The sequence below is a fragment of the Pinus tabuliformis genome, chromosome 4_2, assembly GCF_031772625.1.
Source record: "Pinus tabuliformis cultivar Carrire ecotype Pingquan chromosome 4_2, CPIR1, whole genome shotgun sequence".
Lineage (NCBI taxonomy): Eukaryota > Viridiplantae > Streptophyta > Pinopsida > Pinales > Pinaceae > Pinus > Pinus tabuliformis.
Window position 1 is genome coordinate 1,184,140,812 of NC_142304.1, and position 72,089 is coordinate 1,184,212,900.

Here is a 72,089-nt window from a genome sequence, read left to right on the forward strand (position 1 = left end):
GTATGTGTTTAACCTATTTGGAGGCGCAGTCAGTTGGATGAGTAAGAAACAATCTGTAGTGGCACTATCAACTACAAAGGAAGAATACATGGCAGCCACTCATGCAAGAAAGGAAGCAATTTCGTTGCAGAGATTGTGTTCAAGTATGGGGTTAGTACAAGGAGCTATAAGGATAGACTGTGACAACCAAAATAAATTTTTCTTGGCTAAGAACCCTGCATATCATTCAAAGAAAAAGCACATTGATGTTTAGTATCACTTTGTGAGGGATATGATAAAAGAAAAAAAGGTGTTGCTGGTAAAGGTGGACAGTTTGAAGAATACTGCAGATACATTGACAAAATCTGTGAGCTATGAGAAGTTCTCTTAGTGTAGAGAAACAATGAGAATTGCAGGTCTGGATAAATGACTAAGCTCTCTTGTGGCCCCCTGTGGAAAGAAAACAACAAGTGGGAGAATGTTGGGTTGTGTTATATTCTTTCCATGACTAGCCCACATAGTTAACCGGGGGGTTAGAAGGGGGGCAGAGCCCCCCCTTTGTTGCACCGATTGCGTAGTGGGGGGAGTCACAGGGGGTTTGAGGGGTGCAGGTAACTCCACTCTATGGGGTCTGGGGCAGCGCCCCAGAAAATTTTGGTTTTGGACCCTATATTAGGTTGGGCAAACCTACCTATGGTTTTGTGCATGATTTTCGCACATGGTTTTGGATGCGATGGTTTTCGGTCCATGGTTTTGGACGCGATGGTTTTCGGTCCATGGTATTGGATGCTTAGGCATGTATAAATATGTATTGTAACATTGAAAGGAACATAATGAAAAATCAAGCTGGTAGTCTCGGTTTTGGGATCCAGAGGAAAATCTCTATGTATATGTGTTTTATGTGTTATGCTCTCGCATTGTTTATTTTCTATGTTTTAGAATTCATATGTAGGGAATTTCTGTACGGGGTTAAAACCTACAGGCATGTAGTTGCCACATCTCTTCTCAGAGATAAGCTACCATCGCCCGAGCTAGCCTTATTTCCATTATGTTTGTAAGCATATTTCAGCATTTGATAGTAATGAAACAAAGTGTAATTTCTGCTACATCTTTGTAATTAGTGGTTATATCTATAATTTGTTGCATTCCTATTTAAATTTGGATTAGTGGTATCAAAGTGGTCTTCTCTTTCTTTGTTTTTCTTTGCATGTCCCCAACGAGGTTGGGATATAAGGAGTTAGGGCTTGAACCGGTCGAACCTTTGTAAGATCAATCTCACAAATCCTGATGACCTCCCATGGGGGAAGAAAACAAATATGAGGGGGCAGGAGATCCTTTCAAAATCTTTCTCAAAGAAGCCCTCGAGTGATAGAGGAAGGTGATGATGGACAACTTGGCCCAGATCCTTCAGCGGCTACCCAAGGACAATGCATCTACTTCCAACAGCTACTTTGGAAGCACCACACCCTTTAAGGTACAAGTTAACTTTGACATATAGATGCAGACGTTGTAGATGAATGGTTAAATCTGCCAGAAGGATATTTTTCTATTCATGTTTTTCCCAACCGGGAAAAGATTACTTTTGCTCTTCTCAAAGCCGCCCCCACATCAAGGACTGGTGGGAAACCTACTGTGAGCAAAAGGATGAAAGTATGCCCTCACTATTTTCGGCTGCACCCACTTGGGATTCATTTTGGGACGCCATGAAGGAGTAGTACTACCCTGTCCGGAGCTATGAGTATAAATACAAAAAGTGGACCACACTACGACAGGGAAGGGACCAAGACTTGTCAGAGTTTACCAAAGTTTTTCATACCCTTCACACGAAGTTGTGTATAAGGGATTCTGAGAAACATTTTGTACTCAAGTACTGAGGCTACCTACACAAGTACATCTAGGATGAGATGGAGTTCCTGGACATCTCCTCGCTCAGCACTTTGTATCGATACACTATTAAGATTGAGTAGAATATTAAACATAAAAAGTGATACTTTGGATCTGCAAATCTGAAGCAAGAGAAAGGCGCCCCCAAACTGCAGAGCAAAGAGAAAAGCCAAGGCGAGACGACCTAGGATAATCCATCGAAGCTACAAGCAAATAAAAACAACACGATGACAAAGAAGGACATGAGAAAGTGGAGTGATTTCCATAAGAGCTCCACTCACAACACAATTGAGTGTTGGGTTAAGCAGTCACTAGTGGCCGAGCTAAAAGCTTCTGAGTCCGACGCATGTTCTGACTCTGAGTCAGAGCCTGACAAGGGGAATGAAAAAAGGAAGTAGATCATTGATGCGGAGCCTAGTGCCACTATGTCCACCACCAAGATCCAAAATATTGAGCCTAAAGATCCAGAAGAGGGGGAGCGCCTATTACACTCACAGATGTGGGTGAAGGGTTCTTCGTTGTAGTTTATTATCAACATCGGGAGCCAAAAGAACCTCATTTTAGCAGAGGTTGTGAAGTTTTTGGGCCTACTGACTACAACACATCTGCAGCTATACACCATCGAGTGGCTTCACCAAGGATGAGATCTTCGCATCAGCTAGTAGTGCTGCCTTCCCTACAACATCAAGCCCTTCATGGATGAAGTATCGTGTGATGTTGCTCCTCTTGAATTTTTTGATGTATTATTATGAAAACCATACTTATAGAAGCGATATGCTATATATGAGTCTAGACCTCACTTTATTATTATTTCTTTGGGTACTAAGTTATATAGGATACTGGAGGTAGCCCCACCTACTGCCATCTCTTTTATCTCTGCTAAGAAATACAGTAAGGTCATCTCCTAGACTGGGAATTTTTTTTTTCTTTCTGATTTGCTCTAAAAGTAAGGGGAAGGTCTTAGCTAAATCCATGGAACCTAGGAAGTTTTCCTCCAAGCACCAAAAGCAAGTGGATACAGTCGTGGAAGAATACAGGGACATATTCTCCTCAACCATAGGGGTACCCTTGCATTGTCAGGTCAAGAATTTTGGAAAATTAAGAGATCAAGTGACAAATCCAGGATCTGCTGCAAAAAGGGAACATTCGACCAAGTTCCTGTCCTTGTGGGAGCTTGATTTTACTTGTACAAAAGAAGGATGGAACCTGGAGGCCCTGCATTAATTATCGGGAACTAAACAAAATCACTGTTAGGAATATCTATCTAATCCCGCAGATCGATGACCTGCTAGAGCAACTCAAGGGGGCCAATTATTTTAGTAAGATCGATCTAAAGTCTAGTTATCACCACATTCTAATAGAGCCCACAGATGTATGGAAGACTACCTTTAAATCTAAGGAAGGCCTTTTTGAATGGTTGGTTATGCCCTTTGGGTTGACAAATGCCCCTGCTACTTTTATGAGGATAATGGATGACATCTTGCGACCCTTCACCAAATCATTTGTGGTGGTTTATTTGGACGACATACTCATCTTCAGCAAGAGTTGGGAATAACACTTGTAGCACGTTCGACTTCTCCTTCAGACCTTTCGACAACACAAACTATGTGCCAACTTGGAGAAATGCACCTTTGGCATGAGCCAAGTCCAATACTTGGGTTACATCATAGATAAGCATGGCGTGCATGTGGATCCGACCAAGATCCAAGTCATCCAGGATTGGCTAGCCCCAACCACTCTAATAGAGCTTCGCAACTTTTGGGCCTTGCTCATTTCTATCAGAGGTTCATGTTGGGATTCTCCCATATCACTTGGTCTTTGAGTCAGATTACTAAGGGCGAGGCAAAAGAATTTTTTTCCTGATCTGAGCCCCAACATAAGTCATTCGTTGAGTTGAAGCACCGCCTCTGCTCTGCACTAGTACTCACATTGCCAGACCTGCAACAACCATTTGAAATTGAGATAGATGCCTCAGACTATGCTATTGGTGTAGTCCTCACTCATCATGGGCATCCAATGGCCTATCATAGTGAGACACTTTCTGATACAATTCGGAAGTACCCTGCCTATGATAAAGAGATGTATTCCATCATGTAGGCTTACCGACAATGGAAGCACTACATTCTGGGGAAGGAGACGGTCATCCACACCGATCACCAAGATGTTGTGTTTATATAGACATAGGGGAAGTTGTAGAATGATCGCCATCATAAGTGGCCTACATATATGCAACAATTACACTTGAACATTAAATACAAAAAGGGTAGCACCAATCATGTTGGAGACTGCCTCAATCGATCCCCAGTTGCAACACGGACTATTGTTCTCAACTCTTGTGGTCACGAGACCTTTGGATGGTCGTAACTATACAAAAATGATCCATAGTTCACCTTGACATACCATATGCTGGTAGTTGGCAAGCAAGTTCTTGATTTCCACCTTCATGATCATGCATTATTATGCTACCTGGGCCACCTTTGTGTTCCTTCAAGAGAGCGTGCTAAGCTGATTTGGGAGGCACACTACAGTCAAGTTGCAAGACACTTTGGTGTGGAGAAAACCATGGTTGTACTAAAAAAGTACTTTTATTGCCCCAAACTCTGACTGGATGTTGGGAAATATATTAGATCTTGCACTACCTGCACCATCGCCAAGCTAACCATCAAGAAGCAAGGCCTGTACACTCCTCTTCCTACTCCCAAACAGCTGTGGGAATGCATCTCCATGGACTATGTGTTTGGCCTCCCTTCTCCCAAGCATGGTAATGATTGTGTATTTGTGGTCGTGGACAAATTTTCTAAGATGGCTATATTGGTGGCCCACAAGAAGAGTATCACAATAGAGGACACTGCCAAACTCTTCTTTGAACATGTATGGGTACATTTTGGGATCTTGCAGACCATTATATCAGATCGGGATAACAGGTTCCTTAGCACATTCTGGTCAATCCTCTGGTCCACACTATTACACACCAAGCTCAACAAATCGACTCGCTTCCATCCCTAGACTGATGGGCAGACAAAGGTCGTTAATAGGATGATAGTGCACATACTCCGCATGTACAACTCTAAGCATCCTCGAACCTGGGTAACAATCTTCCATATGTGCAACACAGTTAGAATAGATCTCTCCATAGCTTGACTAGTTGTAGTCCCTTTCAAGTGGGTCTAGTATTTCAACCATTGTGTCTTATTGATGTTGCCATGCCTCATGTGACTACACAAACAAAATCCACACATGTACTATCTGAGGTTGATAAAGAAACCAAATTTATTGAACGCAACCAACACATCCGCCATTAGGTTCACGGCATCCAGGAGAAGTAAAATACCAAGTACAAGCAACGACATGATCAACATCAAGTGCCACACAAGTTTCAAGTGGGCGACAAAGTCTAGTTGCATTTGCAGAAAGATTGCCTTACCAGGGCCCATCGGAAGTTCAGACCACTTCGATATGGTCCTTACACCATTACGAAGGCTATGGGAGATAATTCTTTTGAGCTCAACATTCCCCCATTCCTTGGTCTGCACCCAGTGTTCAATGTGGACCGCCTTCGACCATACTTCCCACCATTGTTGGACACATCAAACATTGCAGAACAACTCACACCACCAGAGTTAAACCCATACTACATGGAATAGGCCACAACTGATCGGATTATGGACATATAGGTCAATAACACTTGCCAGCAATAGATCCAACTATATTGGGCTGTTAAAGCTGGCCAACTCCTGCACCAAGGCAAGTGGCTCACCAGCGACCAGGTTCAATAGAAATTTCCTCACCTCATGGAGGCATTGCATGCAATGGGAACCATTGCTTCCTAAGGGGGGAGGAATGATCCAGGTGGATATTGGTGGCCACCCACCTATCCCACTTAGACCTCTAGTCGGTTTCATTTGTTTCCTTGTTTATTTCAACATTTACTATTTTTAGCTGTTTTTCAGGTCCTGAACTTCCAGAGCAGTTTTGACCCCCTAAATGACATTTTTTAAGGTCCTCTGCAAGCTCGTATTTAAAGGTAAGGGTCTGCAGAAAATATTGTAGTACTTGGAGAGACCTTTCCAATAAGGTATCATTTGTGGCAATCCCGAGGAGGGACACGTAACAACAACCGTTTAACTCTTGTTGATTTTCGAATTAAACAGTGGTAGGGTTTTGGTGTGAGGTATCAATGCGATTTATGTTTTCGGCCTACCCTTTGTACTGGCCTTGGGTTTGCAAACGCGATCTTTTCACACCTACCTAGGGTATTTGGAATTCATTCTTCTATTTTCCGTGGTCTGGTTTGGCTCTATGGGTGCACTGTGCCTTCGCTTGGTTCTTGTGATGGTTGGTTAGCGTTGTGCCTTGCTTGTTCTATATAGTGGTTTGTTAGCATTGTGCCTTGCTTGTTCCGTGTGGTGGTTTGTTAGCGTTGTGCCTTCGCTTTCTCTTGTGGTGGTTTACTTTGCTGGTTCTTGGAGGTTTTAGGTCTACTTTCAACCTGCAAGTTGTTTCATCTTTGTCACCCAGCTCATGATTTGTCTCTACTCTATTTGTGATGATTCTTTTCTTGATGTTGGTACTGGTGATGATTTGGCTCTGTGTAACCACAAGTTCTTTCCTTGCTACTGCGGTGGACGGCTCAATGAACTCAATTTCAGGTAATTTCTTGTTCTGGTTTCATTTCCGCATTTCGTTTTTATGTCTCTAACCCTCTGGCTCCTTGGTGATTAGGTGAATTTATCCTATGGCATTCCTGTTGGGAGAAACCCTCTAGCGAGAGTCTCGGTTCTCATCCTCTGTCGCGGAGTCAGGCCTTCTCCAGGTAAATTCCCGCTCCCTTCTTGGTTTATCTGCTCACTGTACTGTTGGTCTCGTTGGCCCTACTTAACTGCTACCTTGTTTTTGTGGTGGTGTGCAGGTCGTTCCTGGGGAATGCTGCTCCATGACCTTGTCCTTGGGAGTCTTCACAAGCTTAGGGAAAATCTGGGTAGGGTCTTTCCGTGGCTATATCTTTCCTTTACTTGCTCTGTTTTTAGTTGGGTATAACCCTTGGGGTTTCACTTTCTCCGTGTATCTGTATAGTTTCGTGGGTGTTCATACCCTCGCTGCTTGACTAGTCTGGGCCTGTAATTTGTGGTTTTTGGTCTTCGTGGGTTTCGGAACCCTCTACGGTTTTTGGGTTATATAATTTGTACAATGAACTGTTAAATTGGAAATGAAATGAAGGCACAGGTGTGCTTGAATGCTAAATATAAAAATACCTGGATTTTTCCTGAGGAAAAAATGTATTATCTATGCTGGCTTTGCCTTTGTCTGGTTCCTGGTCTGAGATGTCTTCTGTCACAATATTTTTGTCAATGTCATTTGGCTTCTTAATGAGTTATTTCACTATTTTTCTTTCAACACAATGTCTGAAACATTAATGCACAGGAAAAGAGAAACTGTCTTGCTTTCTTAATGATAGGTTCTAGATTCATTTGCTTCCATAGATAATCAAGAAAATTGTAAATTACAAATTATGTGTCCTCTCTTCTCTCTAGATGGCAGCCTCTCCATGAGGCTCTGGTTTTTCCTTTTCAATGCCTTACTAGCATTTTCTTACATTTGAGGAACTATTCCTCAGTTACCTTCAGTTATCTAACAATTTCCTTAAACATGCTATTAACTAATCCTATCTTTACTTGCTTGCTTAATTTTTAAAAGAACAATGGTTGTGTCATCCTTAATTTAAATAAAATAAAAATAAAACAAAATTCAAAATGTTTTTCTTTCTTTCTAGCAAAAATAAAAAAACCATTTCCTAGTTGTCGCCCTTTAGTCGAATGCTCCTACATCAGGCTCCCGGGGTAAATTAAACTCATGGCTCCTGTCCATGAGCTCTTCAATAGAGTATCCGATGCTTTGAATCTGGTCAGCATCTAACCAAGAACTAGCTTCAACAAGATGGCCCTTCCACTTGACTAGGTACAACAAATATTCTTTTCTATGAGTCTGTCTGGCCACCTGGTTGTCTAGGATCTGTTCGATCTCTAAAGGCTTTGTTGGGGGCATCTGTTTAATGCACGAGTCATTCTCATTCTGGGTGTCCTATGTTCATCTTTCCAAACTGTCTTCTTCACTTGCCGCAATGTATGGGTATAGATCTGCCACATTAAAAATGGGTGAGATTCCTATACCTGGGGGTAACTGCAATTCATAAGCGTTCGCAGAAAAATTTCGAAGAATCCTGCAAGGCCCAATTTTATTCTATTTTAACTTGTTGTATTCACCTTTAGGAAACCTCTCCTTGCATAGGTGTGATAATACCAGGTCCCCTACGTTGAATTGTACCTCCCGCCTTTTCAAATCTGCTTTCTGTTTGTATCTTTGGCTGCTGTCTTGTAATTTTAATTTCACCTATTCATGAAGATCACTGATTGCCTTTGCGAAATCTTCACCATCAGCACTCCTGCGCTCCAACTGACCCAAATCCCTCAACTCATGTACTCCACATGGGTGCATTCCATATAGGATCTGGAAAGGACCACTGCCCGTGTTTTTGTTGGGCGAATCGTTATAAGCAAATTCCACTTCTGCAAGCACACAATCCCACTGTTGAGAATTTTCTCCAACCAAAATCCTTAATAGATTTGCCAAACTTTGGTTCACCACTTCGGTTTGGCCGTCAGTCTGCGGATGATAAGCTGAGCTGAAGTTTAGTTTGGTGTCTAATTTTTTCCATAAGGTCCACCAAAAATGACCTGTAAACTTTACGTCTCGGTCTGAAATAATAGACTTCGACAAGCCATGTAATCTGACTATCTCTGTGAAGAACAAATGTGCTACATGTGTGGCATCACTGGGTTTCCTGCACTAAATGAAATGTGCCATTTTGGTGAAACGATCCACCATCACCATGATGGAATCAAATCCCCGTTGAGTCTTCGGTAGACCTAATACAAAGTCTAAATTGACTGAGTCCCATGGTCTATTTGGAATTGGTAAGGGCGTATACAACCCTGTGTTCTGGCTGTGTCCCTTTGCAAGCTAACACACTTTGCATCTAGTCACAAACATCTGTACATCTCTACGCATATTCGGCCAATAGTAAAAGTGGCTCAAGTGATCCAAGGTCTTGTCTATGCCAAAATTCCCAGCTAAACCTCCATTATGATTTTCCTGGATTAAGTTCTCTCTCATAGAACATTCCAGAATACACAATTGCCCTCCTTTGAATAACAACCCTTCCTGCATATTATAGTCCATCCATGAACTGTTATCTCTCAACAATGGATTTTGGCAAGCTTCATAGGCTTCCTTAAAATCTGCATCTGTTTCATACAAGTCCTTAAGATGTTCGAATCCTAATACTTGTATCGTACTTTCCTGTAGGATCAAATTCCTCCTGCTTAATGCATCTGCCACTTTGTTGGCTTGACCGCTAATGTGTTTCAACACAAATGTAAAACTCTGCAGGTACTCCACCCACTTCGCATGTTTATGGTTCAACTTATGTTGTTGCATAATATACTGTAATGCAGAATTGTCTGAAAATAAGACAAATTCATTGGCCAGTAGATAATGTCTCCAATGCTTTAGCGCTTGAACCATTGCATAAAATTCTTTGTCATAAGACGTGTACTTCTGCCTACTTTCATTTAATTTCTCATTGAAATAGGCTACTGGCTTGTCTTCTTGGCTAAGTACTGCACAATTAGCTGTTCCACTGGCATCACAACGAACTTGAAAAAGTTTTTTAAAGTCTGGTAATCTCAAAATTGGTTTTTCAGTAATCTTTCTTTTGAGAAGCTGAAAACTCTTCTTTGCCGATTCTGTCCAATGAAAAGGCTGATTTTCCTTCTTAATGGTGTCCACCATGGGTGCACAAATCCCACTGAAATTTTTAATAAACTTTCGATAAAAACTTGCCAATCCATGAAAACTCCATACCTCAAACAAATTCTTGGGAGACGACCAACTAACTATGGTTGCAACCTTTTCCGGATCCATTTTTAGTTAATTTTCGGAAATCACAAATCCCAAATAAATTAATTCTTTCTTGAAAAATGAACATTTCTTCAAATTTATCAGTAATCTATTTTGCTGCAATTTTTCCAATACATACCTCACACGTTGAAAATGATCTTCCTTCGTTTTGTTGAATATAGGTATATAATCCAGATATACAATCACAAATTTACCAATGAATTCCTTCAGCATCTTATTCATCAAACGCATGAACGTGCTGGGGGCATTGTTCAATCCAGATGGCATAACCAGCCATTTATATAATTCTTCATTAGTCTTGAAAGTTGTTTTCCACTCATCACGTTCTCGAATCCTGATTTGGTGGTAGCCGCTTTTCAGGTCTATCTTTGAAAAGTACACTACTCCACTCAAAAAATACACCATATCATCCATCCAAGGTAAAGGAAACCTATACCTAATAGTGATCTTGTTAATTGCCCAGGAATTAGTGCACATCTGCCACTCACCTCCTCTCTTGGGAGCTAAAACAATCGGAACCGTACAAGGGCTTATACTTTCCTGAATCAGTCCTTTTTCCAACAACTCCTACACCTGCTTCCTAATTTCTTCATTGTCCTTCGGACTCATCCAGTAAGTAGCTTTGTTTGGAAAACTGGCTCTTGGAATAATATCAATATGGTGACTAATGCTCCGCTTTGGTGGTAATTTGTCCGGTAGATTGTCTACCACAATATCACTAAATTCCTACAGCATGTCCTATATCCCTTTAGGTAAGTTAGTGATTTTAGTATGGATCAATACTGGTTTTGGCCTTCGCACGATTGCATATTTTACCTCATCATCCTCCATCTATCGCAGAAACTCTTTTCCACCTAATAGTAATGTTTTTGTTCCACTGGTTTTTGCAGCATCCTCTTCCTTCATGGGCACTAGAATATGCTTTATCCCATCTTTAACAAACTTGTAACAATTTGTTTCCCCGTCATGGATGACCTTCCTATCATACTACCATGGTTTGCCCAACAGAATTTGGCACACGTCCATAGGAATGATATCGCAAGTCACCTTGTCCTTGACTTGCCAATATGAAACTCTACTTCGCACTGCTCATTGACCAGTAGTTGGTGACCTTTCTCCAAACAAGACACCCTATATGGAGTTGGGTGCTTCAATTTCTTCAAACCCAATTTCCCCACCATTTCAGTAGTTACCATATTATCAGTACTTCCACTGTCTATGATTAATTTGCAGCTTGTCCCATGCGACTTGCACGCAATCCGGAACAATGCTTTCCTCTGTGTCTAATCAACTACTTCCTTAGTTGGTTTCAATAATACCTTGTTCAACACCAAGGCTTCCCCAGTTTCAGGCATATTTTCCACCTCCTGTGGCGGTGCCTCTGCTTCATCGGGTTGAGAAACATATGCTCCCCTCTGTCCATTTTTTTCATTTTTAGGACATTCAAAGGACCTGTGTCCCCACTTGTGACACTTGTAACACTGATAGGCATTTCCTCTGCCTCTACCATTACCTCTTCCTCGCTGGTATGACCTTCCTCCTCTAGTGTTACCTTCCCTTTCAGTCTATCCCAAAGTCTTCGAACTACTGCCCTCTTCATTGTTGTTGGTAGTTCTACCTCTGCCAAAGAATTGTCCCCTAGCTCATCCAGAACCACATCCTCTTCTGGCATTCTGTTTCCTGGAAATCTTTTCCTCCGCCTTCAAAGCAATCTGATAGGCTTCCTCTATGGTCTTAGGGGAAAGAACACTAATTTCGTCTAGGATCCCCATCCGTAGACCATTTACAAACCTCATTGCTTTTTTAGGGGTATCTTCAACATAACCAGCTCTCAAGTTTACTTTATAAAATTCTTCAGTATATTCCTTTACAGTCATCATTCTTTGCCTTAGGTTCTGTACTTGTCTATAAAGGGAAATTTAGTAATCTTTAGGCATAAATTTTCTCTTCATTCTAGCAATCATCTTGTCCCATTTTTCAATCAATGGTTTGTTCAATCTTCTCCTTTCTGCCTGCACACTGCCCCACCACAGTGCTACATGTCCCTTCAACTTGGTGACAACAAACTTGATCTTCTTGTCTTCGTTGATTTCTTCATATTCAAAATATTTATCTAGCTCACTTATCTAGTCTAACAATGCCTCTGTGGACAAACTGCCATCATAATTAGAGAGCTTTGGTCTTGGCTTGCTACTAGCCAACAAAACTGACCTCAATAGTTTAATCTCTAGTCCTTCTTCATCTAACCCATCCATCATGGCTGTGTTTTCCTCCTCACTATCATCCCCACCTTCCGGATCTCTACGCCTTCCTGCTTCCACTGCTGCCAAACGTGCAGTTAAAGTCCTAATTTCTTCTCGTAACCCTTCATCTACTACTCTTCTAATGGCTCTACCTCGACCCCTTCTTCCTACCTCCATCTTTACTGAGAGAAAGGAACAAACTGCTCTGATACCAAAAATTGGTGGCAATCCCAAGGAGGGACACGTAGCAATGACCGTTTAACTCTTGTCGATTTTCGAATTAAACAGTGGCAGGGTTTTGGTGTGAGGTTTCAATGCGATTTATGTTTTCGGCCTGCCCTTTGTACTGGCCTTGGGTTTTCAAACGCGGTCTTTTCACACCTGCCGAGGGTATTTGGAATTCATTCTTGTATTTTTCATGGTTTGGTTTGGCTCTATGGGTGCGCTGTGCCTTTGCTTGGTTCTTGTGATGGTTGGTTAGCATTGTGCCTTGCTTGTTCTGTATGGTGGTTTGTTAGCGCTATGCCTTGCTTGTTCCGTGTGGTGGTTTGTTAGCGTTGTGCCTTCGCTTGCTCTTGTGGTGGTTTACTTTGCTGGTTCTTGGAGGTTTCAGGTCGACTTTCAACCTGCAAGTTGTTTCATCTCTGTCACCCGGCTCATGATTTGTCTCTACTCTGTTCGTGATGATATTTTTCTTGATGTTGGTTCTGGTGATGATTTAGCTCTGTGTAACCACAGGTTCTTTCCTGGCTACTGCGGTGGACAACTCAACAAACTCGATTTCAGGTAATTTCTTGTTCCGGTTTCATTTCCACATTTCATTTTTATGTCTCTAACCCTCTGGCTCCTTGGTGAGCAGGTGAATTTCTCCTATGGCGTTCCTGTTGGAAGAAACCCTCTGGTGAGAGTCTTGGTTCTCGTCCTCTGTTGCGGAGTCAGGCCTTCTCCAGGTAAATTCCCACTCCCTTCTTGGTTTATCTACTCACTATACTATTGGTCTCGTTGGCCCTACTTAACTGCTGCCTTGTTTATGTGGTGGTGTGCAGATCATTCAGGGGGAACGCTACTCCACGGCCTTGTCCTTGGGAGTCTTCGCAAGCTTAGGGAAAATCTAGGTAGGGTCTTTCCGTGGCTATATCATTCCTTTACTTGCTTTGTTTTTAGTTGGGTATAACCCTTGGGGTTTCACTTTCTCTGTGTATCTGCATAGTTTCGTGGGTGTTCATACCCTCACTGCTTGACACTAGTCTGGGCCTGTAATTTGTTTCTTTTGGTCTTCGTGGGTTTCAGAACCCTCTACGGTTTATGGGTTATATAATTTGTACAATGAACTGTTAAATTGGAAATGAAATGAAGGCACAGGTGTGCTTGAATGCTGAATATAAAAGTACCTGGTTTTTTGTTGAGGAAAAAATGTATTATCTATGCTAGCTTTGCCTTTGTCTGGTTCCTGGTCTAAGATGCCTTCTGTCACAAGATTTTTGTCAATGTCATTTAGCTTCTTAATGAGTTATTTCACTATTTTTCTTTCAACACAATTTCTGAAACAATAATGCAAAGGAAAAGAGAAACTGTCTTGCTTTCTTAATGACAGGTTCTAGATTCATTTGCTTCCATAGATATTCAAGAAAATTGTAAATTACAAATTCTATGTCCTCCCTTCTCTCTGGATGGCAGCCCCTCCATGAGGCTCTGGTTTTTCCTTTTCAATGCCTTACTAGCAGTTTCTTACAGTTGAGGAACTGTTCCTCAGTTACCTTTCAGTTATCTAACAATTTCCTTAAACATGCTCTTAACTAATCCTATCTTTACTTGCTTGCTTAATTTTTAAAAGAACAATGGCTGTGTCAGCCTTAATTTAAATAAAACAAAAATAAAACAGAATTCAAAATGTTTTTCTTTCTTTCTAGCAAAAAAAAAAAGACATTTCCTAGTTGTCGCCTTTTTAGCCGGATGCTCCTGCATAAATCATACATGCCAAATAGAGATAATATGACCAAGTTATGACCTCGGGAAGTTGACTGCCCAACTAACCCCAACGAGGCCCACAAACTCTTGGCGTTACATCTCCTGGGGTTAGCATTTTGGTTGTTTATGGTTTTCTCATGTTTTTCAATAATAAATAGGCCTTTCAGCCTCATGTAACACAATTCAGAGGCATGTATCCGCCACATCTCTTCTCAAAGATAAGCTACTATCGCCCGAGCTAGTCTTATTTCCATTCTGTTTGTAAGCATATTTCAGCATTTGATAGTAATGAAATGAAGTGTTATTTTTGTTGTATCTTTGTATTTGTGGTTATATATGTAATTTGTTGCGTTCCTGTTTACACTCAAATCAACTTCATAGAAGTTCTAACCTATCTTTTGTGAAAATGTGCTCATTTTTATACTTTTTTAGAGAGATTAATTTTGGCAAATGTAGGAATCTCTACAACATTTGAGGAAGGTGATATCAATTTTGCTTTTCATTATAAGCAATCTAATTTTTTGTAAAGAGCGAATTTATTTCATTTTATCCCTTCCTTGTAGGGTGATAATTTCATATTTAAGATTTTTGGGATTGTTAGTTAGTTGTAATTGATTTTTTGGATCCATCCCATTCATGTTGATTTGAAGATCGATGTTTTGAACTCACCACGATCAACTAATAATCACAGTAAACATGGGAAATAATCTAATAGATTATTTCCAAGACATGTTTAGTGTTCGAAACAATGTTCGCATTACAAAGTTTGCAATGAGAAACTAAGGAATTTATGAACGAGGATATGCAAAATGTTGTATAGTGTTGCAAGAAAGAACCACAATTCAACCAATCGAACAAGTTTGAAAAAAACGTAAATTAGCTCCAGACACAACAATACAAAATCTTCTTGTCTCAAATGATACATATGTAGTTGACTCAATTGCCGCAATAGTGATAGGTTGTTAACAAAAAAAAAAAAAAAACAACTTGAACTGATTATCAAAGATAGTGAAGCAACAGATGAAAATGCAATTGTAAGTTTGCTGCTACAATAACCAAATTTGCATGTTTACCAAAAGCTAAATAGTTCTTTTCCCCTGCATACTTGTGTCTTTGTTTTCCATCATAGTGAGTTTAGCATTTATTTCAACACTTCCTATAAAAAACACATAACAAAAATTGTATTCTCTAATTTACTGCAATTGCAATTGAATGATAGTCACAGGGGTCATTTTTTCAAAATACAACATGAATTGGTATTAAAAAACACTCCATTGTACTTGTTCAAAAACATTGTCAAGAATGATGTGAAAGGAAGTCAACAGTTGCACTTTATATCAACAATGTTTGTTGATCCTTTGAATGATGAGTTCGCAAGAGCACATCTACTATCTATTGTCAAATAAAAACAAAGGTATCTTTCGAAGTTCCTTCTTTGTTCTATTAACAATATTTTTCTTCCAATACACAAAATTTTGTATCTTCCACTAAACATATTCCAAGCTAACAACCAAATCTTTTCACAAAACAGATGCAAGGAGTGCTAAAAGAAAAAGAAAAAATCTCTCCTCCTTTCCAATGAGTTTACAACAAATGCAAACATCTTGTTTATCCAAACACAACTAGATGAACACTTTGTAATGAGAGCACATCATTTAGTTACAATCAAAATGTTGAATGAATGCTGGAAATAAATGGATGCAAAATAGATTACATGTTAAAATATTGCAACTACAATATCATCTACAATTTTCATATAATAAAAGATTGTATTAAAGGCCTTTTCACGTTAATAGTTAACAGCATAATTACTCAAATCAAAGAATTGTGAGCAACAAAAAACTACTTCTTGTGTGCATAAGCTCTATACATTTTGACAGTTAAGATATTTTTCCTCTTTGCATTTTTTCTCTTAGACAATTCCCTGAATCATAATTTACAACTTTCTACAGAGACACTAATGTATGCTTTTGTTTCTATTGTAGACTCCAGAATTACAATATGCAATGACATTATGTTCACTACATCGTTGACTTTTGTTGCTGTGTCTACTATCAATGATTGTGTTTTAGTGACCAGTTCTTCTTCTCTATCTTTTGAGCTTTCGAATTAAACATTTTCTCCTTCTAAAGATGAAAGAAAAGAGCCATATGCACAATATGCAATATGAGAATTCAAGTACATAGAGAATTCTCATTGGCGATCACAATATTTTGTTAATCAAATCAAAGTATCTTAGTTCCACAACAACATAATGTAACTCAAATGAAATTATTATACCATATTATATGTATGCCCATATTCTTTTGTCCTCTGTTGCATTACTGATTTTTTCAATTTTCATTGGTTGCAAATTCTGAAGTTTTGTTAAGTGAATGGAAAAAATGAAAAATAACAGAACTATATGGGTTTGTGTTTCTTTATTTTTGAATATACTGAATGAAGTCCACTTCCGTGTTGAAAAAATGTTCTATAACGTAGTGGAGACACTTGTGTTCTCCTTTTCTTGTTTTATATATATATATATATATATATATATATATATATATATCAACTCTTCCTAAATATTTATTTTCATATTACTCTAACATTGTTCAAGTTGTTTTTCTTTTGTTGATAAACTTTTTTGTGATATTGAATTTTTTCTTTAAAGTTATGCGATGACCCGCTGCTAATATATACAATTGTGAATTGAGTTGTTTCTCATTATAGGCTCCAGTTATTATCATCACTACACTACCATGTGTTCCATCACAATTTTTTCTTTCAGTTTTAAAACTAGTTAATCATGGAATCTATAGTCTTATCTAAACTACATGAAGCTACATATGAGATAGAATGACATATTATTCTCCATTGCATATAAGATTTTTTCCAAGGATTCTATGCTCTATTTTCTTAGTGGGATGATGAGCCATTGATAGTCTGGTCCATTTTTATGTTTCAAATAAGAGCTTCTTGTCAAAGGTCTTGTGTATGGTGGTACTAGCTGTAAATATACAATTGTTTCTATATATAAATGTTACTAAGGTTTTTTATTTTGAGTTTTCGGATTAACCAGAGCATCCATTTTAATTTATCTATGTTTCGAGTCAATACCATGACTCATCTTCAGGAAAAATTTGCTAAGAAGAGATGATCCGAATTGGATCCTAAAGAACTCTCTAAGTTTTCATAACTCTGTAAAATTCATGCCAAAGTTTCAAAGTATTACAAAGGTCGAGCTTATCAGAAATATCCCCAAACAATTGTAATTTGTGAGCAGCTCCAAGCAACAAGGACCCTCGGTCAAGTGCACCGACTGTTGGCCCATGGTAACGCGCGTTGCCACAAAACAGAAAAACGGGAAGCCTTTTTGAGAAACAGGGGAGGTTTCTGATATGCGATTAGCGACAAGTTGCTAATCGTATATTGCTAGGAAAACCCCTCAGAGAAGAAAAAGCCCTGAGCGACCGGAACCTGTTGAGGGCCCTGAAATCGGGTCAACAACAAGGGGGACACCCCCTTAGAATGGGAAGTTGGTCCCGTTATCCCCAAGCTGGTCCCGTTATCCCCAGTCGGACCCGCTACTTGTTGTGGTCACCAACACCCCCCCTCTTTGTTTGATATTAGTAATAACATCAAGCAAAGGGGGACCCTTAACCAAAAATCCAAAAAATATTTTTGTTTGAAAAATCTTTTGTATTAACTCCCTAAGAAGCTATATCGCGTCGCAAAGGAAAAAAGGAGCGCTTTCCCAAAGCGCATAAATACACTGAGGAGGAGCGACGCGAGAACTCATCGCATCGCGTGCATTAAAAGCGCTCAAAAAGGGAAAACCTAAAGAATCGCCGACGGCCGATATGCGACGTCGCACGTCGCAATGTCGCATAAGCAGCACAGAGTGACAAAGCGAAAAACTTGCGACCTTGCGATATTGCGATATGCGATCTGCGACCATGCAAAGCTGCGACCTGCGATCTATGGTGTGCGACAAATGAGACTATCAATTGCTGCGATGCCACCTATTTACATCGCAATCTTCGATGCTGCGATGCAAATCGCAGAAGCCATTCGTCGCAGGCATTCCTCGGCATGATCTGTGAGCCTAAAATTAGGCGTGCACCTTACGGGAAATTAATGATTGTACGCCTGTGTATCCAAAGATGATTATGTTGCGTTTTTCGAAGAGTCAAGTCATAATGGGTGACATGATTATGCATTCATTAGAACTTAATTGCTTTCATGTCAATCTTTTCTTCTGTCTCTTTTCATTTACGTGAACTATAAGTCAGCAACTGATATAAATCTATATGCAGGAAACATCTAAGGAAAAGCGCCAGAGTTAGAAGAACAGAGAGGAGATGACTTCGCATATGGATACCGCATACAGCAGGACCGCGGATCCCAGAGTATCACTCAACAAATGCTGATGGAAATAGGCTATCTAGGACTCAGAGTCAAAGGCGCACAAAAGCAAAGCGTTTATGAAAGATCCTGAGTCCCAAATTGGGTAAAGCAAAAAGAAAAACGCTTAAGGGGAAAGACGTCTCAGAAAAGCCTGGAACAAAGAATGGAAACAAGTTTCAATTGAGAAAATCATTCAGGCAACAAAATCCCCAGCTCATTGAGTCATTCACACGGCCGGAAACCGAAATAGCAACAACACAATCAGTTTGAAAGAAATCTGAGTTGTACTAAGTATACACGCCGTGAAGACACTCCTCCAGAAGAACACTTTCAAAAATATCTTCTAGTTTGTCAGAAAGAGGTGCCAGCTCTTGTTATTTCTAATTTTCAAGCTCAAACTAAAGGAAAGGACAAGCAGCCGACTCTTTCACGGCAAACAGCGCATCGCTTACAGCACTAAGGAGCAGATACAGAAATGGTTAGAAATTAGATTCAGTTTTTAGAAATAAATTTGTTTTAGTAAAAGGGCGGTCATTTGAAGCCGTTCCCTAAATTTGTGTAATTAAAATTAGCCGGTTAGTAGTATTTAACCCTTCTCGTTGCATTGGAGAAGGGTCCGGAAATTTGTCAAAAAACTTGTCCTCAGAACATGCACTTTTGCACCCTCAGAGGGGGTTTTTGATGAATGGACGGATCAAGATTTATTTATGTTTGCATTTTAATACCTGCTACTGATGTTGCACTTCTGTACTCTTAGTAGGCATTAGAAGTAAGTAGAAATAGATCATTATTGCTTAAGGTCTGTGAGTATAAAATCAGTCATAAATGGTACTTTTATCTCTTGACGAGTTTCTGCTTGCATTCTTAGAGTAATATACAGCTGATGTTGTTTATATGTTAATGTATGAATGAGTGGAATACCATTTGGCACTTTTGTACGGTGGAGTCATTGATTTGTGCTTAATACATGAATAACTGATTACGCGATATGCTGTTCACAACCGTTTTTCTTAACTTTTTATGCAGGATGGTTCATCTTAATTGATTTATATTCTCATAATAGCTGAATAATCTTCATTACCAGTTATTGTGTGAAATCTTTCTAGATCGCATAATGGAAAAAGTTCTATCCCGGGTTAGCGTAGATTAGATGTGTTGTTCTTGATAGATTAAAGTAGTATAAAATTCAGTCTCAGAGTTTAGAATTAAATTAGCTTAGAAATAATTCCAGATTTTCATTATCATATTCTACACACACACACATCACCAAACTCTACACACACACACCCCTTAGATCGGGAAGCTAGTCCCGTTATCCCCAGTCGGACCCGCTACACCAAACGGGCACGGAGCCGCCAACCAGGTTCCCGACCGGGTGGGTATCCCCCTTGTTGTTGACCCGATTTCAGGGCCCTCAACATATTTGGTGCTAGAAGGAGGGCCAAACTATGAATGGCACCTAAAGCAACATCTAAATACCATTCTGAGAGTAATACACCCTCATCAACTCCCTCGACTTCTCCAACACGGTTAAACCCGGAATTTGAAGTCGCTCGAGTATCTACCACTGCTACATATTCGAATATATCAGACCAATCTATCATTGAACCCCCTGAAATTCGAACTTTGATTCGTAAACTCTAGAGATTCTCTATTTTTAACCAGAAGTCTGATAAATCTAAAAGTAGCGTGACTTCGCAGTATAACCCTGCTCATCCCCTTACCAGATCAAAGAGTGAAAAATTTGGCATACAACCAAGTGAACTCCCTCTCCCTACCAGGAAAAGAGCAAGGAAAACACCACCAGAGTCTGACAGTCAGACTCCTTCATCCACTTCGTCCATATCAACTCCCTCACCGCGAAGTCAACCACCCACTCTTTCATTCCAACTCACTCACCCATCTTCTACAAACCTTCCTCTTCAAACATCAAAGATCTTAATATCTTCACCTTCTCAGCATCAGGGATCATCTTCTGCACTTCCATTAACTAGCAGCTCAGCGATGGCCCAGTCTCCATGGAACAATCCTGGGGCGGTTTTAATGCCTCCACCCCTGAGCCCTATACCGGCCCATCCTGAGAAATGGCTGCCTAAATTCAATCCGGAAGTAGGCATGCTAGCCGAGGAACATATCAATAATTTCATGCTTTCTATTAATCTCAACGGAGTCACTAACGAAGACGCTGTTGTCCGACTTTTCCCTTATACAATGCAACGAACAGCCGGGTCGTGGTACTTTTTGTTACCTTCCGGATCCATCACAAGCTGGGACATTTTTCAAAGTCAGTTCCTCACCAAGTTTGGTGATGACAGATCCACGACAACATTGATCAATGACCTATCTAATCTTAAAGCTGAGGCTAGAGAACCCATTAAAGATTTTAACTTACGGTTCAATAAGATCCTCAACAAAATCCCCGCTGCCTCACAACCCAGCGAGGAAGTAAGATGTGAATGGTACATCACGGCTTTACCTCCAAACTTGGTTATCTTCGTAGATAGGGCAAACAAGACCACCTTAGTTGACAACTTGACAGAAGCGTTAGCAGTGGAAAAACGCGTGGTAGCCCTAGAAAAGAGATCTGCTATAGAAGAACGCAAATCTAAGAAGATCTCTTTCAAAGAAGACACCAAGAAGAAGCAAACGAAAGACCCTTTCGATTTGGAAGGATTACAAAAAGTGTTGAAAGCCATGTCCAATGAGATGATTGATATTAAGAAACAAGTAGCAGAGACTTCTTCGAAAAAGCCCTTTAGGACTTTTAAAAGAAATCCTTCCATGGAGGTAAGACCACCTAGTGTTGTCTCAAACGTTGAATCTGAAGAAGACGAAGAAGAAGAGAATACCACTGAAAGGCAGACCGACGAGGAAGAGGTCGTAGAACTACAAGGAATGTGGGACTTCATCCTCCCATAAGAAGAGGATCAAGAAGCATTTCCTGTTAGCACGAGAAGCAAAAATCAACTTGATCCTCCCCAAACTACCCCAAAACAAAAGGGAGCAAGCCCTGCAACAAAAGGAAAGGTCGCAACAAAAAAGACAACTGCTAAAGCGACCCAGCTTAGCCCAGTCCAATCTAATCAAACGCCTCCATCAAGAACACTAATAGTGTCGGATGAAATGGAATATAACATCATTGATGACATGAAGAAGACTAGGGCTAATATCACTCTGTACGAATTGAGTAAATTGAAACACCAGCAGAAAATAATGATGAAAGAATTACATGCTGTGCCTACTACATCTTTACCTACAGCTGTAGCTTCCCACAATCTGGGAAGGTCTCCAACCAACACGATCAATAAAATTGATCCAAATGACATCGCCTTGATTGGAGGAAGATCAAGATCTCATACTCCTCCTTTTCTTCTCACATATGAAATCTTCAATAAAAACGTGCACAATTGCTTGGTCGATTCTGGTGCTTCAACGAATATTTTACCCAGGTCAATATGTGCCAAATTGAATGTGCAACCTCAAAAATCCGTGGTACGTATAGTTCAACTTGATCGATCTCAAGTCGAAGTGATTGGTGAACTCAATCAGGTGACCATAAGATTGTCATCTAACCCAAAAGTGTGTCAGGTTATCGACATTCTAGTAGCTGATATCCCTGAGTTCTATGGTTTGATTCTTAGCAGGGATTGGTCAGAAAAACTCCACGGATATTTTTCAACCGATTGGTCGCACATGTGGTTACCATACAATGGTAAACCAAATCAGATAAAGGTTGAACGAGAGTTGCACCAAAAATACATAGTGACAGAACTGGAAGGAGAAAATGAAGCCATAACATACAATAGCAGCATTGTAGGCAATTACGTAATAGATTCTTTCCTAGGTAATTTCAATGCTCATATTTCACCATACTTAGAGAATTCAGTTTTATCCCAAGTTGAAAATTTCTCCCAAACTGATGACTCAAAATGTTTTAGTTTTTTAGATAATTCTGTAAATACATCTTTATTTTGGAAATTATATTTTGATGGATCTAAATCCAATGAGGGAGCAGGAGCAGGATGCGTTCTGATTAACCCAGACGGGAACAAGATTATCCTCACATGCAGACTTGAGTTCGATTGCACGAACAACACAACGGAGTACGAAGCCTTGGTTCAAGGCCTATACAAAGCAATCGGATTAAACGTTAAGTATCTTCAAGTCTTTGGAGATTCGAAGATCGTCGTAAAACAGGTATGTAACACCATACATTGCCTGTCAAGTCATTTAAAGCATTATCAATCATTAGTTCAAGATCTCACTGCACATTTCGTAGCATTCAACATCTCGTCAATTCCAAGAATTCAAAACGCGAGCGCATACCTGTTAGCTAATGTAGCCTCTAGACTTATCCCTTCTGAAGATTTTAGTCCTGATAGGTTTTCAATAGAATTAATCTTTAAACCATCCATCCCTGACAATATCACCAATTGGAGAGTGTTCAACGACGATCCTGACATCGTAAATTTCCTTACTTCTGAAGGATCCTACTCAAATCAGATAATCGACGAAGACCATCATGATCATCAAATACAACAAAATGGCTCTGACAATGCTATACCGAAATCGGTGGTCAAGTTATAAGATTTATATGATTTGAAAAGTCGGTTTAAAAGGTCCGCCAATGCTAAACTTTGCAGTTCTACCCTGAACTATGAATTAGTAAACCTAGGGACCGATCAGAAGCCACAAAACGTTAACCTAGGTCACGGCCTAGCCCCTGAAGAGAAATCAGCATATATCCGTCTTCTGAGACAATACAAAAATGTTTTTTCCTGGAATTACGATGAGCTAAAAACATACAACAATTCTATCATTCAACATGTTCTCCCTATGATTGACAATGAAAAACCTGTCCAGCAGAAGCTCAGAAAAATACACCCTAACCTAGAAAATCAGATAAAAACTAAGCTTAATAAGTTGTTGAGAGCCAGAATAATCTTCCCCGTAAGGCATTCTAAATGGGTATCCAATATGGTGCCCGTTAGGAAGAAAAATAGAGACATTAGAATCTGTATAGATTTCCGAAATCTCAACAAAGCCTGTCAGAAAGATAACTTTCCCCTCCCACCTATGGAGCAAATATTACAGGCAGTAGCAGGCTCAGAATTAATGTCATTCTTGGATGGATTTTCAGGATACAATCAAGTACTGGTGCATCCCGATGATCAGTTAAAGACTACGTTCCGAACCAAATGGGGCACTTATGCATATCGGAAGATGCCATTTGGTTTGATCAATGCCGGAGCTACTTTTCAGAGAGCCATGGACATCGCGTTTAAAGGGTTAGTCAATAAATCAGTAGTGATTTACCTGGATGATATAATAGTGTACTCCAAAAAACGAAACAACCATCTCAAAGATTTGAAGCAAATCTTTCAAAGATGCTTGAGGTATGGGATTTCGCTCAACCCAAAGAAATCTTTCTTTGCATTAAGCGAAGGGAAATTGCTCGGATTCATAGTGTCGAAATCTGGTATTCATATAGAACCCGACAGAATCAAGGAAATTTCCAAAATATCCATACCCCATAACAAGAAAGCCATGCAATCCTTCCTTGGACAGATCAATTTTGTCAAAAGATTTGTCCCGGATTTTTCACGTATTATTTCTCCCTTACAAAATATGATAAAAAAGAATTCAAATTTCAAATGGGGTCTAGATGAGCACGAAGCGTTCAACTTAATCAAACAAGCTATCATCGATGCTCCATCTTTGGCCACCCCAAATTTTTCGGAATCTTTTATCTTGTACACTTTTGCCTCAGAGAAATCCTATGTCGTGATTTTGACCCAAGCAAATCAAGAGAAAGCGGAAGCTCCAATCGCATTCTTTAGCTCGAACTTACAAGGTGCTGAAATTAATTACTCAGACGTAGAGAAACAAGCATATGCTGTTTTCAAAGCGATCAAATATTTCAGACCTTTCTTGCTTAAATCCCACACTAAAGTCGTAGTACCATTTCCGGCGGTAAGAAACCTTTTGGTGCAGAAAGACGTAGGCGAAAAGAGAGCTAATTGGATTACCGCTTTACAAGAATATGATCTCGAGATCAAACCAGCAAACATCGTAAGAGGTCAAGGCTTCTGCAAGATGTTAGCCGGAGCATCGAAAATCCCAGAGAACTCATCTGAAGAGGTACAAGCGTATGAGGTAAGCCTAAACGATGCAGAATCATCATATGCTGACACCATTTATTTTCTTAAGAACGGGTATGCTCCATCACGTCTGGATCATACCAAGAAAAGGGCTCTGAGATTAAAAGCTAAACAATACCAGCTCATAAATGATGTCTTGTTTAAAAGGAATTACGATTCTGTGCTTCTTAGGTGTCTTGAGAAAACTGAAGCCGAAAAGGTTTTGCAGGAACTCCACGATGGACCAGCGGGCGGACACTATGCCGGAGATACGACTGCACATAAAATCTTGCGTGCAGGATATTATTGGCCCACGTTGTTCAAAGACTCATACAATCACGTAAGGAAATGCCAAGTCTGCCAGACTGCTGCAGGAAAACAAAGGAAACCGTCCATGCCACTACAACCAGTCATCATCGACCAACCATTCAGTCAATGGGGCTTGGACATAATAGGTGAGATCGTTCCTCACTCTTCTAAGCAGCATAAGTATATCCTTACGGCAACTGATTATTTTACCAAATGGGTAGAAGCAGTTCCTCTCAAGATAGTTCATTCTGAAAATATTATTGAATTCATAGATCAATTTATCATCACTAGGTTTGGATTGCCAACAGCATTAATGTTTGATAACGCTTCATATTTTTCTGGAAATACTATGACTGAGTTTGCGCTTAAAAGAGGGTTCAAACTGAAATATTCTGCAAACTATTATCTGCAAGGTAATGGATTGGCTGAGTCAACAAACAAGAACCTAATCAGAATTATCAAAAGAACAGTCGGCCAAAACCAAAAGAATTGGCACAAAGCGCTGGTAAATGCTTTATGGGCTGATAGAATCACAAAGAAAGCTTCAATCGGCACTTCTCCCTTTAATTTAGTTTATGGGAGAGAAGTGGTTCTTCCGACTCACCTAGTTATTCCCTCTTTGTCTTTAGTGCAATATATCGATGAAGTATCTACTTCCCCTTTACAATTAAGACAAATGGAAATAATCAAACTAGAAGAACAAAGAGAACAAGCTAGGAAAACCCATGCTCATCACCAAGCGCTAATAAAATCTTCTTTTGACTCAAGCATCATAACCAGAAAAAACTTTTAGATGGGTGATTTAGTTTTGAAATGGGATAAGGCTCATGAAGAAAAGGGCAAACATACAAAATTTCAAAAGCTGTGGCTTGGCCCTTTTCATATTGTAGAAGTCGTAGGCCCGTCTACATTCGTGTTGCAGGATCTGGCAGGAAGGAGAGATTCTTTACCTGTCAGGATTGATTCTTAAATTATATTTTCCATAGAAGAGAATTCTTCTAATTTTTGTAGGATAGATTTAGTTTTTAGTTTTTATTTTGTTTTTTTTTTCTCTTTTTATGAATAAAACCCGTTGTAAATGATCATTTAAAAAGGATTCATGAAAGAGCACGCCAATTTTCTATCAGATTTTGATTTCGCTTGTACAAATAGCAATTTTTTTTGAAAATCTGAATTTTATTATTGACAAATAGAGTTAACTTCACTTTGATTACGATACTCGTTTCAACCTCTAAAAAACTTTGACAAAAGCAACCTCTGGTAAAAGAATTGTTTTGTATCAGCACCACGAAAGGTATCATCAATAATAAAATAAGAATTCTCTGCAAAGCTGTTGTTTTCAAAAACTCTATTATTGTCATCCAGAGCTTTCTTAAGGAAAAACAATGACTTCCTCCCTGCTAAAAAGGAAATTACAGCATTCAGAGAAACAATCCAAGCAAAACACTATATCTCAAAGAATAAGAGGTCTCATCACGAGCTGGCTTATCATGATCACATATATTATAACTTGCTGACTTTGCCAATACTGTCTATCAAAACAGGGCAACGACTTAAGATTGTTGCAATCAAAAGACAAGAGGTCTCATCACGAGCCGGCTTGTTCAGCAAAAGTGTAAATCAAGTGAATGACTGTGTCATAATTTGGCCACCAAACCAAGACATTGTTCTTTAGAGAATTAAAAAAGGAAAAGTGTGTCAAAAAGGATTTTTCTCTGGAATGTTGCGAGTAACCTCAAACAGGAAAAAGGATCATTGCTGGATAACATGGTAACCCTGTCGAGGCTATGGACGTTTGCGGGCAGCAGAGGCTCTACCTACGACAAATGAGCATACTTTTAAGCCAGTACACAGAGAAGACCTTATTTTATCTTTTATCAAGACCAAGTAATGTCTGATGCGAATGCAAGAAAAAACCTGAGGAAGCAAGAAATTGGGATATAAAAAGGGTTGAGACAAAATATCGTCGACAAGGTGAGGGGCAATCTACTCTATCTGTCAATAACAAAATTTAGACATATAAATTTTTTTGCTGTTTCGGAAGTGAACGGTCAATAGAAACGCAGAGATAACTGGTTCTTCACAGTGAATCGCCATTGTTGTGGTCACCAACACCCGCCCTCTTTGTTTGATATTAGTAATAACATCAAGCAAAGGGGGACCCTTAACCAAAAATCCAAAAAATATTTTTGTTTGAAAAATCTTTTGTATTAACTCCCTAAGAAGCTATATCGCGTCGCAAAGGAAAAAAGGAGCGCTTTCCAAAAGCGCATAAATACACTGAGGAGGAGCGACGCGAGAACTCATCGCATCGCGTGCATTAAAAGTGCTCAAAAATGGAAAACCTAAAGAATCGCCGACGGCCGATATGCGACGTCGCACGTCGCAATGTCACATAAGCAGCACAGAGTGACAAAGTGAAAAACTTGCGACCTTGCGATATTGCGATATGCGATCTGCGACCATGCAAAGCTGCGACCTGCGATCTATGGTGTGCGACAAATGAGACTATCAATTGCTGCGATGCCACCTATTTACATCACAATCTTCGATGCTGCGATGCAAATCGCAGAAGCCATTCGTCGCAGGCATTCCTCGGCATGATCTGTGAGCCTAAAATTAGGCGCGCACCTTACGGGAAATTAATGATTGTACGCCTGTGTATCCAAAGATGATTATGTTGCGTTTTTTGAAGAGTCAAGTCATAATGGGTGACATGATTATGCATTCATTAGAACTTAATTGCTTTCATGTCAATCTTTTCTTCTGTCTCTTTTCATTTACGTGAACTATAAGTCAGCAACTGATATAAATCTATATGCAGGAAACATCTAAGGAAAAGCGCAAGAGTTAGAAGAACAGAGAGGAGATGACTTCGCATATGGATACCGCATACAGCAGGACCACGGATCCCAGAGTATCACTCAACAAATGCTGATGGAAATAGGCTATCTAGGATTCAGAGTCAAAGGCGCACAAAAGCAAAGCGTTTATGAAAGATCCTGAGTCCCAAATTGGGTAAAGCAAAAAGAAAAACGCTTAAGGGGAAAGACGTCTCAAAAAAGCCTGGAACAAAGAATGGAAACAAGTTTCAATTGAGAAAATCGTTCAGGCAACAAAATCCCCAGCTCATTGAGTCATTCGCACGGCCGGAAACCGAAATAGCAACAACACAATCAGTTTGAAAGAAATCTGAGTTGTACTAAGTATACACGCCGTGAAGACACTCCTCCAGAAGAACACTTTCAAAAATATCTTCTAGTTTGTCAGAAAGAGGTGCCAGCTCTTGTTATTTCTAATTTTCAAGCTCGAACTAAAGGAAAGGACAAGCAGCCGACTCTTTCACGACAAACAATGCATCGCTTACAGCACTAAGGAGCAGATACAGAAATGGTTAGAAATTAGATTCAGTTTTTAGAAATAAATTTGTTTTAGTAAAAGGGCGGTCATTTGAAGCCGTTCCCTAAATTTGTGTAATTAAAATTAGCCGGTTAGTAGTATTTAACCCTTCTCGTTGCATTGGAGAAGGGTCCGGAAATTTGTCAAAAAACTTGTCCTCAGAACATGTACTTTTGCACCCTCGGAGGGGGTTTTTGATGAATGGACGGATCAAGATTTATTTATGTTTGCATTTTAATACCTGCTACTGATGTTGCACTTCTGTACTCTTAGTAGGCATTAGAAGTAAGTAGAAATAGATCATTATTGCTTAAGGTCTGTGAGTATAAAATCAGTCATAAATGGTACTTTGATCTCTTGACGAGTTTCTGCTTTCATTCTTAGAGTAATATACAGCTGATGTTGTTTATATGTTAATGTATGAATGAGTGGACTACCATTTGGCACTTTTGTACGGTGGAGTCATTGATTTGTGCTTAATACATGAATAACTGATTATGCGATATGATGTTCACAACCATTTTGCTTAACTTTTTATGCAGGATGGTTCATCTTAATTGATTTATATTCTCATAATAGCTGAATAATCTTCATTACCAGTTATTGTGTGAAATCTTTCTAGATCGCATAATGGAAAAAGTTCTATCCCGGGTTAGCGTAGATTAGATGTGTTGTTCTTGATAGATTAAAGTAGTATAAAATTCAGTCTCAGAGTTTAGAATTAAATTAGCTTAGAAATAATTCCAGATTTTCATTATCATATTCTACACACACACACATCACCAAACTCTACACACACACACCCCTTAGATTGGGAAGCTGGTCCCGTTATCCCCAGTCGGACCCGCTACACCAAACTGGCACGGAGCCGCCAACCAGGTTCCCGACCGGGTGGGTATCCCCCTTGTTGTTGACTCGATTTCAGGGCCCTCAACAGAACCAAAAAGTCAAAATCCGTACGGAATTCGCCGATTCCATCAGAGGTGGGTCCCACATGAAAACCGACAGGATATCAAAAGGGCTTCGAGTGGTAAGCGGTTTCGACCGAGTCCTGCCTGATGCCACACACTATCATCTGAAAATTACCCTATGAGTGATCTCAGTTAAGAATTATTAAATGAAGGTATTACAGACTCATGTGCTGGTGTGTGTCTATGTTATTTAGGCAACGGATCGATCATATTGCAAATACACAGACACTTGAAAGGGAAAACAGTAGAGAAACACAGTAAGAAAATATAAGAACACAAGAATTTAATAAGGAGTTCACCCTATCCTCTAGGGCTACATCTCCGGTCCAGCTCTCAGTGGTGGCCTTCTTTTATTGTGTCTTAAAGCAGAGAATTACAATGAAGGAGCTCAATCTGAGTCTCCTAAAACAGAATTTCTTGGCAGGGTGGTTCTTGGATTCCCCAAGCCACTAGAGTGCACAAACTCTTTTCCTTACCAGCTCTTTGACCTCTTTGGTCTTTAATGGAAGGAGCCCAATGTGGTGCTCAGTACTGACAGATTTCCTAAGGGATGGCTTGAATCTCTCAAGCTTTCTAGTGCTCGACATTGCCTTTGGTCAGCTTGGCCCTCTGTCTTCTTTCTGCTTTTTGCTTCATTGTCTTTTCTTCGTTTCTCTGTCTTCTTCCTTTTCTTCTCCATATTCCTCTCAGTGTTCGTTGTCTTCTGCTTTATCTGTTTATGGCTTTAAAGCCATTTTTTCTCATGGATATTCGATTCCCCTTCCACCTCCGTCGAATTTCCTGCTACAGCTTCGCTTAGAGTTCCCTGTCTCGGCATCATCATCAGGCTCACAGGGAGTGGCCACTTGTCCTCCTGCAAACTGCGCCAGCTTGCTTCGTCGGTTTGGTTTTTCAGTTACGTCGTGGAATGAGTCATCTGCCACCTTGGCGGTCAAATTGGACCTCAAATTCTTATAGATTGCGGCTTATTCCCTTGTCAATTCTGGTTTCCCCATCGGGCGCGATCTCAACCGTTAGATCTGGAGCTCCCAGATCCGATGCCATTTTCTCATTTCGCAATTTTGACTTGCTCGATCGTTAGCACGTGATAAGCAGCGGTTTTCTCTCTCCTCCGCTTGCCACGACGCTGAGTGTAATCGCTCTGTTTTCGCCAAATCTGCTTACCGCCCAAGGGTGCCCCCAATAAATACCGCCGGTTTTAGGAGCACAGGTCCCACCTTTACCTTTAGCCTTTTCCCCATGGTTTTCCCAGCTCTCATGCGACTGAGCGCTCAGGGCCTCTCCTTCTCAAGGGGTTTTGCCCAGCGATGCGCGATTAGCACTAATCGCGCATCAAAAACTACCTCATTTTCCCAATCTGGGCTTCCCAGGGGCTAGTCTCACCTCCTGCGTAGTCTCCATGGGCCTCGGTCAGCGCTCTTTGACCGGGGTCCTCGTCGTTCCATGCTGGCTACCAACTGCCACTATTTAGAGGTGTTTCTGATCGTTGCTCTTAAATCTTTGAAGTCTGTCTTGACCTGAGACAGTCATGGTTCTCTGATAACTCTTCATGGATGCAATTCGGATCACACTAGGTGCCACGCGTCCGGCGGAAGAGAGAGAAAACCGCTCACATCGGACAGGTAAACATCATGCAACTTACCCACCCGATATGGATGGAGACCGTAGGATCTAGAGGCTCCAGATCGACGGCGGACATGCAATTCGACGGATGACCAGATTCAATTGGGTAAACACGCTGAGTTGTATAAAGTTTGAAGTCCGGCATGAACGATGAGTTGGCAAAGGAATCATGTTCGCGGGCAATTTGGGAGTTAAATGGAAATAACGACAGTTCAAACATTTCCAAGAGAACTGACACTCAGTTCATTATGAAACAAGTGGCCACCTCCCTGTGAAGCGTTACACAGTGATGATGACGCAGAACAGGGGAATTCAAACGGACAGAGGCACAAGAACCAAAACACAAGGAAGCAGAAATGAACAGTCAGGAAGAAGATTGGCTTTAAAGCCACGAATTGACAGAAACAAAGCAAGCAGCTAGAAAGGAGAAAAGCGAGTAAGAAAGCTAAGAGCAGAGAACAGAGAAAATAAGTTGAGCTGACTTGTAGAGCAAAGGCAACATCGAGACAGAGCCAAAGAGAGTCAGAGAGTCTGTGTACTCTAGAGAAGGCTTGAGAGGTTCAAGTGAACTCCTCTGTATATGCCTATCATGTATGAGTCTTAAATTAGGCTCATACTACTGTGACCAGTAGAGGTCAAGTTTCAGTAAGGAGAGTCTGTGTACTCTATTCCTACTAATTCATATCTGTTGAGTGAGACTCAAATTGAGCTCACTATTGTAAAAATCTGCTTTGAAAACATAATAGAGAGGCCACCACTGAAGGCTAGACTAGGAGACGTAGCCCAGGAGCATTAGGTGAACTCCTTATTAAACTTGTTGTATTTACATGTTTTTCTGTTATGTTTTCTCTAACTGGTTCAGTGTCTATGTATTTCACAATCTTATTGATCCGTTGCATAAAGTAACTCAGGCACATCTATGCACATGAGTCTGTAATACCTTTAATTCTTCGTCCTAGATAAATTCCAAATCAAGTGGTATCAGAGCTCTAGGTTACTAAGGTTAGAAAAGCTTGTGATGGATTTTGTTGTTGAATGCTAACTAGGTCAAAGCTTAAATTAGGAGAAGGAGAGTTGGTTGAAACTAACCCTGAAATTGGAAGAGTCTATCCTGAGAGGAAAATGTCAGAAGAAAGTCCCTTGGAATCAGACCCTCAGTTCATGGATAGTTTCATGACCATGAGAACCATGGTAGAGGAAATGTATAGAGAATTTAAGAAAGGTAGAGAAGAAGATTCCTCAAACTCCAAACGAGATAAAGGCGTAGAAGAATCTCTCCTCCATGACCACTCTAAAGGCAAAGGGAAAGAAGAAAAACTTCCCACTCCTCCTAGTAGCCCTGAAAACATAAAGAAGACATCTTTGATTAAATTAGAGGTTAAATTTGATTTACCAATATATGATGGAGAGTTTAATGTAGAGAAGCTGGATAATTGGATTGGACAGATTGATGTTTATCGCAGAGTGCAGAGCATTGATTTAGACAGTAGTGAGATTCAACTGGCCAGCCTACGCCTTGGAGGCATTGCCTTGGTATGGTGGGAATGGAGGACACAAGTTGACATGAAGAAGCATGGTAAAATTCTTTATGTCTGGAGTGAATTTGTTTCTACAATTAAAAAGCAATTCTGACCACTAGCCTATATGTAGCAAGCCATGATGAGTTGGCAAACTCTTCGCCAATTAAAAGGGCAAAGTGTACAAAGCTACACTCAAGAATTTAGGAAAAGAGCTTTGATTCTAGGAATTTCTTTAGACTCACCTGAAACTCTGCTGAAGTATATAGGTGGTCTACACAACTACTTAAGGCACACTATTCTCATGTTCAATCCCACTAGCATAGATGAGGTATATGTTCAAGCTACACATCTAGAGGCTAGAGGCAAGAATTTGAACCCAGAAGTTGGGGGATCATCAAAACCCACTGCAAGCAAGAATAAGGAGAAAAGAAAACATAAATGGAAAGAGAGGAAGACAAATATTGTACAAAAGACCAAATCTTCATGCACTCACTGTAATTAGGATTCATGATGATGAACACAGTTGGATTCTGCATCCAGGGCTGAAACCCAAGAAGTACGATGGCAAGAAGAAGAAGACTGTTGCAACTATTCAAAAGGATTTGGGTCAGACTCATGAGACGAAACAACAATTGCAACCATAGGTATAAAAGGTAAAAATTCTAAAGCATCTACTAGTAATTCTGCACAATCTACTGACAATGAAGAAAATGAGAGGAAAAGACATGACCTTTTTCATATTTGAGTTGTTTCCAAGCATCAAAAGATTGATACTTTGTTTGATAGTGGCTCACAAGTAAATTTAATTTTTGAAGAAATTGTAAAGAAGTTGGGATTACTAACCACACCTCACAAAAATCCATATCCATTAGGTTGGTTATGTGATAAAGCACAGCTACAAGTGACTAGACAATGTAAACCTAGGTTTTCTTTTGGGTCAACATTTGTAGATGTGGTTGAGTTAGATATTGTTCCCTTAGTTATATGTGGAATTGTTTTAGGAAGTCCTTACTTGTATGATAGAAAAGCCATTTTTATAGAGTTGAAAACAAGTATCAACTCGTTAAAGATGGAATCGAATATATTGTAAGAGCTCATAAACCGAAGAATAATTATACTCTCATAAACTCAGGGCAGATGAAAAGAATTGTAAATTCATGCAAACAATTTTTATTGATGGTTGTAAAGGAAAAGAAACCTGATAAAACCAATTTATTTGAGGGCTGTAATGCTAAACAACAAGCTGATTTAGAAAAAGTTGTTTCAGAATATGATATACTATTTCAAGAACCTAAAGGTCTGTCACCCAAAAATGAAATAGTACATGATATTAATTTGCAGCAAGATGCTCCATTGCCTAACATCAGAATATACAGGTTGTCCGCTTTAGAGAATGCAGAAATAAAGAAGCAGGTACAAGAGCTGCTTGAGAAAGGGTTCATAAGACCTAGCACAACACCTTGTGGGTCTCCAATTGTCTTGGTGAGAAAGAAAGATGGCTCATGGAGAATGTGCATTGATTATGGAGCACTGAATAAGATAACAATAAAAAATTGTTATCCCCTTCTTCGCATAGATGATCTCCTAGATCAGTTGAAAGAAGTTGTTTATTTTTCCAAGTTGGACTTGCATAGTGGTTATCATCAGGTTAGAGTTACAGAACAAGATGCATGGAAGACTGCTTTCAAAACAAAGCAGGGATTGTATGAGTGGTTGGTTATGCCTTTTGGCTTAACTAATGCTCTTGCTACTTTCATGAGAATAATGAATGATGTACTCAGACCTTTTGTTGATGATTTTGTCATTGTATATTTGGATGACATTCTTATATTTAGTAAAACATGGGAAGAACATTTAAAGCATGTCAAGCAGACTCTAGATGTTTTGAAAAAATAGAATCTTCATGTTAAGCTCTCAAATGTGAATTTGGCAAAACATCTTTGAATTATTTTGGTCATATTGTAGGGGGTGGTGAATTGAAGATAGATCCCTCTAAGGTTGCAGTCATTATAAACTGGCCTAAACCCAAATCTGCTAAAGAGGTTAGAAGCTTCTTAGGAGCAACACAGTATTGGAGAAAGTTTATTTCTAACTTTTCTTTGATTGCAACTCCCTTACATGCTTGAACAAGATTGAACAAGGTGTTTTAGTGGGGAGGAAAATAGCAGAAAGCCTTCGACACCTTAAAAGAAAAGATTAGTACAACACCAGTACTAGAACTGCCTGATCTTCAAAGACCATTTGAGATTGAAACGGATTCCAGTGACTATGCCATGGGAGTCGTATTGATGTAGCGCGGTAAACCCATATGTTATCATTCTGAGACATTTAATTCTGTAGTAGTTAATTATCCCACATATGATAAAGAATTGTATGCATTAGTACAGAGTGTGAAAAAGTGGAAACATTATTTAATGGGCAAAGAGGCAGTCATACATACTGATCATCAACCACTTCAATATTTACACTTACAAACTAAGTTGCAGCAATCAAGACAGTATAGGTGGATGGGTTTTCTATAACAGTTTCATCTTGTCATTGGATATAAAAAGGGCACACATAAAAAGTTGTAGATATGTTGTCCAGACCAATCATAAATGCATCCACTATACTTAAGCATAATTCAGTATTGCATGAAAGCTACATTGAATAGTATGCTCAAGATATAGATTTTAAAGATGTATATGCAACTTTAAGTCATGGCAAACAAGTAGAAGAATTGGATTATCATGTTAAGGACCAAATCTTGTATCATTTGGGAAAGTTATGCATTCCTCAAACATAAAGAGTAAAGATAATTCGAGAAGCACACACTTCTCTAATATATGGTCACTTTGGTGTAAGTAAAACAGGTGCACAACTGCAAAGATTTTGTTATTGGCCAAAAATGAATGAGATAGTTTCTAGATATGTAAGAGGGTGTACCATGTGTGCTAAAAGCAAGCCCAGTAATAGAAAACTAGGCTTGTACACTCCACTACCAGTTACCTCTCATCCTTGGGAAAGCGTTTCCATGGACTTCGTTGGGGGACTGCCTAAATCTAGAAAAGGTCATAACTATTTATATGTTGTTGTGGATAGGTTAAGAAAAATGTGTATTTTAATACCTTGTAACAAATAGATTACAGCTGAACAAACTGCAAGGTTGTTCTTTAAACTGTTGGCATTATGGCTAAAGTGTTGTCCTTGATGGAAACCCATTCAGGTGATAGATCACAGTACTTCAAGTCAGCAACAGAGATTGATGATTAGCTATCAAATATTGAAGAAAATAAGGGGTACGCAGGTACACCTTGCATAAGGTGCGTACATGCAGGTCAGTGTTACATAAAGTGCGTACATACCCGCAGTTATCCCGTTCAGGAGGTGCGTACCCCCAGTACACACATTTCAAGGCAAAGAAATTCACATGTGGGGTTTTCTTATGTTTTACTCTTGGTATTTAGCCGACGGTATTGTGTTATTATGGTGTCGGCTCGTGGTATTGATCCATGATTTAAGGAAGAGCTTTCCTATATAAAGCAAAGGAGATCATTTGGCTTTTGTATGTTTTTGGTTGAATATCTTATGAGGGCTAGATCTGGTCTAGATCTAAATAAGGCGAATCTACTGATGGACCGAGATCTCTTCGGCGCATGTTCAGATCTGTAGATCTGACTGTCTGGGTTATTTCTGAAGTCTTGAAATCATCTATGCCCGAAGGTACGCAGGTACAGTGAGAGAAAAGTGCGTACATACGCAGGAACGAAGCGTTTCAGGTGCGCCGGTACACAGGCACAGAAGGGTTTCAGGTGCGCCGGTACGCAGGCACAGAAGGGTTGCAGGTGTGCCGGTACGCAGGCACAGAAGGGTTTTAGGTGCGTCGGTATGCAGGCACAGAAGGGTTAAAGGTGCGCCGGTACGCAGGCACAGAAGGGTTGCAGGTGCGGAGGTCCGCAGGCAGTTCAATGGACTCAGAGCGAGGTACGCATGCTAGTAGTTGAGCAGGATGCGTACGTAAGCAGGCGAGCAGTTGAGCAGGGTGCGTACTGTAAGCAGGCAAGCAGTTGAGCAGGGTGAGTACTGTAAGCAGGCAAGCAGTTGAGCAGGGTGCTTACATAAGCAGGCTAGCAGTTGAGCAGGGTGCTTACTTCTCTTAAAATCTTTGTTTATCATTGTTGTGTTCTGGGTTTGGTCCTATTATTGTTGATCTGGTTACTACAGTTGACTGGGTGATTCTCTTATACTTGATGATCATTTGATGCTTATGGATCCAGTTTGAAAATTTATGAAAAGTGGTCCTTGTAAGAAAAGAAGTAGGGGGTTGTAGCTCCCTTCCAGGAGAGACTGGAAAACGAGAGAGAGAGTTGTAGCTCTCTGCAGGTTGCAGCCTGCGTACTGGTAAAGGATTGCACCAGTACAAAACCATTGTAAAAGGAGTTTCTAATTTGAAAGAAGATAGAGACATATTGCAGCAGGTGGTTTTCACCCACATTGGGTTTCCACCTTACATCTTGTGTTCTTTGGTGTGACTATCTGTTTTCTTTTGTTCATGCTCATTATTTTATGGTACTGACATGCAAAAATAATTCAAAGAAAAAATAAAGAAGATTTATTAAAAGAATTAGATAATACTGATTCACCCCCCCTCTCAGTATTATTTCCAACAATTGGTATCAGAGCAGGTCCTTCAGAGAAGCTTGATCGCTTGAAGGTAGATCGTTCATCATGAGCAACTAGGAGAGAGAAGCATCAATCAGGCCACCGGTTTTTGATGGGACAAACTTCAATTATTGGAAGGTAAAAGTTACTGCCTATCTTCAATCTCTTGGTACAGAAGTTTGGGACATCGTAGAGACAGGTTACGCTTTTCCTTCAGCTACTCCTATAGATGCAGCCGAGAAAAAGAAGTATGAAACAAATGCTAAAGCAGTCAGTACTCTATTAGGATGTATATCTCAATCAGAATTCATGAAGGTAATGCACTATAAATCCGCAAAAGAGATATGGGACAAAATTGTCACGAGCTATGAAGGAGATAAACAGGTAAAGCGTGCTAAACTCCAAACTCTCAGAATTCAGTATGAGACTCTCAAAATGTATAATGATGAAAGTGTGGCTAACTATTTTCTTCGGGTAGATGAGGTTGTTAACTGTATGAAAAATTTGGGTGAAGAAATAAAAGAGGCTATTGTGGTTGAAAAGGTTCTAAGATCATTGTCCCCCAAGTTTGAATCTAAAGTATCTGCAATAGAAGAAAAGGAAAATCTACGAATTCTTACTATGTCTCAGCTACATGGAATTCTAACTGCTTATGAAATGAGAAAGGGAGGTCCATCAGACAGAAGAGAAGCTGCTTTCAAGGCATCAGGAAAAGGAGATTATTATGAAGCGAGCCACGTCCTAGAAGAAGAGGAATAAGAATCAAATTTTGTCAGAAATCTTCAAAGGGGTTCTGGAAGGTTCAGAGGTAAGTTACCTTTTAAATGCTTTGCTTGTGGAAGAGTAGGTCATTATGCTGCAAAATGTCCTTATAAGGATAAAGGAAAGGAACCTGCTAGATGGAACAAGAAACATAATGCAAATAAGAAAAGCTACTACACTCATGAAGATAGTGATGGTCTATCAAACAATGATGAAGATGAACAAGGTAATGAATATAAGTTGTTAATGGCATTTGAAGATGATGATTATATGGATGCTATAGATGTGGATAACCTTTATGATGAAATTACTAGACTCAAGAGATGTATAGAAGAAAAGAACATGATCATTGATACTCTACAATTTCAAATTGATGAAAAGGAAAAACATCTTGAAAAATTAGAAGGTGAAATTGTTGGTCTTAGAAAAGAGATTGAGAAAACAAAATCTATTAATCTCAAGTTTGTCAAAGGATCTGAAACTTTGGATGAGATTATCAATGTGCAGCGGTCTCCACTAAACAAGACAGGTCTGGGCTATAATGGAGAAACTTCTCAAGCATCCACCTCAAAAAGTTATCTTGATGCAGCAAGAAGAAATGAGCAAAAGCACAATGAAGATCATCAGGTAAAGCAGGGACGAATTAAAAAAAGAAACTATCAGGGGCAATCCATCTTAAGGGTGAACAAAAGTTACAACCAGCCACAGGTAAAATCTTCTCAATTTGGGTCAAGAATAGATGACAATAGAAATTACAATCAATTGGCTGGTAGATTTGATAACCGCAGAAGTTTCTTCAATGGACAATGCTTTTCTTGCCATAACTTTGGTCACAAAGCAGCTCAATGTGTTGCATATAAAACGATCATGACTAGGGAAGCTCAAAAACAAAGAAGTATGACGGGGATTACAAAAAGGACCTATAACAACTTTTTTGTTCTTGAAAATGAAGTTGAATGTTCTATTTGCAATAACTTTGGTCATGAAGACTCTGAATGCAGGAGCAGGTTTCAGCAGAAAAAGGAACAAGCCTCAAGCACCAAAACATGGAGAATAAAGGAACCTCAAACAGAAAGATGTGGGATAGCATTTTATGCAGAGGGACAGGAAAATCTATGGCACATTGACAGTGGATGTTCGAAGCATATGACAGGTGATAAAGAAAAACTTGAGTCTTATTCTACTATAGAAAAGGGAAAGAAAGTCTCTTTTGGAAATGATACTCCTGCAACTATAAAAGGAAAGGGCATTGCTCAGTTAAAAGAAAAGGTCAAGGCTGGAAATGTTTTGTATGTTGATGGATTGAAGCATAATCTTCTAAGTGTCAGCCAGATGTGTGATCAAAGAACCGAGGTTATATTCAGATCAAATGGATGTCTTGTTCGTGATCTTGATACAGGTAAAACAGTGATCAAAGGCAAAAGAACTCCAAATAATCTGTACATATTTGAAGAAGGACAACAACAATGCTATCTGAGCAAGGATGATGAGCACTAGTTATGGCATCGGAGGTTGGGACATCTAAGCTTTTCACAAATAAGGAAAGCATGCAAATATCAGGCAGTTCGCGATCTTCCAGATATCAAAATTCCTGACAACACCATATGCAAATCATGTCAGTTTGGAAAACAAACCAGAACTAACTTTCCAGAGAAAGAAGGATCAGCTAGCATGCCTCTTGAGCTAGTTCATACAGATACATGCGGTCCTTTCAGGAAAAGAACACCTCGAGGAGAAGAATACTTGATATTATTCATTGACGATTTCTCCAGGTTTGTCTGGTTAGGACTTATGAAGCACAAAGATGAAGCATTCGAAAAATTCAAATCCTTCAAAGCCTTGGTTGAAAATGAATCAGGTCACAAAATTAAGTGCCTCAGATCCGACAGAGGTGGGGAATTTACTTCAAATGAATTTTTCGATTTCTGTGAAGAACATGGGATAAGAAGAGAATTCTCTACAGCAAGAACTCCTCAGCAAAATGGAGTTGTGGAAAGAATGAATAGAACAATCCAACAAATGGCTCGTGCTATGCTTGATGAGTCAAGAACTCCCGCAACTTTCTGGGGTGAAGCTGCACACGCTGCAGTTGTTATTCTCAACAAAAAAAATGTCCGGGTGAACAACACTCAAACTCCTCATGAGCTCTGGAGTGGTAGGACTCCTTCAGTAAAGCACTTCAAAATCTTTGGGAGAAAATGCTATATCAAGAATATTGATGAGCAACTTGGCAAACTTGAACCTAGAGCAGATGAAGGCATTCTTCTTGGTTACTCTCCACATAGCAAAGCATACAAATGCTACAATAAAAGACTTGGCAGAATTGTTGACAGCATTGATGTAGTGGTTGATGAGAAGGGATACATTCCTAGGCAAGTACATCATGAAGACATCGAAGAAGATGAAGGCTACCCCCAACGACAGAATAATGAAGAAGAAGAACCTCAAGAAGAACCTGAGGAGCAAACAAGAATAGAAGAAAAGACTCCATCCAGATATGTTCAGAAGAACCATCCAGAATCTCAGATTATGGGGCAGAAAGAAGCAGGTGTACAAACAAGAAGAAGAGTTGCAGAAGCTTCAAGCTATTTGGCATTACTCTCCTCTACTGAACCACAAAATGTGAAAGAGGCATGCAAAGATGAATGTTGGGTGAAAGAAATGGATGAAGAACTTGAGCAGATCGAAAAGAACAACACTTGGGAGCTGGTTCCTAGACCAAAAGATAAGAATGTTATCGGGACAAAATGGGTCTTCAAAAACAAATTGAATGAAAATGGAGAAGTAATTAGAAACAAAGCCAGACTTGTTTGTAAAGGGTATGCGCAGCAAGAAGGAATAGACTTTGAAGAAACCTTTGCTCCTATTGCAAGACTTGAGGCCATCCGAATGTTCCTTGCTCTCTCTAGTTTTCAAAACTTCAAAGTATTTCAAATGGACATGAAATCAGCCTTTCTGAATGGAGACTTGGAAGAAGAAGTGTACATTGAACAGCCAGATGGGTTCATTCTTGGAAATGATCCAAATCTTGTATGCAGATTGAAAAAGGCTCTCTATGGTCTCAAACAAGCTCCAAGGGCTTGGTACTACCGTTTGGACAAATATCTTCATCAACAAGGCTTTTCAAAAGGATCGGCAGATAGCAATCTTTATATAAAAATTGAAAATGACAAATTGATAATACTTGTTGTGTATGTAGATGACATTATTTTTGGGAGCAATGAAGAAGCTATGAGTCAAAACTTTTCCTTGGTCATGCAGAAAGAATTTGAAATGTCCTTGCTAGGAGAACTGACATATTTCCTTGGTTTGCAAATCCAACAAAAAGAAGGAGGAATCTTTTTATCTCAAACCAAGTATCTCAAACAGATTTTGAAGAAATATGGTATGGAAGATGCAAAACCAGTATGTACACCCATGGTCACAGGATGTAGCCTCAGTGCAAATGATGAATCTGCAACAGTACATCAACCAACCTACAGATCTATGATTGGAAGTTTACTTTATTTGACAAGTACCCGACCAGACATCATGCATGCAGTTGGAATAGTTGGAAGATTTCAGGCAAATCCGAAGGAGACTCATCTTCAGGCAGTGAAGAGAATTTTCAAATATCTTCAAGGGACTCAAAATTATGGCTTATGGTATCCTAGAGATACAGATCTTACACTTCATGCTTATACAGATGCAGATTGGGCCGGAAGCGTGGATGACAGGAAAAGCACAAGTGGTGGTGCGTTCTTTATGGGTTCCAGACTGGTATCTTGGTTCAGCAAGAAACAGAGTTCGATTGCCTTGTCTACAGCTGAAGCGGAATATGTTGCTGCTGCATCTTGTTGCACCCAACTCCTTTGGATGATGCAGACTTTGCAGGATTTTCAAATCACTTGTACACCACCAATCCCCATCTTATGTGATAACACAAGTGCAATCAGCATCTCAAAGAATCCTGTTATGCATTCAAAAACCAAGCACATACCAATCAAGTATCATTTTCTCCGGGAACAAGTGCTTGAACAGAAGGTCAAGTTGGAGTATGTTCCTTCTAAGGAACAAGTTGCTGATATTCTCACCAAACCATTGCCCAGGGACACTTTTGAATACCTCAGGCAAAAGCTGGGGGTTGTTGATGCATCATCTTATTGCTGAACCTCTTCTGATTGATGGTACAGGTTCAGGGGGAGCATATAATGCATTGTTGGCATTATGGAGGATGTGCAGAAGGAGATCTTGGAAGTAGCTGCAATATGTCTCTATCTCTTTCATGGTGGATTATGGTTCTTCGTTGCAAATTTGGTTCATATTCAGGGGGAGCATGTTCTTAGGGGGAGCATAACCATTTTCCCTTGATGTCAAAGGGGGAGAATGAAGCTGAAGCTTTGAGGTTGCCATCAGGTGATAGATCACAGTACTTCAAGTCAGCAGCAGAGATTGATGATCAGCTATCAAATATTGAAGAAAATAAGGGGTACGCAGGTACACCTTGCATAAGGTGCGTACACGCAGGTCAGTGTTACATAAAGTGCGTACATACCCGCAGTTATCCCGTTCAGGAGGTGCGTACCCCCAGTACACACATTTCAAGGCAAAGAAATTCACATGTGGGGTTTTCTTATGTTTTACTCTTGGTATTTAGCCGACGGTATTGTGTTATTATGGTGTCGGCTCGTGGTATTGATCCATGATTTAAGGAAGAGCTTTCCTATATAAAGCAAAGGAGATCATTTGGCTTGTGTATGTTTTTGGTTGAATATCTTATGAGGGCTAGATTTGGTCTAGATCTAAATAAGGCGAATCTACTGATGGACCGAGATCTCTTCGGCGCATGTTCAGATCTGTAGATCTGACTGTCTGGGTTATTTTTGAAGTCTTGAAATCATCTATGCCCAAAGGTACGCAGGTACAATGAGAGAAAAGTGCGTACATACGCAGGAACGAAGCGTTTCAGGTGCGCCGGTACGCAGGCACAGAAGGGTTTCAGGTGCGCCAGTACGCAGGCACAGAAGGGTTGCAGGTGCGCCGGTACGCAGGCACAGAAGGGTTTCAGGTGCGCCGGTACGCAGGCACAGAAGGGTTGCAGGTGCGCCAGTACGCAGGCACAAAAGGGTTGCAGGTGCGGAGGTCCGCAGGCAGTTCAATGGACTCAGAGCGAGGTACGCAGACTAGCAGTTGAGCAGGATACGTACGTAAGCAGGCGAGCAGTTGAGCAGGGTGCGTACTGTAAGCAGGCAAGCAGTTGAGCAGGGTGAGTACTGTAAGCAGGCAAGCAGTTGAGCAGGGTGCTTACATAAGCAGGCTAGCAGTTGAGCAGGGTGCTTACTTCTCTTAAAATCTTTGTTTATCATTGTTGTGTTCTGGGTTTGGTCCTATTATTGTTGATCTGGTTACTACAGTTGACTGGGTGATTCTCTTATACTTGATGATCATTTGATGCTTATGGATCCAGTTTGAAAATTTATGAAAAGTGGTCCTTGTAAGAAAAGAAGTAGGGGGTTGTAGCTCCCTTCCAAGAGAGACTGGAAAACGAGAGAGAGAGTTGTAGCTCTCTGCAGGTTGCAGCCTACGTACTGGTAAAGGACTGCACCAGTACAAAACCATTGTAAAAGGAGTTTCTAATTTGAAAGAAGATAGAGACATATTGCAGTAGGTGGTTTTCACCCACATTGGGTTTCCACCTTACATCTTGTGTTCTTTGGTGTGACTATCTGTTTTCTTTTGTTCATGCTCATTATTTTATGGTACTGACATGCAAAAATAATTCAAAGAACAAATAAAGAAGATTTATTAAAAGAATTAGATAATACTGATTCACCCCCCCTCTCAGTATTATTTCCAACATAAACATGTATGGGTTCACTTTGGATTACCCACTTCCATTATATCTGATCGAGATCCCTGATTTGTTGGTAAATTTTGGTCAAGTTTGTGGCAATTGATGGACACCAAAATAAAGAAGAGCACAACTTTTCATCTGCAAACAGATGGCCAAATAGAAGTGGTCAACAAGACAGTGATCCAATTGCTCAGAGGTTATTGCAGCAAGCATCCCAAGCATTGGGATGAACATTTATGTTATGTGCAGCATCCTTACAACCGAGCTAAACATTCTTCTACACAAAGATCTCCTTTTGAGACCTATTTTGGTTTCACACCAAGGTCTCCCTTGGATTTTGTCTTTGGTAAAGACATAGCGGTTGAGGGACATAATGATGTGGACAAGGCAACCAAGTTCATCGAACAAATCCAAGAGATTCACCAGGCAATACAGGAACAGCTGGAAAAGAGCCAAGCCAAGAACAAGGCGAGGCATGATAAGCATCAGATTGAGCATAGTTTCCAAGTTGGTGATCAAGTCTGGTTGTATATCAGCAAAGACAGAATGCAAGGTAAAGGTAAGAAGCTGAAGCCAATAAGGTATGGACCTTTCAAGATACTTGAGAAAATTGGTGAGAATGATTTTTGCCTTGATTTACTAGCTTACATGCATATCTACTCAGTTGTTAATGCAGAAATCTTGAGACTATTTGAACCTTCATTGATTGAAGATCCTGAAGAGTAGAGTCAATTTGCCTTCTATTGATGATCTGTTACCTGAATATCTCAATGAGTTGCAGGAAGATATAGTTCTGGACAGGAAGGTGAGAACTACGCGCAGGGGGGATGTTGAGTACCTGAGGATTGGACTCAAAGGTTCAAAACCAAGCAGTGCGAAATGGATAGAAATTGGGCAAGCGAGGAATCTGTACCCTCACTTGATTGATGCTTAAAAACCAACTTTTGGTGGTCCAAAATATTTTTCAGTGGGAAGGCTATGATCCGAATTGGATCCTAAAGAACTCTCTAAGTTTTCATAACTCTGTAAAATTCATGCGAAAGTTTCAAAGTCTTACAAAGGTCGAGCTTATTAGAAATATCCTTGAACAATTGTAATTTGTGAGCAGCGCCAAGCAATGAGGGCCCTCGGTCAAGCACGCTGACCGTTAGCCCATGGTAACGCACGTTGCCAAAAAATAGTAAAACGAGAAGCCTTTTTTAGAAACAGGGGAGGTTTCTGACAAGTTGCTAATCACATATCATCAGACAAACCCCTCAGAGAAGAAAAAGCCCCCAGCGACCAGAACCGGAAATTCAAAAACCATACGGAATTCGCTGATTCCGTCGGAGGCGGGTCCCACATGAAAATCCATAGGATATCGGAAGAGCTTCGAGCAGTAAGCGGTTTCGACCGAGTCCCACACGATGCCACACACTGGGTGCCATGCGTCTAGCGGAGGAGAGAGAAAACCACTCACATCGGATGGGTAACTGTCATGCAACTTACCCACCCGATATGGATGGAGACCATAGGATCTGGAGGCTCCAGATCGACGGCGGACATGCGATCCAATGGATGACCAGATTCAACAGGGTGAACAGGTTGAGTTGTATAAAGTTTGAAGTCCGGCATGAACGATGAGTTGGCAGAGGAATCATGTTCGCAAGCAATCTGGGAGCTAAACGGAAATAATGACAGTTCAAGCATTTCCAAGAGAAATGACACTCAATTCGTTATGAAACAGGTGGCGACCTCCCTGTGAAGTGTTACACAGTGATGATGATGCAGAACAGGGGAATTCAAACGGACAAAGGAAGAAGAACCAGAACACTAGGAAGCGGAAACAAATAGTTAGGAAGCAGATTGGATTTAAAGCCACGAACTGGCAGAAAGAAAGCAAGAAACTAGAAATGAGAAAAGAGAGTAAGAAAGCTAAGAGCAGAGAACAGAGAAAATAAGTCGAGCTGACCTGCAGAGCAAAGGTAGCATCTAGATAGAGGCAAAGAGAGTCAGAGAGTCTGTGTACTCCAAAGAAGGCTTGAGAGGTTCAAGCGAACTCCTTTGTATATGCCTATCATATATGAGTCTCGAATTGGGCTCATACTACTGTGACCAGTAGAGGTCAAGTTTCAGTAAGGAGACTCTGTGTACTCTAGTCCTACTAATTCATATATGTTGAGTGAGACTCAAATTGAGCTCACTATTGTAAAACTCTGCTTTGAAAACATAATAGAGAGGCCACCACTGAAGGCTAGACTAGGAGACGTAGCCCAGGAGCATTGGGTGAACTCCTTATTAAACTTGTTGTATTTACATGTTTTCCTGTTATGTTTTCTCTAACTGCTTCAGTGTCTATGTATTTCGCAATCTTATCAATCTGTTGCATAAAGTAACACAGGCACATCCATGCACATGAGTCTGTAATACCTTTAATTCTTTGTCCTGGATAAATTCCAGATCAAGAGAAGAGAAAGGAGGAGATAAATAGGGAAGGAGAGAAGAATAAAAGGAGACAAGGGAGAGAGCCAACCAACAAACCAAAACCTAATAAATGAGAAAACAATATATTAATTTAATTTTAACTTCCTAATTAATTATCCTATTGAATTTTATAAACATATTAATTATAATATTAAAATAAAGTAGGGTTTTTTATGCATTTTTATTTTAATTTTGTTTAATAGATTTATTAATGATTTTATTTCTACTTATATTAATTAATTTCTATGTAATTTTATAAAAACCAAAGAATATATTATATATTGTTTTATTTATTAAGGGTCTATTTTATATGATTCAATATATATTCTTCTTTATTATATTATGTTTTATTATATTATATTAGGATTAATTAATGACAACCTAAGCTGATAAATAATAATAATAATACACCATTGTTAGCATTAATTTATCTTCCACTTTAATAGTAGTAAGAACTTATTACTATTAATGGGATAAATAATGTCCCTAACAATAGAACCATTATTATTAATTAGTGTTATCAAATAATTACAGTTAATCAAATGTCAAGGGGATATGATAAAGGAAGCCGAGCACATGTCAAGGGGGAAATAATGAAGGGTATCGGGGGGGGGAGAGAAGTAACAAAGGAATGAGGAGGGGGTAATTAATGAGAGGGAATTAATTAAGAGAGGATAATGAAGTCGATAAAATGGAAGAGGAAAAATGAAGAAGAAAAATGGTGATGAATAAGGAGAGTGAGGCCAGGGTAAGAGGGAGGAGAAGGGAGGTCAATGGGACACGGAAAGTGACAATCAATGGTATCGAGAGAGTAATGAAATCTAGTTTATGCTCACCTCCAAACCACCGTCTTTATTGAGATTGTGGGGGTGTTTAATTATTTCAAGGTCTTCCTGTATCTTCCACTTATACTTATGGTTTTCATTGGTGATAAGCGAAAAATATAGGAAGCCCTTCTTCACTCATTCTCGGTTCAAGTCTTTGATTTCTTTATCGATAATTCTGGTGATTTTGGAGACATGGTTATCTTTTAACTTCATGTATCTACCACTGTTATAAAGGTGGTCTTTCATTTTTTTAATGTATTCTTATTTATCCATAACCACTGTTTCCCCTCCTTTATCAGCTCTAAGGATGGCAATGTTCTCATTGTTTCTTAAACTTTTAAAGCCATTAACTGATTGTGGTTTAAATTACTTTTTGGGGGTTTTTCTCTCTTTAAATTGATGGTACAATCCTATCTGACTTGCTCTTTGTCCTCATCCCTAAGAGCTTGAATACCATCTTCAAGATTGCAAATATTTTATTGAAAGGGAATACGTTTGGGGGCGATGGAAAAATTTAGTCCTTTATTAAGGACTTCCACCTCTTCTTTGCTTAAATTATACTAAGAGGTATTCACAAAGTTATTATTATTATTATTATTACAGCTACCCAATATACTTGAATGGTTGTTAGCCAAAATGCGAGGTGAACAAGGATTAAAATTATTATCGGTTTTGCAAACTAAATTAGGTCCTAAGTCTATGGAGTTAGTGCAGGCGCAAGTGTTGTTATCAATACTACCGATTGCTGAAGGACATGAGCCAGTTATGTTGTTGTCATCGACGTTACTAGGGTATTTAATATTACAAATACTTTGTATATATGGCTTATGCTTATAGTTTTCTATTGCATTTCAAATATTTTGATATAATGCTTAACAATAACTAAATATTGTTACACATTTTGCATAGTTGGTTAGTTGCTTGGATATGCTTGATCAATAAAAAACATTTCCCGCTCCATCGGAGAAATTGATGGTTGGTTACTTGAATATGCATCACAGATACAAAACACTACCCATTTTATTGGAGAAAGGAGTGTTATTATTGTTTATTTGCAATAAAAAATATGATTACAAGTCAGAGATGAACATGAAAGTCTCGAGGTCACGAATATGATATATTCATCGAGTATAACATCCTTGTAATGCATGTAGTAAAATAATCATGCACATATATAAATAAGGTTTTCCCTTATCAGTAATTAATAAGAACTCATAAATGTTCTCAATGAAATTTGTATATATTTCGACCATGTTGAAAACATGATCAATTTTTTTTACCGTGACATATGTTCTCATAATTTATTTTGCTTTGCATTTCATGATTAATGGTTATTCATGAAAACATCTTGTGCTTTTAAATTTTTTGTGGAAACTACCTTGAATCTTTCTAATGACATTCAGGCAAGATTTGTATTTTATTTTGGACATGATCTGTTTAGTACAGAAAAATTCCTTTCATAATATTATAAATATAATGTGACTATTTTCTCCATGTGCATCATCATCATTCATCTAAAATGATGGTCTTATATTCAACTTGAGATTAATGTTTTTGTAATTTTAGTTACATGAGCACTCTGAAGGGTAAGAAAGTTAGATGACTATCTATAAGTGTTCTAAAATGTTGATAAAATATATATTACTTGTTAACAGTGAACCAAAAAATAGTATCAATGAATATTGATAAACAGATATTGATGATACATGACAGGGTTTAGCCATATATCAAATATAAAGAAAAAAAATCTTAGAGATATTGGATTGCCCTTTAATATTTTTTATGACGAGTGATAAGCACATTTTGTATCTGCATTGGTTTTTCCCTTATCAAATTGATTTTAATTTTTACTATTCCATCTAAATGAATTTTGAAGACCAGGTCCATTCAATTGATTCATTGTTTCTTTGTTCTTGTGGGTATTCCAATAGATCATTTTCCTAAGTGGATTGTAAGTACTCAAAAGTACATACTAGTTTTCTACTATTTTCTTTGTTCGCATGCATATTTTGCTCTTTTTTGCAATCGATTATGGAAGTAAATATTATACAATGTTTGATCTCGTAATGGAGAGGTTTTACCTTGCAGTTATTCATTCCATATTTGGATTCCACAATGTAGTGGTTTTGTCATATATTTTTGTCTTTCATATGAAAACAAATGTGCTTGGTATCCTGTATTCTAGAGAGTCGTCTATTTTAGATAGGGCATTGTACGAGTAGATGTTCATTTAGGACCTCATTTTTATTAGATATGATTAAATGCATGACATGGTATAGAATCACCTATTTGCCGAGATGTCCGGAATACCATGCAAGTCTTGTGGAGGCAATCAAGAAAATTGATGTAAATATCTTGACTATAAAGGGACCATAGATGATAGATCAACTAAATATTATCAAGGCCATTAGGGAGGTTGGGGCCATCAAGGTATATAACATTGTAGATGAGCTTTGATACTCTCATATATATGGCTATAAGTACATATAAATTCCAAAAAAAAAATCACAGTTGCTAGTGATGATATTTACAGAGGTTTTTGGCATTTGAGTTCCAAAATGATGTTAATAGTACCATGTAGTGAAGCCTGCAAAGACCACATTTCCTACCAAAGAGAAAATTCACAGGACCATTGAGGCAAAAGGCATCCCTTACACATTTGTCTCTAGAAACTATTCTCCTTGGCTTTTCCTTGTCAATTTTGGAGCAATTGGGCCTTACCGTCCCTCCAAGAGATAAAGTTGGGATATTTGGGGATAGAAATACCAAAGGTGTTTGCAATGTTCTCTCTATTCAAAAGTTTTTGTTGTACAAATAGCATTTAATCATATATTTTTTGAGCAGTTGTTAATTTTTCTTACACTGGTTGTCCAATTGTTTTTCTGAAGTAGTATATTAAAACATTCACCATTAAGGTAATGAATGGCCCTGGAACTCTAGACAAGATATTGTATTTGACACTTCTTGCCAACACATATTCTATCAATGAGCTTGTCACTCTATGAGAGAAGATTGGCAAGACTCCGGAGAAGACCTATATACTAGAGAAAGAGGTCTTGGAAAAAATTGCGGGTTAGAATTTCGAATATTTCTCATGCTTCTCGGAGCATTTATAGAATTAATGACAATTTATTTTTAAAGAGTTTTATGCATATATTCACTTGCATTGTGTATGTTGAGTATAATTATTTTGCTTCATTGAAAAAAAACATCAGAACTTACAGGACAAAGATATGGCCATCTTTTCTTTAGCGATTTACTTATTTTGACGTTATGATAGTACAAATCCATCGAATGAAAGTATTAAGTGAGCTATGCCCACGTGAGACTGAAAGAATATAGTTATCTTGGACCCAAAATTATATACATCATTTGACAATCCTGTTTAAAAGGGCTCGAATGATGATTCTCAATAAAAGTGTGACCCCCTTACCTCTCAAGGTTCCAAAGGCTAATAAATGGTCTGCCCACACTGTATTCACCAGAAAATGTAAATACAACAATTATATCCCCCTCCTTCGTGCTGATGTCACAAGGGGGGGGTAACAGTTTCATCTATGACTGCATATCTCCCTGACACATCTCAAGCTTTGAACTGCCATGGAAAAAATGATAAATCCATGACTTGAACTCCCTTAGAAAAATATTAAAAAACATTTAATTTTATGTATTTTATTTTTATGTACTAACCAATGTAGTCAAGAATTTAACTAAGCTTATATACATGACGAAAGTTCTTGTATATTATTTCACTTCTCCCTTTACAACTATGAAGGGAAGACATTTTATACATTATGTCATAAAGAATATACCACAAGAAAAAAAAAACTCTTAAAGTCAATTAATTATTTCCTTGTTAGGAATTTGTTTCCATACCTAACTGATGCATGAATCCTAGATAAAATGCGTCCTGAAACCCCGAATGCAAGTCTCCATGGAAATTAGGTACAAGTGTCCCTCATGGTTTTCATCCGTGAATATTACCTCTGGGATGAAATTGTTCTTGTTGACTAAACCCGTCCCAAGGTGATATCTATTATAGGTTTTAACCCCGTACAAAAATTACTTGCATACGAATTCTAAAACACAGAAAATAAACAATGCGAGAGCACAGAACATAAAACACATATACACAGAGATTTTCCCCTGGATCCCAAAACCGAGACTACCAGCTTGACTTTTTATTATGTTCCTTTTAATGTTACAATACATATTTATACATGCCGAAGCATCCAATACCATGGACCGAAAACCATAGGTAGGTTTGCCCAACCTAATATAGGGTCCAAAAATTTTTTTCCCGGGGCGCTGCTCCGGACCCCGTAGTGGGGGGCTACTCACCCCTCTCAAACCCCCTAGACAAGGGGGGCTGCCACCCCCCCGTGACCCCCCCACTACGCAATAACACAACCCAACATTCTCCTACTTGTTGTTTTCTTTCCACAGGGGACGACAGGAGAGCTTAGTCATTTTTCCAGCATTGAAAACGCCCATTGTTTCTCTACACTAGGAGAACTTCTCAGAGCTCACAAATTTTTTCAATGCATTTGCAGTTTTCTTCAAAGTGTCCACCTTTACCAGCAACACCTTTTTGTCTTCTATCATATCCCTCACAAAGTGATACTGAACATCAATGTGCTTTGTCTTTGAATGATAAGTAGGGTTCTTTGCCAAGAAAATTGCACTTTGGCTGTCATAGTCATAGTCTATCCTTATAGCTCCCTGTACTAACCCCATACTTGAACACAATTTCTGCAACCAAACTGCTTCCTTGCTTGCATGAGTGGCTGCCATGTATTCTGCCTCTGTAGTTAATAGTGCCACTACAGATTGTTTCTTACTCATCCAATTGACTGTACCTCCAAATAGGTTAAACACATACCCACTTGTAGATCTTCTCTGATCCAGTTCTCCAGCCCAGTCTGCATCAACAAAGCCACAAATATCCAAAACTTTGTCCAACCCTGGTCTTCCTTGGTAGCACAAACCATAATCACTAGTGCCACGAAAATACCTGAAAACCCGCTTCATTGCTGTCCAATGCTCCTTCCCTAGTTTTGACATAAACCTGCTCAATACTCCCACTGCATGTGCAATGTCTGGTCTAGTACAGACCATTGCATAAATCAGGCTACCGACTACACTTGCATATGGAACATGAGACATATCCTCTTCCTCTTCTTGTGTCTTGGGACACTGTTTAGCAGATAGCTTTACACATATAGGAATAGGAACCTTCACTGGTTTACTATCCTACATATTAAACCTTTGCAGTATTGTCTCGACATACTTCCTCTGGTTTAACCAAAGCTTCCTCTTTGCCCGATCTCTTTTAATTTCCATGCCCAAAATATAGTTTGCAGCACCAATATCTTTCATGTCAAATTTGGAGGACAATTGGGTCTTCAAATCCTGGATAGTTTCTTTGTCATTTCCAACCAGCAACATATCATCCACATACAAGACCAGATAAATAACACGGTCACCAATTAATTTAAAATACAATCAGTGATTTGCTTTGCTTCTGGTGAAGCCAAGTCCCCGTATAAATGTATCAAATTTCAGATACCACATCCTTGGTGACTGTTTTAACCCATAAAAAGACTTATTTAACTTGCATACCAGTTCTTTCTTACCCTTCACCGCAAAGCCTTCAGGTTGCTTCATGTAGATCTCCTCTTCCAGATCCCTGTGAAGAAATTTTGTCTTCACATCCATCTGTTCTACCTTAAAATCAAAAGCAGCAACAACATATAAAAGTAATCTAATAGAAGTTACCTTGGCAACAGGAGAAAAAATATCACCAAAATCAATTCCCGGCACCTGGGAATAACCTTTTGCTACCAACCGAGCTTTGTATTTCTCCACCTTTCCTTCTGCATTTGTCTTCTTCTTGAACACCCATTTGCTACCAATGGGCTTCCTTCCAGTCGGCAACTCCACCAGATCCCAAGCCTCATTTTTGTGCAAAGATGCCATTTCATCAACATGGCCTCTTTCCAAAGTTTTCCATCCTCTGAATCTACTGCTTCCTTCACAATTCTGGGATCATCATCAGTAATAGATAAAGCAAAATTTGAACAAAAAGTAGATGGAGTATACCTTTCTAGCTACCTTCTTTCTCAAACTGATCTTCTTACACCTGGAGTTTGTGGCCCTTCATCTTCTGATTCCTCCTCTGCTGTAGAGTTTGATTCTTCCTCCTTTAGCTCAAACTCTATCTTCTTAGGTTCCTTTGGTTGGACTTCATGTTTAATAACATCTTTCACCTCTCTGAACACCACATCTCGGCTGTACACAACCTTCCTTGTTGCTGGGTTCCAAAGCTTATAACCCTTTAAACCATCCTTATACCCAATAAAGATGCACTTTTCAGATTTACTATCCAACTTGGTTCATTTCTCCTTTGGAACATGTACATATGCGTGACATCCAAAAACCCTGATATGTGAAAGAGAGGGTTTCTAACCAGTCCATACCTCTTGTGAAGTCTTATCCTCCAACGATGATGAAGGTGATCTGTTGACCACGTAACATGATGTCTCCACTGCCTCTGCCCAGAATTCCTGTCCTAACCCGGCACCACTAAGCATGCTTCTTGCCCTTTCCATCAACGTCTTGTTCATTCTTTATACAACTCCATTTTGTTGAGGTGTATAGGGAGTAGTCTTTTGTCGTGCTATACCACACTTCTTACAGAATTCTTCAAATTCCTTACTGCAGAACTCTCCACCGGTATCTATCCTCAACATTTTTATCTTTTTCTCTGTCTGGTTTTCCACCAGAGCTTTAAATTCTTTAAACTGTCAAAGACTTCAGATTTCTTCTTAAGGAAATATATCCATGTATTCCTTGAGAAGTCATCTATAAATGACACATATTACAAAGACTTACCTAGTGATGGAACCTTCACAGGTCCAAACACATCATTGTGCACAAGCTCTAATATCTGTTTCGCCCTCTTACCACCAGAGTGGAAACTCACCTGATTCTGCTTCCCATATACACAATTTTCATAGAAATAAAAATCCAGAGAGCTATTACTCATACCTTCTACCATACCTTTACCATGAAATATTCAAAGGCCCTTCTCTCCAATATGTCCTAGCCTTTGATGCCACAACATGGTATTCTCTCCAGAGACCACTAGATTTTCTCCTCTACTTTCAGGAACCACAGAACTATTGCACCCATCAACAACAGTGCTACCTTGCAGCTTGTACAGAGTTCCAATATGAACTCCCCACATCAATACCAGTGCTTCTCGAACCATCTTGCAGGTATCCTTCTCAAACACTATTTTTACACCTGCATCATCTAGCTTGCTTACAGAAATCAGATTTCTAGCCAATGCAGGAATATGTAGAACACCCGGAAGTGTTCTAACCCTTCCACCTTGCAACCTCAACTTTACTTTTCCACGACCAATGATTCTAGTCTTCCTATCATCCCCTAAGAAGACATCACCACCATCATATTTCTCATACTCGCATAACAACTCTCTATGGGGAGTGAAGTGAAAGGATGCATCTGAGTCAATCAACCATGCCTCATGATCTACATGTGTACTTGAAGAAGCCAAGTACACATCCCCACCTTCATCTGAGGTGGTTTTTGCCTCTATAGAAGGAGAATCATCAAATCCCTTTCCTTTGTCAGGAACTTTAGATTTATAGTCCCTTTTGTAGTACCCTTCCTTTCTGCATTTCCAGCACACCACCTTTACAAGTTTTCTTGGAGATTTAGATCTCCCTCTAGATTTAGATCTCCCACTCGATGACTTATTTTTGTTTCTGTTCTGGGACCGTCCTCGTACAGACAAGGCATCACCATTATGGCTTCCATATTTTTCCATCTCATCTGCTCTGTCAGCAAGGATGAGACTATTTCATCAAACTGCAAGGCAGTTGCATTGCTACCTATTGCAATAACCAGACTATCCCACGAATCTGGTAGAGAACACAACAAACTAATTCATTTATATTCATCTAAATTTTTGATATCAACAGATGATAACTGACTTACCACAGTATTAAACACATTCAGATGCTCTGCCACCAAGTCTCCATCTTTCATCCTCAGGTTATATGACTTTTTTCGTAGGAACAGTTTATTCACCAGAGACTTAGATTGGTACAAAGTCCCTAACTTGTCCCATAAAGCCTTCGCCGTAGCTTCCCCTGATACATTCAGCAATACTAAATTTGAGACACATATTCATATTGTGCTCTTTGCCTTTCGATCTAACTTATTCCATTCTTCACGGGACACTCCCGTTGGTTTAGTACTCGGATCTACCGTGTTCCATTGATCTTTATCCACCAACAAAACCTCCATCTTGAGTTTCCACAACTCAAAACTCTGACCATTAAATTTCTTGATCTCTATCTTTCCACTACTCGCCATCTTCTTTCACCACCAAAATCGATCTCATAGATCTCCCACTCAACAGGGTCTACCACAGGCCCGAGTGAAACCCCTTAGCAACAAAGGCATTCCCTTGAAGCCAAAACAACTCTGATAGCAAATGTAGGTTTTAACCCCATACAAAAATTACCTGCATAGAAATTCTAAAACACAGAGAATAAACAATGCGAGAGCATAACAAATAAAATACATATACACAGAGATTTTCCCCTGGATCCCAAAACTGGGACTAGCAGCTTGATTTTTCATTATGTTCCTTTCAATGTTACAATACATATTTATACATGCCGAAGCATCCAATACCATGGGCCGAAAACCATAGGTAGGTTTTCCCAACCTAATATAGGGTCCAAAATTTTTTTTCCCAGGGCGCTGCCCCGGACCCCATAGAGGGGGTTACCCACCCCCCTCTAACCCCCCAGTTCACTACATAGGTTAGTTATGGAAAGAATATAACACAACCCAACACCTATCCCATATATAACCAATCCCAGAATAAATATATCTTTCATTCATGAGATCATCCTGAGGAAGTATTGGTCGACAAAACCTTATAGATATTTCCTTCTCCTAATCATTGGTCCATGACACTTATCTAACCTCATCATCTAAGTCATTTCGGCTAACGTTGCCCAGATATTTTCTTCTTAAATACCTCACAAGTTCCTTCTAGGCTAGTTTTTCCGGATAGCAACATTGCCACATCATCACATGTCACTTCAAACCCACCATTTGGAACATGCCATCTAGCATATTCACATGGCTGACGTCATATTTGGAAATAAGCACACGGTAATGATTGTTATGTCTTTTCTCATTAATTTGCATTTACTATCCTTTTTTTATTTAGTAACAATTGGTTAATTTTTTTCGTGAACTCATAGTAATTCTCACCTTTTTGTGCAGTAGACCAACTCTGCAAGTAGTATCAATCCTATAAAAAGGGATTCTCTTTCGCGTTCTGTGAAATCATCAATAATGGGCAGACCAAGGAAAATGTCGCCTCCTCCAAGAACTGTAGGGCTAGTTATGGAAGAATTCAATGATAAAATTCTTGAAACTAGCTTGTATTAAGATATAGTGATTACTCAAGACATCAGAATATCAACTTGGGATGCAATTTACAAGTTAATGGAAGATGAATTGGAAGATGCTTCAGAGGAAGAAACTAGTGATACAGTTCTTGACGATGCACCTGAGAGAAATAACGAACTAGAGTACAGATTAGTCGACACAACAAGGTCTGGGTTACATAAAGTCTTTGCTAGACCAAGACTCATACTTTATATAGACGTAATTCGATGGGTCGTCGACTTTGTCAATATTTCAAAGTCCCAGATTATCACTCCAAAGGGTACAATGATTAGGTCTTTCACACTAAATGATATTCAAAGTATGTACAAATTTCCAAACCCTAGGTTAACTTTCAATGAGATTATTGTTGGTTTCAAACAAACATAATGCATAGACCTTGATAGAACACTTCCCACTTTAATAAAGGATTGAAGAAGTTCATTTGAGAAAAATAGGCAAGAATATGCTCGTGATTAAACCATTTCTTCCCTTATATATCCTTTTTTTTTTTATCTTGCTATGATGTTATGTCGTTTATTTGGTTGCAAAAACGTTAATCATTTTCTTATTGATTCATTCCCTATTATTCAGAGAGTTGTGGAGGGTAACAATTTTAATTGGGAGGAAATACTATCAAATAACATTTCCCAATGTGTCATGACATTTCAAGAGGAAAAAATATCCATTCCTAAACCTCTATTATATATGTTTGCTTTTATCATGGATGCAATCTGATGGTCCACAACCTTTCCAGCCGTGGGCTGGAAATGGACACCTATCGAATCTACCCCTATCCATACCTATCACAATTAACTTTGGGAGGAAAACTACTTTCAATATTTTTATGCCATTTTTCACAATGTTATGATTCCTATTCATGAAGTCTTGTTTGACAGGAAACCCTCCAAGATTTCCTAACTAGCTATTGATTTTCTTCAAAAAATTGGAAATTAGTATTGTGAGGAGAATTTTACCTATATTATGATTGTGGGCTTCCATGCTGCCCCTAATGATCTTCCTATATATTTTATAGACAGACTCCTATGCAGGGAGGTTTCTTATCAGACGGTTGGCACAATAATTACTCATGAATTAAAAAAGGCGTTCAAAATGTTTTGGCTTGAATTCCCTATTCAAGTGGGCATATACTCTATTATGAACTATCCTCATGATGAAAAATAAATTTTTCCTTTTCAATCTCTAAAGTTAGCTAAAATTCCACTTAAACAACATGACCCTAGGAAATAGGATGAGAATATCACTGCATCCCTTGGTCTTAAAAATTATATTCATGAGAATTATGCATTTGATGATTTATTTAAATATACATCATCTTATCAAGAAGTGATCACAAGAGTGAATTGATTACCACCCAACCTATAACATGATTTGATAATATATAGGGACAATAGGAGAGCCACATTTCCTCATATTTTATAATCACCTACTAGTGAAATAATTGTAATACAGGCTTCTAGTTCATCCATGCAATCATGGGCAACCATGAAGTCCACCAACCCAGAGGATATTAAACAGAAAACCCCTCACCAATAAGTTCTTGTGAAGAAGGCTCGACCTAAAGAAATTTCTAATCAAAAGGTTTCTAGTCAATCAACTACTCTCGAGAAGAAATCATTGATTAAGAAATATAAATATATAACTGTTGATCCTAAGAAAGAAAAGACTCCTAAGAAAATTGTTCTTTCAAAGAATAATATTTCAGAGAAAATCATGCCTCATAGGGAAAATATTCCCCGACTCTTTATTGATCCCAGAATGGATGAAGAATTGAAATTTCATAATCATATAATCTCAACATATGTGACATGTAACAACCCTGGTAAAAATTAGGTGTAATAAAAATTAATAAAAGAAAAATAATAACCACGGTTATGGGACACTTATTCCAAGCTAAATGTTGGGCAAGACATCCTAATGTGGGTGTTCATTTGGTTTATTATGGATAAGGAAATTGGCAAAGGAAATGGCAAAGGCTTTGGAAAGGCAAAATGGCATTAATCGATATTTTGTTTATGAAAATAAAGGAAATCAGGAGAAAAGGAAGGTGAAATATCACAGGTTTCATGTGAGGAGGAAAATGAAGAAAATAGAGGCCTCATTATTAAAAATTATTTTGAGGATCAGTTGGTACCTTTTGTCAGTTCAGTTTTGGAGCTCTCTCTATATTCCTCTCTCACGCACCCTTGAACACTAATTTTCTTGGAGCACTTCAGCATTGGATCAAGAAAAGAAAAGAGGGTAAGAGGAAACAAATATCAAGCAAGGAAGAGTAGGATCTAGAAGTTACATCGAGATTATTTGCAGGTATCGATTTGCATGTGTGATTTCCTTGCTAGAATTAGCATGCATGGTTATGCATGTGTGTTCTTGGTTTTCTTGATGTCATGGGCATGGGTTTTTCTAGGTGTGCCAATGTTTTTAAGCCTAGTGTTTCCATTTCTGAATAGCCATGGTCTAGTGGGTTCTTATGTATATGGTTGAGTTGGATTACCGGATGGACTCGAAGTTGATTGGGTGGTCCTAGGATTATTCACAAGGCCTAACAAGGCCTAGGAATACCAGGATGGGATACACAATAAAGCCTAGATGTGATCACCTTGATTGTGCCTAGGAATCCCTTGATCGGTGAATGGCAGGATAAATGATAAAGCTCAGTGGTGAGTAACCTTGATTGGGCCTAGGAATCCCAAGATGAGATACACGATAAATCCCAAGGGTGGAGTCCTCATAGGCCTAGGAATCCCTTGAATAGTAATGGTGGGATACACGGTAAAGATGAGAGGCTGGGATGGACAAATTCCTCCCAATGTAGGTGTAGATATCAGGTGGAATTCATGCTTGTTTGTGGCCTAGTGATCCGGTGAGGATTGCGGTAAAGCCTGGAATTGTATGTTTATTGTTTATGGCCTAGTGATCTAGTGGGGATTGTAGTAAATATTGGTTCTATTGTTGATGGTGAATTGGTATAGCCTCGGGAATCCTTGGTTGATTTTGGCTTGAGTCCCACATTCATGCTTGGAATATGGCATGGGGGTGATTGGTTAAAAGAAATATTTGGTTCAACCAATCTATGGTCGGGTGGTACATGGAAGTTTCGAACCTGGTTGGCCTAATCATTCATTAATAGGAATTATTTCTCCTTGTTATTTTATGATCAAATGTACTAGTTCATATCAGGCATTTATGGTTGATGTATCCATGTTATTTATGTTGGTTATGAGCATGTTTTATGAAAGTGATGATGTATGGATCTCACCATGTTTTGATCTGTAAATGAATGTACCATGAATATATGACCTAATAGATGATAATGCAACTAATGTGATAAGGTATCAATCCTTCTTAACGATTCTCATATAAGTATGAGGCTCCTATGCTCAGATCTATTGTTATGACCTGTAGGATGCATATTTGTGACATGTTTGATGAAATTCCTTTCATGGCTAGTAGGGGTCCAACCAAGTATTTGTTCAAGTAGTTGCATTTGTATCATTGTTTCGATGTTACTTTCCATTCTTGAAAGTTTCATGGAGTTCTGGGCAGTGCCCTGAGTCCTGGCCCTGAAAACGTGGCACACAATCTAGGATCGCATGTTCATAACTAGCCCAAAAAGACCCCAGTCGCTTACATGCCTATGATGTGAGAGCGACTAGAGGGCCCTAGTTACATGCATTCCCATGTCATGGGAGTGAATGAGGCTATAGGGCAGTGAAGTGTCAAGTTGTCACATGGGTTGATTACCTGGAAGGGTTGGTTGGATCCTGTAGGTTTTGTGGTATGTACATGAGGTCATATTGGTTTTGTTTTGTCAGTTCCGCTGCCTTAATTGTACATGGGGAGTTGAATCAGATTGTAGTAGCCTCTCATCACATGTTTACCCTAGCGTACTGGTTAACTTGGGTAAATGTGGGAGGAGGGTGTTACATGACTCAAGTTGAAACTCAATGTATGCCAGACCCAATTTCTAGTTCTTTGTGCACCCAAGTTGCTGACAAAAAATAGATGGAAATTGATCTAAACCTGGAGTAGCTGTTTTCTTCCTCTTTTCCAAAATCAAATAAAAACAAAAATAGGACCGTGTTGATGCTTTGCAAGATAAAATGGGTCTTGAAACAAACATGTTTTTCCAATGTCTCTTCAAGTCATGAATTAGTCTTCACATGTAACTTAACATAAGCAACATAACATAACATAACTCACGCAGGAAGATAACACAAATTTTTTGACGGAGTTCACTCCTCCTAGGCTACATCTCCGGCCCTGCCAAGATAGTTAGACCACTCATATATTGAGTTGAAAAATGGAGTACGTAAATAGTTAGCTGATGGAAAACATGTGGCTATTACCCCTACAAGGTAATGTTCTCCTGCAAAGAACTCTCACAAACAATAGAAACACAAAGAATCACCTACAAAGATGTCATACTCCAACTAAAATGAGTTAAAATGAGAATGTGAGCACTCCAATTCCACATTGAAGCACATAAACAAAATTTCCCTGAACATAACATAATGATAAAAGTGAACATGAGATGAACCCTGCAAGTTATAGTTGCTGTAGTAGACTTCTAAACGTAAGAATACCACTACAAGGCCTTTTCCATGCCCAAACACCATCTAGAACTGCTTCCAAATCTTGATTGATCCATACACATTTCGTCTCAAACACGTAAAAAGAATCCTTAGATGTGCTAAAATCAGAAATTAGAGGTCACCAATGGATCCAGAACATCCAAAAACCCTTAAGTGGAGTCTTTTTGAGCTCAATTTGACCAAAAAATCCAAAAGATGTGGCTCTCCAAAGCTCCATATGAGTTTCACAGTTAATCATCCTACATATCAGACCCTCTGTCTAACGGCCCTACAATTCTGCCCTGAATTCTACAAACTGAGCGACAAATTTTCCCTCCACCAGTGCATTTTTTAGGTTCATTAATTTTCCTAATGACCCCTTCAAAAATCATGGTCATATGGGCCACATAGGGCTGTGGGTTGGGCCTTAACGCCCACCCTTGTCGACCTAGTGACTTTTTCTCTGGGCCCATAGTCTTATGGGTGCCACGAGTCTAAGGGATGGCCTAACCGCCCGACCTTCTCGTTTGTCTCCTAAACATTAGCGTGTCGTCATATAAAGGTCTAAAGGACCTTGAGCTAGCCCCCTTTCCAGAGAGCCTTCCACCTTAACGTCTTTGACTTGGAGCTATAGTCCTATGGCGAAGTCATGACCAAGGGTCGGGCTTCTTCTTAGCCCCCCTTCCATTGGGTGCTTAAACCTCTTTGTCGAGGTTGCATGAAGGTCGAATGACCAGGGGTTGACCCCCATACACCAATGCCTTCCACAAGTTCTTTTTTCATTCTATTGAGGGTCATATGCAGCAAAACGTGACCGGGGGCCGAGGTTGGCAGCCTGACCCCTTCCTCTAATGGGAGTCGAGTTAAACTTGATATGGTAGTTTGTTCTATAGTTAACAAGAAGCACTCCACGTACTATTGGTAAGACGCTCTGTTGTTGGACGTGAGGTCCTAGTTTGAACCTCCGGAGGTCTGTTCAGCCCATTACCAAAATTTTGGCCTCTGTTGGGGTGCCACATGGTAGCCCATGACTGGGCCACGTGGCATCACTTCATTGGTCCACTTCAACCTATACAAACCAATCAAAATCTCCCAAATAACAATGAACCAAAGGATGACAAGTTTCAGCCTGTCAATGAGTCGTACCCTACATAGTCACCCTGCTGACTCAGCAGTACGGTTAACCATTCAAATTCCCAATTAACAGACCTGCTCAAATTTTACTTGTTTGGGAAAATGATCATAACATGATATTTGGAGCATACGGTTTCAGATTGGGGAGAAAAAAACGTTTTGGATTCAAAACGACGAGAACTTCAACTTGATGCTAGTTTCAAGACTTTCTAGGCACTTTCATTTTTGAGCTAAAAATTGATCAGTTGATCACACCTCACCACTAGGAACTTTTGGACTCCAAACGTTTACTTTGCCTTATCAATATTAAAATGTTGGAACTCAAAAACACCCAAAAACTCAATCCAAAATGCATACTTTTCAATTGGTTCCCTTCAAGCCCCAATTAAGGCACTTCACCTATCTTCTTCATGAAGACCTATTGTCTTGTTAAAAATTGAGCCAACATTCTTATTGTTGATGCAAGAACAAAATACTAATGAGTGGAATCTTAACATTCTCTTTAATCTCATCTTTACATGGCTCAAAAATATTTCATCTTGAAGTTAAACTATTAAAGAGAAACTTGATTCCATCTTGGAATTCATAAACAACATAAAATTGCTTTAACGTCTTTAGGCTGAGCTTGTACATCAAAAGTACACTACTGCAAAATTTTCCATGATATAATTGGCCTTGCCTACAAAACATAGTCATCTTGTACAATATTGAAAACAAATATTCTATTCACACAAGTTTCATATCGAATACTTGTATCAGTGAATACATGACAAACTTGTAGACAACTTTGAACGACAATCTTGTACATTCACAAAAGTCCTTGAACATGTGGACTATAAATAAGCCAATACATACATCAATGAAAAACATATACTTGTTGAACATAGTGACAATGATTGTTCACTTTACAAAAATACCTAAATAGGTAAACAAAAACAAGTAATTACAAAATTTACAAAGCAACTTTACAATAAATCTACCCAAACGTTTCCTCTCCTAGGCTTATGGGTTCTCTTCTTGCATCATATTTTCCTCAAAGGTTGCTTAGGATTGCTGCAAATCCTCTTTGCCACCTATTGTTTCCCTTGCATTATGTTGCACAATATCTTATCCCTTCTTTGAATGAAGATCTTGATGTAACTTCCAACATTGTTCAGTGTCATGCCCATGCATCTTGCAATGAGTACAAAAAAACTTTCTCTTGTTTGCCGACATAGAAGTTCTCTCATGCGAAGGAGAGTCATTATGCTTGATGCCTAGAATTTGATTCATTCTTTTAACCATTATCATATGTTGCTCACATACAACCACACAATGGTCAAATGCATCACAAAAAGTACAAGGGTACTTATTCCACAAGTATTCAAAATTACCATGCATTGGAAAACACCCATGAGAGTTATACATATCTCTAGGGTTGCAGCTTTGATGGAGTGGAGTGGACGATGCCATGCAAGGTCCCTTCAAGCATTCATCTCACTTGGGAGATGAATGAACATTGTCACAAGGTGGTGACATCTCATCCTCAGATGGTTGATGTGCCTCAAGCCATTTGGAGCATTCTCCAAACTCCCTTTGACCATATCCCAATCCATGATACTTCGGTCTCTCCTCAACCATAATTGTATTGGTAATACCTTGGTCATTTATGTCAAGGCCTCCACCTTCATAACCCATCTTGGAAAGAAACTTCATACCTATGCCATTGGCATGTTGCTCAAACACTGCAAAAGAAGTGTTATGCACATAAGCGGAAGGAATGGTACTTGAAATGCTAATTACCTCCTTAAACTTGTCATTCATCTTTTCATCTTTTGATGATGATGACAATGATATTGTAGATGACTCTAGCCACCCACTCTTATCAAGTCGCATATGGTGTGCTTCTTGAAGATGTTTGCAAAATTCACATGCATCATCTTCTACATATGGTCCAAAACCACTATTTGAACCATGACCACATACTGGATTCACTCTGGAGGTTGCTCTTGTTGGTATAGGAGTAGACATTTTAGCAACTTGTTCTTCAAACACATGCTGCAACTGAAGTCGCATATGCTTCTTGCATCCTTCTCAACTCTATGTTCTCCATACGAAGAGCCAAATTCTACTCCTCTATCTCTTGGAGACTCTTTTTGCTGCACATTTTTGCAGGTCAACATGGTGCTATGATACCAAATGATCTGAAATTGGAGTAGGTGTTTTCTTCCTCTTTTCCAAAATCAAATAAAAACAAAAATAGGACTATGTTGACACTTTGCAAGATAAAATGGGTCTTGAAATAAACAAGTTTTTTCAATGTCTCTTCAAGTCATGAATTATTCTTCACATGTAACTTAACATAAGAAACATAACAACACATAACTCATGCAGGCATAATGAAGAGATAACAAAATATTTTTTGACGGAGTTCACCCCTCCTAGGCTACATCTCCGGGCCTGCCAACATAGCTAGACCACTCATATATTGGAGTACATAAATAGTTAGCTGATGGTAAACATGTGGCTATTACCCCTACAAGGTAATTTTCTCCTGCAAATAAATCTCACAAACAGTAACAACAAAAAGCATCTCCTACAAAGATGTCATACTCCAACTAAAATGAGCTAAAATGAGCATGTGAGCACTTCAATTCCACATTGAAGCACATAAACAAAACTTCCTTGAACATAACATAATGAAAAAAGTGAACATGAGCTGAACCCTATAAGTTACAACTGCTTTAGTAGACTTCTAAAGGTGAGAATACCCCAACAAGGTATTCTCCATGTTAAGGGAAAGTTCCCCTAGGATCTTGGGCTGATACCCTAACAGACTGAAAGTTGTCTATATAGAGAAACACCCATTCCACACAGCCATTATGCTAATATAAGCAAACTCTATGATAAGGGGCGTACTTGAGGTCCTACATTTGAGAAGGTCCTTCCAAGGTCCAAACCCTTCTTGGAGTTCCTTTTGCTCCTTTGACCTGCAAAACAACCAATTCAAGAAAGTACAACAGTATATGGACTAAACATTATAAAGAAATCATCTTCATATTATAAATAAAGGTAGTTAGTTATGCAATTAAACAACCATTCACATATGAATTCTAACATGAATATCATAAGCATGAAGAAGATTTATATCAGGAACAAAGACATGTGTTTCTTTTATTATAGACAAATAAAGTATAGAAAGGAATAATTTCACCTGAGTAGTCCTTTTGTAGGCTCCAAGCGGAACCATCCTCCAGATTCGTCCAGTCTCAAGCCTTTAACAAACTCCTTCCATGACTTACTCCATGATATCACAAGTAGCAAATGGACATCATCACACAAGGAAGCAAGGGTTTCCTGTAAAAATAGGGGAAGTGCAGGAGGCACAAGGATCTTCAGACCTAGTCAGGGAAATCTCAGCATAATAACCTTTCTCTCCCTTCTCTCCTCCTTTAGGCCTTCCCATTGAAGCCTTTTTATACTTCTCCGAAAGTAGTTTTTTAGTTGGGAATTCATTGGGAATAGTTGGGCCACGGGCACTAACAGGTGATCAGCAGGTAAAACCTGTGATCTCCGCCCGAAATTAAGGAGTTTTAATTTTTTTAAGTTTTTAAATACATATACGCGGGTTGGGTATACACAGACCTACGTATACACGTGTTTAGCTCAGGGCAATGTCACGTATAGGGAATAAAACACTGTTTTTAAATTTTGGACCAGGTCTGGGAGGAGGGGTTGCCCTAGGCCATGAGTGCAGCATCACAAACCATAAGAGTGAGATTTGGAGCTATAACATATGCCCCCTAATATATGAGGTCAGAAGGGGTACATGATGGCCGAAATGTATTAAGCAAGTACATGGAAAGGAAATCTGTCAAAAACCGAGAAGGACTTCACCAGATTTCAGCCTGCCAAGCCACAAAAGGAGATCAGAAAGAAACACTGTCTGAGGTGGGCATACCCATGCTCAGAAAAAGCATGTCCACATATCAAGTATAAGCGGATCCACTAAGTATACAAGTATAAAGACTGGAAAATACATAATGGATCATCTGATCATGATCGAACAAGTACATGTCTGAATATCACATATAAGAATGTCAATGATGCTGAAGGATGAACCGGATCACTGATATCAAAGACTGATCACAAAAGGTACCAACTGAACATGATGGAATAGGATGGTACTACACTGCAAACTCAGGTGCCAGCATATAGAATGTCGCCATGACTGACTGCAACATATAAGGTGGAATGGTATCAACTAGCAGCAATAGGAGCAACTGTCAAGCGAACCAATGAATGCTGATGCAACCTGAGGTCTTCATCGACGCCGTGGTACATTTCTACACCATGGGAATAAATGATCTGAAGTCGACCATGTGAGAAATCATTTGATTACCGGTCATTGATGTATATCTTTAACAAACGCGAGACTACTCACTGATAATGATAATGAGCGTCAAGGTACCTAGTACAATTTAATAAGTGTGAATAGATGAGCTGGAGTCGAACACCTGTAAGAATCTATCGTTCAGGAGACAATTATGGTTTCCCACTGTCGATAGCGAAGGATCTGCCACTAATGATTGCAAACCCCAAGGTACTGCCAAATGGACTCTAGATCTTTGCCCCAGAGCAATGAGTCGGAGTCGATAGGGAAAGATCCGCTAGAAGGAAGCATTAAGGCATCCTTCATCAATCTAGTGCGAGTGTAACTCGTAGGCCAATAATGTGGAAGGAATCAGATGAAAGAGATGTAGTAACCCAACCGAAGTACGTTTCCAGTGTACACAAGATGTGGCTAGCGCACGACATAAACCCTCTGAACCAACCAATAATGGAAGCTGACACAGAGGTGAGGTATTCACCAATAGGGTCAAATGGAAACCAAGGTACTGCACGAGTCCCAATGTGTGATAATGTAAGCTGATGTCGAACACAAGGGAAACCACTCATTCAAAGACCCATGATGCTGATCGATGCTGAGCACAAGGTGACCTATCAATAATGAAAATAGGGCCAGGGTGCAGCTCTAGGCCTGTCCTCAGAGCAAGATGTCGTCGTCGATAAGGACAAGACCCACCAGCAAGAAGTCAATGGAGACCTTCTCAAACTGGCACAAGTAAAGGACTAATATAAATGATGTGATGATAGACATGATACTGACAACCAGGGATGGCCGATTGAAAAATGAGTCAAGAGACACCGCAGAGAGGCCGACTCAGGCTAACTTCCCTTGAACAAAAGCACGACTCAATGTGACTATGTGGCAGCATATGATGACTCTGTATAAGTTCGTCATGTAGGAGGCACGAATGAACCCTCCATATGATTGGAAGAGATAACCAATCGGGGAGAACTGACTCAATAACAAGGTTAAGGCATACCTAAGTCAAACTAAATCCCGCCCAAATGGAGGAGACTTTGTTTTGAGTGCTTTGTTCAAGGGCGACATGACTGACTCTAGCTACCAACAATAAATAGAAATACTGTCCCATTCCCGCTCTTTTTGGCATATATAATTTTTTTGTCTTTTTCTGTTAAGCTGGAAAAAGAATAAAAGATTGCTATGGTACAGTGGAAAGAACGAGTGTCAGTGAAATAGATGATCTAGTTCCTGGGAATGGAACGTTCCTATGTTCAATGCAGGGAGGTAAAAACTGGTCAATGACACTCAAAGGTGTGTTCCTTCCACGGGTCAAGGTGTGTCAAGCTACAGAAGTCAAAGGTATGCAAGGTTGATTTTGCATTCGTCATGGTCAAAAGTTGGTTTAAACACGAGTCCAAGTGAAGCCGGCTCTAGGCCAAAAGGTGCAAGTAGTCAACATGCAATGCAGTAGTACAACTCAACACAAAGGAGCCTCTAGGGTATAAGGCCAGAACAAAGCGAAGAAGCAAAGAGGAATGAGGCTTCATCGCATAAGTCATGGCGGGACTAAAGAGGACTCCCGAGCCTAGGGACGAAAAATCAGCATGAGTGCCAAGCGACAACAAGGTACTAACTAGGGCACCCATGATAAGGTAGGCTCTACCACACAAGTCATGATACTTCTAAGCAATGAGAAGGTTCTGCACCATAACTTGGTGGGGTCGATCCTAAGGCCAAATGGGAAAGGAAACTGATAAGTGCACAATGCAGGCGGAAAAACCTAACCTATATGCCAGTTTCGAGAACCAATACCTGTCAGAACGGACCAACCATAAACTTCCAAAGGAGAAATTTTCCAAGTTCTGTAAACATAAATAGGAACACTAGACAAGAAGTTAGTACATCCCACATATAAACTTCATATAAAATCTTGTGTTATAGAATACAAAACTTGAAAATGCGTACCTTATATATACAATATGGTACAGGGAACCATGCAACCTTGTGGCTTACGTATAATAGCTCTTCTAGACAAACCCCTTGCAGGGATCGGACCAAGGACTCCTTTGGTAGTCAAGACTCATGGCTTCAAAGAGTTCGTCCTGTGAAGGCAAAACAAGTTCTAAGAAATCATGAGAACTACAAGGATCGAAAGAGGGAATTAAGGGGTCCCATGTCCCTATAGGAAGAATCTCTCGGTCAACTGTCGGGACCAAGTCCCAAGAAGGAGAATAATAGGTCAAAGGATCCTTCTTAGAAGCGATTGAACATTGAGGATTCAATGCCACATAATTGACCCGTGGCGGGGTAGAGTCTATTTGAACACTTGGAGCAAACCAAGGGGTATTCTGCAGTAAAGTCGAATTAGGGTGGTAATTAACAGATGCAAGTTGATCAATAGTGACAATATTCCTGTTATGAGGAAAGCACATTACTCGAAAGAGTGAAGACACCACAACATTCATAGCATAGACATAATCACGCCCAAGTAGCATATTAAATTCTATAGGGCTATCAACCACCATCATATCGATTAAGATAGTCTTCCCACCTAAAGTGATAGGCAATTGAGGAAGAACACCCATAGATTCACCATGTCTTCTATCATAGGCTAACAACTGACTCTAAGTTGTCAACAACTTTGGGGAAACCAAAGCTTTCCAAGTCAAAGAGGATAGAATACTTGCAGAGGATCCTTCATCCACCATACATCGATAGACATTTGTGGAATTAACTCTGACCTTTATTTGGAAAGGTGCAGCGGAAGGAAGACGAGGCTTAACAAGACTATCCCAATCAAAGGAAACACTCTTAGAACTTGGAGGGGGAAAATTCGAAGAAACCGGAATGCCCCCTATACCAGAAGATTCTCTACTAGAGATCAAACAGACTCTTTTGTTAGGCACTTCACCCCCCAAAAGAGGAGTGTAATCGGCCAGCGATTGCACTGGCTCTACCACATTATCAACCAATGGTTGATGGGATTGATGAGAAACCATATCAGATTTAGGAGTAGAAGAACTTTCAGACTTGGACCATATCCTTTGAACCTCTGGAATACCAGGGCATAAATGAGTAAGATGGTCTCCCTTGCATATCTTACAAGGGAACTTAGGTTTAAAACTTCTACGTCCAGGTTTCTTATCAACCTCCATTCCACCAACATGACTAGCAGTGGTTTGCGGAGAGTCCTGACCATGACTTGCAAAGGTCGGTGACTCTTTGCTAGTATGACTCGCAGTGACTAGACTCATGCCCCCAGCATGACTTGCAGCGGCTGAAGACTCATCTCCAACATGACTGGCAGAGGTTGAGGATGAAGTGCTAGTGTGACTTGCAGTGACTAGACTTGTGCCCCTAGCATGACTTGCAGCGGCTGAAGGCTCATCTCCAACATGACTGGCAGAGGTTGAGGATGAAGGGATAGAATTATTCTTCTTCTTTGACTTCCTCTTTCTCCTTTTTTTAGATTTCTTGTTACAAGAAGGAGAAGAAGGAATCCCTGATTTCTCTTTGAAAGAAGATGAACAATTAGAACCCATGTGATTCCCTTGAAATAAAGCATTCAACTGAGAAGCTTCAAGAGCATTTGGAATATTCAGAGTGGACCACAGCCAAACGAGTAGTCCAACATTCAACCCAGGAATATTCAAAGTGGCCATCAAGGGAGTACCAACGTTTCCAAAGAAAGGAAAAGCACAAGGATCTCCTTTTGGAAGGGTACCTTGGTTGGCTTCCACAGGAATATTAGCCATATCAAACTAATTCGCAGAGCCTTCCCTTACAGGAATGTAGAAATAATTTTTCAAGGAATATGGATAAGCAATCAAAACCTTTGCCCTTGAGGAGGCAACTCCACAACTTCTGAAAGAATGACCAAAAGCCTTTCAAGATCGGTAGAGTGGTAAGCCAGTCACTCAGAACACAAAGTCCAAATGTGACTAGACAAAAATACCTAAAGCCAACTATATACAAGGAGCAAAAAGCACTCACTAAAAAGTCTCTAAAAGAAGTCAGCCAGTTAAACAACTTCCAAGTATTTCCGCTCCGGGTGATTAGGATCAGACACCAAAATACAAGAAAGTGAATTAAGGGGCCTTTCGAAGATAGTCTGGGATAATGACGGCCCAGTCCTATCAGCGAAGGTAACAGAGGAAGTTACGCTGACCTCCTAACAACAGCTTGCGGCGGTGCAAGCCCCCAAGCTTTGCAAGGGTGCCCTCCAGTAGTACCGTTGAGAGTGATGCAACGTTGACCTCAGGTGCCACGGGATTCCCCTCCGCAGCCACCTGTGTAGATCCCTAGGAGTAGCAACTATGGATACCAACTCGTTGCAGAGGCTAGGCGGAACAATCATGAGGTAAGATCAGACAAGTAGGAGAGGGGGTATCTCTCTTCCATGTCTTCAAAAACCCTCGTGCTTAACTCCCAGATCCAGAGCTTTCCTGGTCTTCCTAACGCTATTGGATTTTCACTCACTATTCCGACTCCTATGTTTGACAATTTAAATGGCCTTGGAGAGTTATCTCTCCACTCGCTTAATCCAAGGCCCTAAAATCCTAAAACTTGTTGGTGTATCTAACTTGATAATAAAAAAGTTTTAGTGAATTTTAATTAGCGCTTGATTTTAAAATAGGTTGTTCTTTAAGTCATGGGATAAGCAGAAGTGAAACTAGTGGTGTTTTGACGCAAAAGAAATTAATAAAAACCAAACTACATGCAAATGCACTTGTTTTCGTTTTTCGATGAAAAGAAATTTCTACAGGGTTCAGAGGAAATTCAAGAAAAACAAAAAATTTTCTTTTCTTATCTTTTACTCACGCTTCACACTCACAAAAGTTAACAAAGCTATGGATGCCTAAAAAGATGTGCAAATCTATCCTAATGCAATAAGTACATGTTGATGCAAGACTCAAAACTACTCTTAAATCAAGAAATGAAAGTTGCTTGTTTATCAAATTTATTTTGCCACTTAAAATGTTTAGATGGAATATGAATTGCTACCATTCATTTCGTCTAAACACTAAAAACAAGTTTCAAGACAAACAAAAATGCACTTTCATTCACTAAAAGGAAACCAAATCAAAACAAAGTTTAAGAAATCAAAACCAAGTTTTTCAAAAAGTTTGCTTCAAAAGCAAAAACAAAAATGTCTTTTAAAAAATGCTCTCAACAAGACTGAAACTTTATGATTGAAGAATATGCAACAAACACTTTTGCAAGTTGACAACACACAATGGATGAGAACTCAACAAAAAGAAATGTGTTTAAAGATGCTCTTAAAAATCAAAAGCAGCAATGAAAGCTTTGGCGACAAAGACCAAAAGATCAAAAAGACAATTTTCAAGAAAGTGTCAATCAACAACTTTCATGAAACAAAAAGTGGATGGTCACAAAAAGCAGTTTTGTCAAGCAAACAAAAAGTCACCAAAAACAAGATTTAACACAAATATTGAGATCAATCTTCCTGCCCTGATGAATCAGAGCAGCCAAGATTCCCAACAAGAAATCTTGCTTGCTTAAGCAAAAACGATGACACTTGCAAAAACAAAAACAAGACCAACACTTCTCACAATCAGAGAG